Source organism: Ammospiza caudacuta, chromosome 22, assembly GCF_027887145.1.
Source record: "Ammospiza caudacuta isolate bAmmCau1 chromosome 22, bAmmCau1.pri, whole genome shotgun sequence".
Classification (NCBI taxonomy): Eukaryota; Metazoa; Chordata; class Aves; order Passeriformes; family Passerellidae; genus Ammospiza; species Ammospiza caudacuta.
The window spans coordinates 1,487,785-1,559,462 of NC_080614.1; positions in this window are offsets into that span (position 1 = coordinate 1,487,785).

Here is a 71,678-nt window from a genome sequence, read left to right on the forward strand (position 1 = left end):
GTCTTTAGAGAGGAACCTAACCCTGTGTGCAGTTTCTTCTCACTGGAAAACATGGGCATGAGGGTGTAATGCACAGAGTCTCTTCTGCTTCTTGTGCAGTGCTGCTGAAACACTCAGTGACCGTGTTTCTCTCCTAGCCCAAGCAACATTCTGCACGTCACCAAGCCAGAGCCTGGTGATGTGGAGAGCCTGCCAAAACCTCCTGTTTGTTTCCTGGCACTTTCTGGCATGGGCCTACCATTAATGCATTGACTTGAGCAGCCAAATGACTAGAGGGTGTCCATAGGGATGGAACCTCTCCTTCTTCTGACCTAGACAATTTTTCTTTGGCTGCAAAAATGGGAAGCTGAAATTTTCAGACTGCTGAGAGACGGAGCTGCAAGTGGCTCCTGTGTGCCCAAGCAGGCATTTTCATCCCAATACGTTTGTGCAGGCATCTTAATGTGTCTGTGTTGAAGAGGAGATTGTAAATGTTTGTTTCCCTACCTGGGTATTAACTGATGGATTTCCTTTCTTTTCTTCCAATTCCCATTGTTTTCAAGAACAGCACAAAAAGCTTGATGAGTTTTGTTCTAGGGCACGTGCGCTTAAAGGACCAACAAGCACTGCAGAGATGCCTTTCATGTACTAACCCTTGAAATTAGTTAGTGTAGCAAAGTCCCTCTTCCAAAAACCATCTCAAGCTGGCATGAATCCTCAGAGAAGCAAATGTCCTTTTGCTGATGTAGTTCCCACTAACTAGGTCAGGCAATGAAATCAGCTGCCAAGGCAAGATCTGCAGGATGGTGGAAAAGCTGTGGCTGCATCGGGGTTTGGGTTTTTGGTTGGTAAAGGAAAGTCATCTCTGGGTCTGTGCCAGGGCAGAAACTGCCACTGAAGAACAGAGGTTAAACAAAGGGATCTGGGAGAGCCTTAGAGATGTGAAAGCAGGAGGTGGAGCCTGGTGTCTCCTTTCTCTCCAGGCTACATACCTGATAGCCACAGTAGGGACTCCACAGCTGCGGCAGCCCAAGCTCCTCTCGGCTTTGCTGCGTGACTTCCTGAGCTGCTGCCTGCAGACAGACGAGGAGCAGCGCTGGTCTGCCAAGGAGCTCCTGCAGGTAAAATGTGAAGGGGCTGCAGGTGAAACAGGCTCTGAGGGATGGGCTCCTCCTCCACTCAAGCCCAAGGCAGCAGATGAGCCCCCTTCCTCCTCACCTCCACTCTTGCTGCTCTTCAAATGAAAATGGTGAGGAATCCTAGACTGGGCTGGGCTGGCAGGGCCCTGTAAATGTCCTCTGGTGCAAGTGTCCTGCAGTGAGCAGGGACATCTTTAAAGAGATCAGGTTGCTCAGAGCCCGTTGCCACCGGAGCCGGAATGGTTGCAGGGATGGGGCACCTACAAGCTCTTGGGGCAAGCTGTGCCAGGGTGGCACCATGCTCTGAGTACACAAGTTCTTCCTTAGACCTACTCTGATTAGATGCCCTTAGTGTTTAAAAAGATTTGTCCATATCCTATTGTAACTGGCCCTGTTAAAAAAGATGTCCCCCACTTTCTTCAAAGCCACTGTGAAGTTTTGGAAAGTGGCAATAAAGTCTCCCTGGGGCCTGTTCTTCACAAAACTGAATAACTCCAGCTCCCTCTGCATTTCCTGTGAGGAGAGGTGCTCTGTCCTCTGACTGTGTCTGTTGCCCTCTTTTGTGATTTTGTGGAGTGTTCAGCTTTATCTAATGGCAAAAGAATTGAAGTAGAGCAATGCAGGGTACAGAGACATGAAATGGTAGTGGAGGAACCCAAGGAAGCCAGTCCCAGCCTAGGGGTCAGAGATTTGGCTGTGGGCAGGAGGGGCTGTGGGGGGCTCCCTGTGAGCCTCTGAGGGGCCCTGGTTGGTGCCCCCCAGCCCACCCTCAGAGGTTTCTGCCATGCAAACAGGGACAGCTGGGAGGGTCTTGTCCCAGCCCCATCTGCTGCCTGGCGCGCTCAAGCAGACGGGAACTGTGCCAGGGTTACTGGCAGGTTGTGTGGCAGAGAGGGAACTGCAGGGCCCAGTGCCACTGGGCTGGCCCTGCTGGGAAGGAAGGTGCCATCCAGCACACGAGGGGCAGGGCATGGAAAGGCAGACACTGCTTTCTGTCCCTGTGGGAATCAGCACAGTGCCTGTCTTTCAAAGGCACGGACCTATGTGAGTCATTGGAGTTTCCTGAAAGGAAGAAAACCCAGGGACAGAAAGCGCCATTTCTAGAGCGCTGGCAGGGCAAAAATCCCAGCATGATGAAGACATCACAATAAACAGATGAGTGGGATTCTGGGCCAGGTTTGCCTGTGATGGCAAGGTCTTGCACATTGGGGATGGCTGGGGAGCAGATGGTCCCATTGCTCCTCTTTCTGGGTCTTTCCAGGAACTTGATGTATCCTGATTGAGTCCCTGAAGCAATGAGCTTGGAAAGTAATGGTACACTGTTCTTTGTTTTGTTTTTTTTTTTTTTTTTTTTTTTTTTTTTCCGGTGGACAGCATCCATTTGTAACTTCAGCCAAGCCACCATTCATCCTGGCACAAGTCATCAACTCAGTGAAGAAGACGAATAACCCAAACCCTAAACTCTAAACCTAAAACCTAACCCTAACCTTAAATGCTAACCCAAACCCTAACCCTATCCCTATCTCTATCCCTTACCCTTTCCCTTACCCTTTCCCTATCCCCAAACCTAAGCCTAAGCCAAAGCCTAAACCTAAACCCAAACCTGATCCTAAGTCTAAGCCTAAGCCTAAGCCTAGGCCTAAACCTAAGACTAAGCCTAAGGCTAAGCCTAAACCTAACCCTAACACTAGGAGACGAGAACATAGGAATCATGTCAAGATGTTATCTCTGTTACCAATTTAGAGTAGGATTGTAGAGTAAGATTGCTAAAGAGATTTGTAGTATAGAATTATAGATTAGAGTTGTAATTAATAAAGTTTCTGAAACATCAACTCACTTGGAAGATTCTCCTCCTTCTGACCCCTTCAGAATATTCAACATTTTTTTCTGAATTACCAATTGTTTTTTATTGGTACTAAGTCACACATATGGCTCTTTTTGTATGGTTTCATAAGTGAGGAGGGCTCTTCTTCATTCATCCTCTCCAGACCGCACTGCCTTTGGAATATGACCCACTGGCTGGTTATGTCACAGCTGTGGTATTTCTAGTTGAGGCAGAAAGGGCAATGGCATTTGAAGGCAAAACCAAAGGAAGAATGAGGCAGCCCAAACATCTTGTGCAGATGCAGGCCTTCAGCTGTGACTGGAGAGCAATGGGGTTCCTGCCACTTGGATTTGTATCCCTAAATGCAATAATCTCTTTGGCTGGAGGAGAGCCTTGCTCAAGTGAGAAAGCAGAAAGATCAGAGAGGGTGCTCGGGAAGGTCTCCTGTGGCGCAGAGCTGTCAGCGCCTGTGAGGTGAGAGCGGGCCCGGCCTTGCCTGGGCTGGAGCCCCAGCAGAGCCCCGGCAGAGGCCGGAGCAGCCTGAGCCCCGGCAGAGGCAGGCTGGAAGGAGGCCCTTGGAGCTGCAAGAGGCAGCAGCCGGGCCCTGGGTGCCTCTTGCTGGGAGCGGGCGAATCCTCCGCTCTCAGAGCCCAGGTGGCAGCTGGCTGCTGCCGAGGGGAAGCGCAGCCGTGCTGGGCACAGCCCGGCCTGGGGGCCATGGCCGTCTGGAGCGTGCCCAGGAGCAGAGAAAGGCCAAGGGCAGCCGCGGGCCGCTGGGCTGCCTGAGGATTCCTCCTCTTCTGCCGGCTGCCCTGCAACTCCTGGCAAAGGCCAGCAGTGTGTGCAGCACTCTGGGCACCGGGGCAGGGAGCCGGGCTGCTCGGCAGGATGGATCACAGGGCAGCTCCTTCAGGCCCGGCACTTGTGCCAGGCAAGCGAGGCCAGCGTGAGGCAGGGACAGCTTGGCAGGGCCCATCTGCAGGAGCCAGCGCCTCACGCAGCTCTGGGAGGAAGCGCCTGCAACCCTGCAGTTCTGCACTGAGCCAGAGCAAAGGTGTGAGATGCAGAGTGTTTGGCAGAAATATTCAGGCCCAGCAGGCCAGCCTGCTTTGTGCTCTGTGGTGCACAGCAAGCGCTGTGCAATGCAGCTCTGAGCTGCTGGGAGAGAGGCAGTCAGGGATGTGCCTGAGGTGAGTCAAGGGCTTAGCTGAAAATGTAATGAGGAAAATTGAAAAGTGCAGATGGGTCGAGGGCCCAGCTGGGAAGAGAATTGGGATAGTAGAAGATTGCATATTTTAGTTAAGATTTTAAAATGAGGTAAGAAGCTAAGTTAGTAATACAGGTAGCAGAAATCATGTGCCTTAGTTAAAGAGTACCAAATATATTAGGAACATAAAGCTAGGAGTGACAGGGATAGAGGAAGCAATTGTGAAGAAGCTGAGACCATAGAAAGACCTTGCCTTAAGAATAATTGAACAGTTAGGAGAGGCTTGGACCATGAGCAGCAGGTCAAAAGTTCTTGCCAACTGGCCATGGGAGGAGAGTTCACCATGAGGAAGACTGCTTTCTTCCTCCCATACAACCACTCCCTCATTTCAAAATCCCACCAATCCACTTAAGGGAATACAATTGCACAGCTGTAATAGATATTCAGCTGATAAAAATGCGAAGCAGGCAGATAATAATTATGTATTTTGGGTCCCTAGAAACCTAATGTAAATCCTTTTCTGTAGAAATAGAGAGCAGGAGTCTGCAACTCCTTGCACATGTCTCTGGAAACTAGTTCACATGTGACCAGGGCTGCAATAAATACCCTTCTTTTCTACTATAATTAGTTTAAGAGTCATCTGTCCGTGCTTCAAGGATTATGCTGGAGTAGTGAACTGATTTGGATGGGAGCAGAAGAGTTTCAGCAGGCAATTTTTGGAAGAGATGGAAGGCTCTTTTGACTGGGAAAGAGGGTAAAGCCATTTGGAATGGAGAAATGATCCCAAAGTCCATCCAATTGTATCTTTGTGTCTGAATTGAAATCAGAATGATTATAGATAGCTTCATGTAATTTGTCTACAAATTTATCAAAGTCTTCATTCTTTCTTTGACAAATCTGTGTAAAAGACATAGTGTGTAACTTATCTGGAAGTGCAAGAAATGCATTACATGCTAGTTGTTGGCTCATCTGTAAGACTTGATCAATGCTCCTAGCCTGGGCAGTGGCAGTAGCCCCGGGCCCTTTGCCAAGTAACTGTTGTGCTGTTAAACCATACAGAGGATCACCCTGCACTCTAGCTCTTGCAGCTTCTTGAGCACACTTTTCCTCCCAACTTTTATGAAACATGACCTGCTGATAGGGTGGCATTCTAAGTCTTATTAGGGTATGCACATCAGCTGGAATTAATGCATTAGATGGAAAAATATACTGCAGAAGTGACTGTGCAAGTTGGCATTTTCAACCAAATTGTGAAAATGCAGCTCTCATCTTTTCTAAAATCTTCCAATCGAAAGGTTCTCAAACTCTACTTGCAGCATTAGTTACTACAAGAAAAGCTTCTACATCATTGGAGAGAAGAGTCCCTTCTACAATAGCTTCTGCAATAACATTTTTCTACTTTTGTTTCTCTTTGGTGGAGATAAAACTTGGCCTGCAATTCCTCAGAAAGGATTAGGAGGACCATGCTAGTTTGGGAAATTGACACTGTTTGCCCCTAGTATTCAACAGATGCTTGACATCAGGCACAAATTCCAACGGCCAAAATGTAGTGAGCATCTATTAGGCTCAGACTGCAAGGATAATGTAGAATTGTGGAATTGGCCTTCGGTTATCCTGGCATCACTTTTTACACCAGGATTAGCTTCATCACAGGCCCTTACATCATTCAAACGATTGGCTTGTTGGACAGGAAAACAAATTAACATTACATCTGCAATCCGGAACGAGCTTACCACTGATGTAGGTAGCATACACCACGCTGTGTTACAGGATAGGACTGCTATAAATTTTTTGTTGCTAGCACAAGGAGATGAGCGTGAAGATTTTGAAGGGATGTGTTGCATGAATCTCTCTGACCACTCTGGATCTACTGACGAGAAACTGTCATTGCTTAAGGAGAACATGAAAAAGCTCACAGTGGTTGAGAATTCTTTTGATGAGTGGCTAAAATCCTGGGGAATAACAGGCTGGCTCAAGGATTTAGTACCCTTTGCAATAATGATACTTTGTCTTCTTTTTTCAATTCTGCTTGTAGTGCCTTGCTGTGAAGAAAATAATTGAGCGTGCTTTTAAATCAGTCTGGCTTGTGCAAAAACAAAACCGGGGAACTGTTGAGAGTTTTTTGCAGATTGAGGAGTTCTTGCTAGACAAGGGCCATATTCAGCCGATGCACAATCCAACCTGCTTGTACTAATGGACAATGGACACATTCACAAACAATGGATAATGGACATATTCAGAAATGGGGTTGGTATATCCTTGAGAAAAATACAAGAAGAGTCATCAGGACTCAGCAAGTTTGACAGCAAGCTTGGGAAAGAAGGAAAACATTGAACCATGAGTGGGCCAGAAAACAACAGCAAGATGCGTGAAAAATTAGGTGATCCAATCAGCATTCTCTTTTAGATGTGTAAACAACTAGGATTAACCAATCATGTATTAGCTAGAGACACGTGGACAGTAGAGATTTATTATAAATATAGTCTTTTTAGGGATAATAAATTTGGCCTCACTGGATCATATTGGTTGTGGTGTGATATCCCTGAACCTCCGCACCCCGCACAAGGGCAGCTGGGGAGGCCCAGCCCGGGCAGCAGCAGAAAGGAATTTCCCTGGCAGGGCAGGGCTGTGGTGCAGCACGTCCCCAGCAGGAGCCTGGAGCAGCCCAAGGCTCTGTGTGGGCAGGCAGGGGCAGGCAGGAGGCAGAGCTGTCAGCAAAGGAAGGGCCCGGCCAGGTGGGGCAGCCGGGGGATGCCGACAGCCTGCAGGGACAGAGGCGCAGGGCAGGGACACCGTGGGACAGCCTGGGCTGCACAGGGCACAGGGATGGGCAGCAGCTGCGAGACAGCCCTGCCAGAGCCAACATGGGCAGCACTTTGGCCATGGCTGCTGGGCCTGGGCCTGAGGCCACGATGGGACAAGTGACCCTTGCAGGCCTGGGGCCTCATTGCCTCCTCGTCCCTGCTCAGACGCCTGGCAGGGGCCGACATGACAAAACTAAGCTCACAGATGTTGCAAAAGCAGGGGAAAAAGTCAAGAAGGAAGACAAAACTTAGGGGGCAAGATATGAGGAACATGGCATGGACACTTCAGAAAACAACCAAAAACAGAAAAAAATCTTTCCCACAGTCAAAGCCATCAAAAGGCATGGCATGCCATCAAGGGCAGGGACATGCACCAAAGATTCCTCTATTAGTCCCCATTGAAATCGTAAGATTCCTTTTCCCTTCTCGATTGGAAATTTCATTTCCTTTCGGGAAGGGAAAAAGAATCTTGCGAATCCCAAATGAAAGGCTTTCAAACACACTGAAAGGCGATAGGTTAAAATGAAATGCAATTGAAAAAAGCAGAAAATCGGGAATTTTAGTGACTTCAAAAAGTAGGCTGTGAGGAAATCCGCTGCATTGCACAGGACCAAAAAATGCCAAAACTAAGCTCACAGATGTTGCATAGGCAGGGGAAAAAGTCAAGGAGGAAGACCCAACTTAGGGGGCAAGATATGAGGGACATGGCATGAATACTTAAAGCAAAAAGAAAAACAAGAAAAAATCTTTCCCAAAGTCAAAGCCATTAAAATGCAGGCAGGCCACACGCCAGCAAGTGCAGGCACATGCAGCAAAGCTTGCCAAAATTGATCCCCACTGAAGGCCAAAACAGAAAAGAAGGACTTACAAACACGCTAGAATAGAGACACCATCAAAGGATTTGCAATTGGAGGAGAAAAAAAGAAAATTTGGGAAATTAGGTGACTCTAAGAAAATGGTCCGGGATGATATCAGGTGTAGTGCAAAGGACCAAAACATGCTAAAAGAGGGAACACAGATGTTGCATAGGCAGGGGAAAAATTCAAGGAGGAAGACCCAACTTAGGGGGCAAGATATGAGGGACATGGTATGGACACTTAAGAAAACAACGAAAAAAAAGAAAAAAATCGTTGCCAAAGTCAAAGCCATCAAATGGAATGGCATGCCATCAAGGGCAGGGACATGCACCAAAGATTTCCTCTATTGGTCCCCATTGAAATCGCAAGATTCCTTTCCCCTTCCCAAAAGGAAATGAAATTTCCTTTCGGGAAGGGAAAAGGAATCTTGCGAATCCCAAAAGAAAGGCTTACAAACACTCCGGAAAGGAGATAGGTTCAAATGAAATGCAATTGAAAAAAGCAGAAACACGGGAATTTTAGTGTCTTCAAAAAATAAGCTGTGAGGAAATCAGCTGCATTGCAAAGGAATTGCAATTGGAGTAGAAAAGAAGAAAATTTGGGAAATTTAGTGACTCTAAGAAAATGGCCCAGGATTATATCAGGTGCAGTGCAAAGGACCAAAACATGCCAAAACTAAGCTCACAGATGTTGCAAAAGCAGGGGAAAAAGTCAAGGACGAAGACCCAGCTTAGGAGGCAAGATATGAGGGACATGGCATGGACACTTCATAAAACAACCAAAAAAAGAAAAAATCTTTCCCAAAGTCAAAGCCATCAAAATGCAGGCAGGCCATACGCCAGCAAGTGCAGGCACATGTAGCAAAGCTTGCCAAAATTGATCCCCACTGAAGGCCAAAACAGAAAAGAAGGAGCTAAAAACACGCTGGAATGGAGACACCATCAAAGGAATTGCAAGTGGAGGAGAAAAAAAGAAAACTTGGGAAATTTAGTGACTCTAAGAAAATGGCCCAGGATTACATCAGGTGCAGTGCAAAGGACCAAAACATGCCAAAACTAAGCTCACAGATTTTGCAAAAGCACGGGGAAACGTCAAGGAGAAAGACCCAACTTAGGGGGCAAGATATGAGGGACATGGCATGGACACTTCAGAAAACAACCAAAAACAGAAAGAAATCTTTCCCAATGTCAAAGCCATCAATGGAATGGCATGCCATCAAGGGCAGGGACATGCACCAAAGATTTCCTCTCTTGGTTCCCATCGAAATCGCAAGATTCCTTTTCCATTCCCGTAAGGAAATTTCATTTCCGTGTGTCCTCCACGGGCCCCGGGAGGAGCCGGGGCCAGGGCCGGGGCCGGGCTCAGACCAGGCGGAGGCAAAGGGCGGCGATGCTGCCCTGGCCCAAGGCACTGATGCTTGCCCGGCAACGCCACCGCCAGCACGGTCAGAGCCGGGTGGAGGCGAGACCATGGCGGGACGGCCGGGGCCGGGCACGGGGCAGCCCCGCCCGGGGCTGGGGGCGGGCCGGGGGCATGGCCCGGCCCGGAAGGGGAGAGGGAGGCGGGGAGAGGAGAGGGACGCCGGGCAAGGGACCCCGAGAGAAGGGTGCCCGACAGCGGGAAAGGGAGAGTAAAAAAGAGAAAAAGAGGAAGAAAAAGAGAAAGAGAAAGAGCATTCTAAATTATCTGTTTTGTCGCTGCTTCTGCCACTGCTACCGCCGCTGCTGCCGCCGCTGCTGCTGCCACCGCTGCAACTGAAGCACCGGGGCCGTTCGTCCCCGTGTCCGTTCCCCACTCGCCCCACGAGCCCCACGTTCGAGCCCCGCACGCCCCGGGGACAGCCCCTCTGTCTATCCAAACACGGGAACTTTGCGGCCTTGAGCCCACATGCAGAGCCCCGACTCCTGCACGCTGGCACAGCGATCCCCTCGCTCGCTGCTGTGCATTGTCCTTGCCGAGGGTCAAACACTGTCGGGACACTTCCCTTGGGGTAGGATTCCTACCTGACCCCAGCACTGCACTTACACCTCCAGTGTTGCCTTCCAGTAAAAACAGGGGAAGGAAAACTGTGTGTGGCTCATGCTATTTTAGAGTGTCTAAAAATCACTAAGTCACTGATCTTAGAGGTGCTGTGCATCTGGAATTACTGGGATGGAGAAGTAGTGTAACATGGAAAAGGGGAGCATAGAAATAAATAGAGGAAAACATCTTGGATTGTTTCTTTCATTTCCATTTCACATCTGGAAAGCTGTTTCAGTTTTCCAGGAATCTTCTCCTGTCTGCTCTTCCCAAGAATCTCTCATGGAGAACAAGGTCAAGCTTCTGTCACAAGATTTACCACCAGGAAATTACGCCACTGGTACAATTTTCATGATGACTGTTTGTGCTGGCTGAGGGCAAATTTTGGGAGGAAACCTCCAAAAGGGGTCCGCCTAGAAAGCAAGTTCAAGCGGCCTCTCCCCCTACTAGTTCAGGAAAAGACTTCCCTTGAGAAAAGTGAAAAAAACCCAGTCTATTTAACAAGTAAAGTATTCACAAGCATGAAAAATGAATATTAAATAAATATTAAATAAAACCTCTGACAGTGCTGAAGAGATGGCAAATTCAGGAAGTCCTTTTTGTGGGTTGTAGTTGGCTCCCTCAGTCTCTTCTAAGTCCCTCTGGTGCTGGAATGCAGCGTCCCAGAGCTCGGTGTGCCACAGGTGTGAGCTGCCGGTGTTTGTCTGGGTTTTCAGTCCAGAGCAGGTTTAAACAGTTCCAAGAAAAAGGAAAGTCACAGTCTGAGGAACTTCTCTTCCTAGGCTAGCTAACACCACATTGCTAGACCTGGGCTGTGAAGGCATCAGGAAATTTCCAAATCTGGGCACTGGCAGTCCCAGCAAACACCAGATCTGGGTGGAGTCATTGCCAGCAACAGAAATCTGCCAGATTTGGGCTCTGCTGGAACTGAGAAATTTCCAAATCTGGGTTCTGGTTACATGAAACACAAGATGTGGGGGTGGTGGCAGACCCAGTAGCAGGAAGCTGCCTCGGTATTACTGGCACCTGAGTGGGTCTCTGAGGGTGAGAGATGGACGGTGAATCTTGTTTCTTGATCAGAAGGCTGGATTTATTGATATATGATATATAATACATTATGACTATACTAAATAGAATAAAGAGAGAGAAGTTTCAGATGCTGCTAAGCTAAGAATAGAAAGAAAGGTTCTATAAAAAAGTTGTGTCCAGGGACTCTGTCCCTAGCTTGTTCCTGTGATTGGCCTTTAATTATAAACATGGGAACATGAACCAATGACAGGTCAAAATAGGTGCATCCTATTGCATTTCACAGCAGCTGATAACAATTGTTTACATTCTCTTCTGAGGCCTCTGCCTTCCAGAAGAGGCAGAAATCTGAAAGAAAGGATTTCTGTGAAAAAATGTCTGCGACACCTCGGCTTTTGGATTTCTGTGCCAGCAAATTGCTGCACTTGGGCTGTGCCAGAATAGGGAAATTTCCAGATCTGGGCACTGGCAGTGCCAGCAAACAGCCCATTTCAGGCTCCAGGCTCCAGGTATGACTGGATCTGGATGCCTTCCTCTTTTCTTTCCTTCTTTCCTTCCTTCTTTCTTGGGATCCTGCTGCCAACAAACTCCAGATTGGGCAGTGCTGGCAAGGGGAAATTGCCAGGTTTTAGCTTTCTTTGCCAGTAAATTCTGGATATGGGTGGTGCCAGAAGAGGAAAATTTCCAGATGTGGGCACTGGCAGTGCACACCAGATCTGAGTGGGGAATGTGCCAGCACTGGGAAATTGCCAGATGGTAATTTTCTGTGCCAGCAAATTGCTGGAATTGTGCTGTAGGCCCAGGTGGCCAAGAAGGCCAATGGCTCCTGGCCTGGATCAGGAATGGTGTGGCCAGCAGGAGCAGGGCAGGGATTCTTCCCGTGTGCTCAGCACTCCTTGGGCAGCACCTTGAGTGCTGTTTGCAGTTCTGGGGCCCCAATTTAGGAAGGACATGGAGGGGCTGGAGTGTGTCCAGAGAAGGGCAATAAGGTTGATGAGGGATCTGGAACACAAGAGCTGTGAGGAGCGGCTGAGGGAGCTGCTGGGGTTGTTTATCCTGGAGGAGAGGAGGCCCAGGGCAGACAAGGTGGTGTCAGGGCACGGATTGGACTTGATGATCTCCATAGCCTCTTCCACCCTTGCTGATTCTGGGATTCTCTGAAAGAATACTTGGAGCAGTTTCACGATGAGCCCTGGGCCTCCTGTTCAGAAGCTCCAGCAGCCCAGGTCCCTCAGCTTCTCCTGCCCGCCCCAAAGCCCATCCTGTCAGTCCTGCAGAGCCTCTGCAGCTCCTCCTCACTGCCCAGAACAGGGAGCCCCGGAGCCAGACACAGCAGCCCAGATGTGCCCCACTGGCCGGGGGTGCCGCTGGCAAGGGAGCAGCACCAGGCACTGCAGGAGCCTGCAGACAATTGATCTGAAGGCCAAACCTCCTTAGCTCCTTGTGAAAGAGCAGGAACAGTTCCTCATTCCAGAGTGGTGGAATGCCAGGCACCGCAGCTCCGGGTGAGGACTGGACACAAGTTTGCTCCCACTGAGTGCTGTGATGGGTTCTGCAGGAGCTCTGGGCTCCTGGGCTTGCCAGGCACAATGAGGAGAGAAGGAGCCAAGTGCACTGATGTGGGAAATGGATATGTAGAAAGTTTTTAGGACCTAATAGAAGGCCCACACAGTATGAATCTGTATATAAATCTTGAGACAAGAAACGCTAACTTAAAAATTTCCATGGAATAGGACAGATATTGTTGAGAGAGAAATGGAGCTGGAAAAGTTTCAAAAGATGGCCTTGCAAATAAGATTTTAGAAAAACAGAGCTATGAAAGATGCATTGTAGTGGGACCCACAAAGAGTATTTTTAAAGAATTGGCTACAAGGCATCTACAACATGGCATGGCAAAAGGCTGATAGACCAAGAAACGCTTATAATGTATTATAATTAGGAAGTAACTGGCTTCTGATGGTGACGGCGTGAATTATAACATCTGTATTGTCTCACCATTCTCATGAGACTGAAAATAGAATAAAAGTTTTTAAAACACCTCTCAGTTGCCCCATCTCTAGGTCAAGAAAAGAGTATTATCCAACACACTGACACACCTTTGCCTCAAGCATAGCCCAGCCTGGACCAAACACACTGAAAGGTTTCCCCTGTGGCCCATGTCTCGAAACATCAGGTCTGCTGTTTGACAACTCAGGTTGGGTTTGTGTCAAGGAGTTCCCTCAGAAATACTGGGTTTGTCTTCCTCTGTGCCTTCCCCTCAGCAGCCTTGGGGATGCTCCTGTGTGAAGCCATCTGTCTCACACAGTTTGAGACAACTTCAAACAGGATATTGTGCAATAAGTTGTCTCCTCTAAAGTGTGCCAACAATCCCTTTCCAGCAATAGGAAATTATTACTAATGGATGGAAGTGGAAAACCCCCAACAGTTTATTATCAAGCAGAATCCCCCCATGACACGCGTTCCAAGAAGGCGCTGGGGTCTCTCTCGGAAGAACAGGAGCTGTCACGGAGCAGTTCCAGCAGCTGATGGAAGCTCGGGGACTCATCCGGTGTCGGCTTTCTCCCACGGCAGAGCTCCATGGGGCGGGCAGGGCAGTGAAGCAGCTGGGCTGGAGCCCCTCGCTGCCTTGTCTCCCCGGCGTGGCTCAGCCCACAGACTCTCGGGCTGGGAGCGGGGCCGCTCCGCTCCTGCCGGCACCGTGTCCCTGGGCTTGGACAAACAGTTTCCTGCCAGGAGAGCCCTGCACACTGCTCCACAGATCTTTCATAAAGGCCCAAACCAACTCCAAACACTCTGTCTGCAGCAGCTTTTCACAAAGGGCTGCAGCAATCCGGGACAGCTGCAAGTGAGTGTCGGAAGGCTCTTGTCTTGTTCCTGACAGCAGAATTCTTGATGATCTGATGCAGTTTTATTCAGATGTAACATGAGAGCTGAGGTTTTTTTGTTAAAATATTTCATGATGAGTAACAAGCCTTGGGTGCATGAGGTACAGGACTGACATGCCAAAGCATGAGCATATCCTCCAAAGTGGCCAGTTTAATTGCCCATTTTATTACTCTTGTATTTACTCCACACTAATAAGGAAAACCAAGCTCTGCTTGGAGGCAAAAACAGGCATGGGATGCACTACAGTCCCTCGCAGGCTCAGCAGGGCTGGCAGTGACAAAGCAGGCTGTCTGCTTCATTGTGAACCACTACTACAGAGCTGCATCCCAATCTGGTTTAGGTAGCGTGGTATTATTAAGAGGTCCTTTTCTGCATGAGACCCAAAAAGGAGATCCCAAATGATCTTCATGCAAGCATGCAGTAAAGAACGGCTCCTGCTATCCTAAAAAAGCGTTTGCTTTGGCCATTACACTCTTCCCATTCATCTTTTGATGCAGACACTTCAGGTTTTCTCTCACACCCCTGCAAGGCTGGCAGTTGCTGTTTCCCATTTCCTGTTCTTCCCTAGAGATGGTGCAGTGGCTGCTTTGAAACAAAAAGCCCTGAGATCTGGATAGTTTGAAGGAGCATGAAATGCTAATTAAGTGCTCATATTGGTAATACCCAGGTCTGCACTGCCCAGTGCTCTGAACCAGCAGCAGCAGGACCATGCATCATTCCTGTTGGTGGATGTTCATGTTTCTGGTGTGCAAGAGCAATGACTTTGAGGAGGGACAAAAATGCCCCTCTTCAAACACTGGCTGTGCAAGGAGATGTGAAGTTTCACAGCCTTTTCTAGGATATTTTAGAAAGATCTAAGTGAATATTGTAGCATGGAGTAGGTCCCTAAATTTGTCTCCAGAGAAATCCCCAAAGGGCACATTAACTCTGCTGCTGATGGCAACCCCAGAAGCTCATGGACCAATTTTCCCTGCAATGTGCCTCCCTGCCTGGGCTTTACTAGGCCAGGACTAGACCCAGAGCTAAGCAAACACATGCAGCCAGGTGACATTGTGTAACATCAGAAGCTGGCAACTGTGGAGAGTCTGGTTCTAGCATGGCATAAAGAAAGAGGCCATGAAGGTATACAGTTGAGGGAAAAGTAAAAGGTAGTTGTAAAGCATTTCCCAGGCTTGATCCTATAAATGATTAGGCTCTCTCAAGCACCACTTGTTAAACAATAAGGTTCTCAGACAGTCTTCCCATAACAGGCAAACATTCTGTCCTTGGGCTCTCTGAGAACACTGATCCTATTTTCAATAGACAAACCACAGGTATTTTAAACAAAAGGAGGGGTTAGAGTTTTCTCTGTAACTTATCGTGAGCTTGGATTTTGCAATATGCATGAAGTTAATTAACACTGTTATATAAAGTGGCTGATTGATCAATAAATCGAAGTCAATGCTGATCAACGACAAGGTGGGTTGGCTTCCTTCGCTTTCAACAGGCAACCATGAGGACTTTGCTGCCAAAAGGTTACAGTTTGCACTGGGCCCAAAAGTGTTTTTCCCTAAGGCAAAGCAAACTGAAATGTGAAGTTTAAAAGCTTCAAATGACTATGAAAGGAAACTGCAGAATAATTTCTGGAAGTGCAGCATTGTCAATGATCATGCAGCCCACCAAGAGCTGGAGCTGAATCCAGAATTGCTTCTTCCAGCTGTGCAGGAATTCATTCCACTGGCAAGCACTGGTCCACGGGAACAAATGATCCCCTAGCTCTGGGCTGAATGGCACCCAGGCTGCAGTGCAGATTTGAGGAGCCCTTGTCACTTGTTATTGGCCTCCCAGGGCACTCATCCTTCTGCAAACAAGGTGCAAACAACACAGCTGCACTGCTGTCCCAGATAAATATACATGTGCCAAAGCAGTGCATCATTTCCCAGTGAAATACATGACTTCTTCTTACCTATGGAATTGTGATTGAAGACACCTGTGAGCCAGATCTGTGGGAAATTGCAAAGGAGCGAAGCTTTGGGCACACTTCTCTTGGTTTCTTTGCTCAGGACTTTGGTGAGCACAGAACACACCTAGGTAGAAAACCTTTGACTAGATAGGATCTTTTGGATCCATTGTCCCCCAAACATGTCAAAGTGTGGTCCCGTTGTAATGCCAAGTAACAACGAGCAGCACAGATGACACAAAGAAAGCATGGCCAAAGAGGAAGAGGAGAGGCCCAATGAGGAAAGGATGTGGTGAGACACTGGCACACCGAGTGAGCTGCACTCCCATAATCTCTAGGCTAGCAGGTGCTGGTCTCACATTCTCCTCTTGGTTTATTTAAATTTCATTTATTTACTTACTTTTTTTCATCGTCAAAATAAAATATATACAATTAAAAATATGTCATCAAATTTTAAAGATACAATCAAAACACATTCATTCAGAACTGTATCTAAAGATCAGAACATATGTACAGCAGTAACTATGAAGCCTAACACATCAATCCCAATCTGCAAACACTCTTCATACAGGCGGCAGCTTCTTCCTGAGCTTGGCGGAAAGAGAGCTCTTCTGGAGGGGAGGCAAGGACTTTGTGGGTGAGGGAACATCTGAAGTGTCCAGAGAAAACTTCTCAGTAAGACTGTAACCAGTCAGATCTGCAAAATGGAGACACAAAGTTTAACAGAGAGGCAAAGTTTAGCAGAGGCCACCATGCAAACCTAAAGCATCTGAAGCTCTGCATTTCATGGGACACATTTCCTGGAGATGTGTAAACAGCTGCACAGGGAAACATGCTCCTGCTGGCAGACACTGAGGCAGGCCAGGGCAAACCCTGAGCCACTTGCCCAGAGCTGGCACAGGCACAGCCTGGCCTCTGGGCTGCCCCGGGACAGCAGGGAGCCCAGAGCCCTGTGCTCTCCAGGAATGGCTCAGCTGCACACGCACCCTCCTGCTCCTCTGCCTGCCCCACAGCTCAGCAGCCCCACAGCTCCAGGGGCACTGGCAGCAGCACAGCTCATTGCAGGGGCACATGCAGGGCACAGCTGTTCCCTGGCAATGTGCACAGCCTCTCTGGGCTGCCACAAGGCCCTTCCTCCCAGCAGAGATTGGCCCAGCTCCCCCCTCACCTCTGCGTGCGGCTGAGCCATGATTGCCTTCACCTTGTCAATAATCTGGAGTTGCTCCAGGCCCCCATGCCATGACTAGGAAGGGCAATGGAGTGAGCGGGGCAGATGCACACCCTTCCTTAGGATTTTGTCATTTTTGGCACAGCTCAAAAGGCAAATCCAGAGGTGTCCAACTCAGCGCTTCCTCAGCTTTCTGGAGAACATCTCGCCTTCACCAGCCCAGCATTTTGGAGAGGTTTTCCCGCACATGTGGAGGCTTGCTGGCAGCACATTTCTTCAGCTGGGTGCCCATCACCTTGCAGAGGGCAGAGGCCAGCTTGGTGGCCACGGTGCGGACGTTGGCGCTCCGCACAGGCAGCGCCTTGTTCTCCAGGCAGGGCCAGAGCACGGGCAGGGCGTCGCGCTGGGCGACTTCAGGGCTCCTGGCATGAACCCCCTGCACAAGCACTGCCGGGACAGAGACACAGCTCCTTACCCACCAGCCTCACTGCAAACAGGGATCCACCTCTGCTTCTGCTTCTTGCCAGCCTCTCTGGCCAAGAGCAGCAAAACAGCACCCAGAGCCCCTTGGTCCAGAAACGGGCAAAGCAGCTGAGCATCCTGGAAACAGAACCACCCACCCCTCAGCACTAACTGCTGCAACCAGAGCCCTGTCCCTGTGGCAGACTTCCTACCTTTACTAAATTATTTCACAATCTCTGCATGAACAATGAATGAAATGTCCAATTGCCTTTGATTTCCATTAAGAAGTTGTCTAAACCCACACTGAAGATTTGGAAATGCACCATAGAGAGGAAATGGAGAGATTTCTAATAAAACGGTTGATTCCATTTTTGTAACTTTGATGCCAAGTGCCAAATGTCTAATCTGGCTCTTCCCTGCGCTCAGCGGCACACAGCAAAGGGCAGGATTAGAACACACCTCAAAACTCCAGCCCACCAGAGATGGCTGCTGCCTGACAGCTGGATGAGAAACATCAGTGGCCAGCTGGGGTCTTTGGCAGAATGCTTTTGGGGCTTCCAACAAAGAGCTGTTTCAAACCTCAGGGTGTCTTACAGAATTACCCAGACCCCATTGCCTTGGCATTTGGGCATCTCCACATTTTAATGCCATTTCCCCTCTCAATCTTAATGGCATTTTTTTCCTATAATGTCCACTCAAATAGGGGCATAGAGAAGGAAAAATGCTACACAGGGGACTGAAAGGTAACCAAAACACGAGTGTTTTCTCACATTGTCTCTGAAATCTCTCTGCCCATTTTCCTAACTGAACTGTATCAAACATAGACAAAAGCTTACTACCAACAGGCTCCTTGCAACAGGCAGATTTGGCTAAGATATGAAAACCTGAAATGCTCTGGAGACCATTCTTATTTTCTGATCAGACAAAATGTTATCTAGCAGCCACTTAATATTCTGTGGTGGAAGAGACTTCCTTTTCTCTATGCTGTTAATCCACCAGCAGACATCAACATTGAAAGAGCTCCTGCAAGTACCCAAAACCAATTCTGCTAAGCAAGAAAGGGTTATGGTACCCGTTTTAAAATGGGAATTCATTTCAGTTTAAATGCAATTAAAGACATCGGTGACTACTGAATGTGAGGAACAGCTAAATCCGGTCCTGCTAAATCTCAGAGAGAACATCTGCTCTTTCTAAAGTAGTCCTAATTTCTGGTTAATTTCTTTATTTGAAAAAGAGATCAAAAGAAGTGCTAAACTAAATTCCCTATTGCTGGAGATCTACTTTATTCAAATGCTCTTTAAAGGGCCTTTGACATTCCCAATCACTGAACATGCCCTTTTGAGATTCCTAATGAAGACACAAAGTGTATTAAACCTTACATTCAAAGAAATTGGCATAATTAGTGGATTTAGCCCCAGTTGAAGCAAGGCTATCAATCATCTTCTCTGCTATATATTGAGATTATCCTTTTTCCATTCCTTGGCCCTTGCTGACACAGCAAGCTCCTCTGAGGAATCAATTATCAGCTGCATGTGTATCATTTTGGACAGCGCTGACACAGGCAGACACTGTTTGCACACCCTGAAAGGCTCAGTCCAAGGCCCCTCTGACAGCACAGGCAGGGAGCCTCAGCACTCTGCTTCTGTCCCTGTGCCCCAGAGGCTGCCTTGCACTAAACCCGTGCCTCTGGTACCTCTGTTGAGTTCTGGCCTAAGCTGTGACCCCCAGGCCCTGCACGGTTCAGCCTCAAAACTTTCCAAGAGACAAACAAGAATTCTGTGAGGACAAAAGAAACGGATGCCCTGAAACAGCATTTGCCACCATTTCCCCTCAAAGATCACAGATGTCCCTGAGCTCCCCAGAGAGGAGCCAGCTGGGGCATTTTTAGCCCTCCCTTTGCTGGAGGTGGTTCTGAGATGCCCCAGTGAGAGCTCAGCCCCAGGCCGAGCGCCGCCCCCATCTCAGGTGCTGCCCAGCTCTGCAGCAGCCAGGGAAAACCTGCCAAACCCACCTGCCTTGGCCATGGGGCAGCAGGGACAAGCTCAGCACCTCCTGGTTTGGAGGAGCTGCTCTGCTGTCTGCTCACAGGCATTCCCTGTAAATGCTCCCTGGGAAGAGCTCTGGGCTCAGAAGGGGAGGCCAAACCTGTGATACGCTCGGTGACATCCAGCAGGGCTTGGCCACTCAGGTGATTCCATTGGTAGGTGAACTCTTGCAGCAGGGACACTTTATCTACAAGGGAAACACACGTTTCTGCTCACTTTTCTTAGGTCATAGGAGAAAGGGCAGGGCCAACCCCATTTTAAAAAATAAAGTACATTTCTGCTGGTTTTTGAATCCTTTTCTTCTTTCCTTCCAGCCTGCTTGGCAGGGTTTTAAGTTCCAAAAGAAAAGCTCTCTTTTCACATTTGTAAATCCAAAGTTGTCTGCTGTAGCAGGAGCTGTGTTAAAACATTTCACATCAGGGACCTCAGGAGTTCAGTCACATGGAAGCAGTGAAAAGGTTTTGCATCCCAGAGCACAAAGGAAGAGCCCCATACTTGGGTCACAGAAAGGCACTGAGTCAGGCAGTTCCTGAGTTCACAGAGCAGCTGGGGGGGAGAAAGTGGAAGCTCCCCTTGAAGACCTGCCTCTTCAACACTCCTTTTTTCAGGCATATTTCCCCAGTGCAGCATTCTCAGAGCTGACATAAATCTGTGTGGCAAAGGAATTTAGAGCAGCCCTTGCCTATGTAGTTAATTGCTGTGGCCATCTTGCCCCACGCAAAACAACACGTGGAACAAGGCATCATTGACAGCTGGGTTTATACCTGTTTGATATAAAGAAATTAACTTGGTGAATCACAAGTTCCCCTTTGAACATAGAAGACAAAGAAGAAAAGTGGAAAATAGGCAGTAATGCCTCTAATGTAGAGCCTTGCAGGTGGCTGACCTGCAGAAGCTCTGATGGGTGAGTGTCCCTTCATGCCAACAGCAAAGCTGTTCACTTGGGAAGTCAGACGGGGCCCAAGCAAACTCCAAACCCCCTTTGCCCCTGAACTGTAGCAGAGCTGTAGCCCAGGACTTGCTCTTCAGACAAGCAGCACAGAGCCAAGGGCTCCTGGGACTGTTGGGAAATGCTGATCCCATTCCAGCCTGTTGGGGATGGTGCATAAGGACTGCACCTGCACAGCCTCTGGTGGGTGTCAGCTGGAGGGTTCCACAGACAAGAGCAGCTGTCAAGGCACTCAGCGCTCTCTTGTGCAGGAGAGACAGAGACGAAGCTGAGGAGAGTCCCTGCCAGGGCTCAGCCTTACCCAAATGAGCAATGGATTCTCCCAGTGCTTTCACAGCTGCCCCACGAACCCTGGGATCCTTTGAGTTCAGGCTCTTTGTTATTCCTTCCACCAAACCAATGATCAGCGGGTTCAAGGCATCTCTCAGGGCTCCTGTGATTTCAGCCAGCACGTCCAGCACCCTCTGCTTCACTTTCTTGTGGCTGTCAGATATTCTCAGGACAAAATAATCAAAAATCTGTGAAGAGAACAAGCAAGGTGAAAGCTGGATTCAAATGCCCCTGTTTGATGAGTGGCTGTAGCAGTCAGCAATGTCAAAGATGAAAGTGATCCTTTCTGTCAGGTCAGCACTCGCACAATTTCACTGTTTTCCTGTGGGCCACTCACTGGAATGGTGGCACAGCCTCATGCTGGTTGAAAGATTTTCTTCTGTTTTTAGGAGGTTTGGCTGGGGACTGAATGGTTCCTATGGCATTTCTCTCCATCTATAAATCATTAAATCAATTCCATTTTTTAATGCTAAAAGAGTACCTTTGCTTTGAATGGAAGCAGATGTTTACAATGCCTGGTTTTCTATACAGTTGCCTCAAGTACTGAGGGCAATGATGATTTTGCCAAAACTATGGCTGGAGAAGATCTAAGTTTTCTTATGTTTGTTTCTGAGCCAGTGTCTGGAGAAGTGCAGGGCCCTGATCAACTCTTCCAGGATCCAGACAATTTCTCTAAGTAACAGGTGGACTTCTGAAATGTCATGTGCTGTACAGCTCTCATTAGAGCAGGTTCAGTCCTTTGACAGCCACATTATCAGGCACCTTTTCCTGGAAAAAGGGAAAAAGCAGCTACTGGGAGGAGAAGGCGGAGATGAGTCCGTAGCTGTTTTCCTCCTTTTCCAAAGAGAAAAAAAGACCCCCCAAAAGGGGTGAGCACTGTCTTTACCAAGAGGAATAGGAACAAGGATGGAAATTAGTAGCCAGAGCTGTGCCTGTGTCAGACAAGATGGAGTGTATAGAAGTGTTCTTAAATAAAACAACTGGGTTTAAACCAACCCAGCCTGATACTTCTCTTCCCTGTGCAAACCCATTTTTGGTCTAGAGAACAATTGCCATGCTTTCAGGGGCTGGATTCCCTTCACTTCACCCAGCTGGGAGTAGGAGAGAGCAGCAGTTACACCAGAAGAAAATTCTGCCATCATCTGATGAACAGCATCAATAGGCACCTGCCACACAAATACAGCTGGACTGAAATGACTTGTCCTGAAGCCTGGACCTGAGATACATTTGTCTGGGTGAGAGGGACCAGCATGTCCCAAACAGCCAGGACAGAGTGCCAAGACACACTGAATTAACTTTGCTGCTACAGGCTGAGGAAAGGAGCTAAAGGAAAGGAGCAGTGAAGATACCCTACATACTTGGGCAATGTTAGTGGAGATGAGCTGGGGGCTGGTTTTGCACAGGTCTAGGAGGAGTTCCACTCCTTCCATCCGTGCCTGAAACCCCTTGGCTTCCAGGAGATGGTGAAGCTTCTGGAGCAGCTCCGTTTCTTCCACAGCTGGAGGTGACGTGACCTGGGCTTTTGCACGGGGTAGGAGGTGTCCATCAGAGGGAGATTTCACCCTGGAAAATAAAACCAAATGAGGATGTGGTGGTGATAATTATCATAGCATGGCATCCCCATAGTGGAAATAATTAGCATTGACTCCATGATTCCAGAAGGCTGATCAATCACTCTATTATACTATACTATACTACACTCTACTATACTATACTATACTGAAACTCATTGCCCTCACAGACAGTCTGATACAGACAGACCAGATTGGTCAATTGAATCCAAAACACCATCACCAGTGCCCAATTAAGAAATTACCCTTTGGTAAACAAATCTCCATAACACATTCCACATGTTCACAACAACAAGTGCAGCAAGTGAAGATAAGAATTGTTTCTCATTCTTTTCTCTGATCTTCTCACAGCCTTCCCCAGGACAATGCCTGGCAAAGTTGTGCCTGCTGCTCTCTATGGAGAGAGCTGCAGCCACAGACAATACCTGCAGTTAATTGTGAGCAAAACATCTTGAGCAGCTTTCCTAATTATGTCATTTCAAGCTGGAAAATCATGAGGATCTGAAGAACAATGTGGACCTCATGATAATCAGTATGGCTGACAATCTGCAAGTGACATTCTCACCACTGCTCACTCAGGAAAGCCAAGGATGAGATGCATCTGATCTATCTTCAGATGGCTGCCAGGGCACACAGGTCACTTTGCTTTGTGGAGAAAGAGAGACACTACTGCCAAGTTTAAATGCCTCCTCATATGGGACATGTGTGTCTTAGAATAAGGAAACTCATCACTCTGGAGAAGTGTCTCTATAACCAGGCATGACAATCTGGAAAAGTAGCTCAGATGCATTCTGAACAGATAAACAGGGCCATATTTGAAGGATTCAGAAAATCAGTAACAGATAAAAACAGAAGCCAGACATCCCAGAACTATGCTCACATTTCATTTGCTTCCCTGGAGATCAGATGCACAGCTTAACAACCCCACTGGGAACAATTCTCCTGATCAACCTGTCTCTTCCATGAGCACAGGAAGATGCCAGCTGTGCTACTGGGACATGTGGTCACTTTCCTGCCCCTGCTGAGCAGGACAGAGCTAAATAAATCTCCTCTGCTATCAGAGGAGAACAGGTACAAGCAGCTCTGCAGCTGCCATGAAGAGACAGCAAGGAGCAAATTCCTGTCTTAAATGCTGATTGCAGCACAGGGGGAGATAAACCAAACATGCTGTCCATCAAGCAAATTACTTGAAGGACAGGAATATCAAGGCAAAAAGTCCACATTCAGACACCTGTTGACTGAAGTTGTTCAGGAATTGCCTTGCTCCTTACTACTCAAACTTGGTACTGTTTCAGGGAAAGAAAATCATGATTCAGCCAGGCCAAACCTCACAGATGAGAACTGCATCTTTGTGGAATGGCATCTTGCTTCCAGACTGAGATTTCTCATCAAAACACCCATCTGAAAAAGACTCCATTCAGGTGAAAAAAAAGCCCTGTTTTATAGGGGCCTGAGTAAATACATATATTTACTCAGGCCCCTATAAAACAGGGCTTTTTTAAAACTGGGCTTTTTTTTTTAAAACAGGGCAATAAAAGATCTCTGTATTGTATAAGTGACCCTGCCCTGATTCTAGTTATTGTAAATGGGCTGCAGCTGTGATGTCCTTAATTGGGCAGCAGCTTTGGCCCGTGGAGGTAGCTGGGATAAAAGGGGGTGAGGCATTCAGGGAGGGCTGCAGAGGAGCCCTGGCTGAGAAGCAACAATGACACTGCTGTGAAGAGCTGCTGTGAGAAAACCACCAAGCAGGTATGAGACTGGAAATATGATATACAACAATATGATTACAACATTGTTTGAATTTACTTGTCCCAAGTCAGGTAGCAGAAACTTGGCTCTCTCCCAGCCTCCACAACACTGCCCTTGCCATGCACTGGATCGTCTGAGCTGCCACCAATGGGTGTCTGTTTGTCTCTCCATTTTTGTGGACACCCCTCCAGAGAAGTTGTGTTCAGCACAATGCACAAGTAGACATTTTTTTTCCTAGAGTAGGGAAAGGAAACAATCTGTGGCATTGGTCATCTCTGCCAGACAGTTTTTCCTGAGGAAGAGGCATGTAAAGCTTGTCATGTGTTTGTCACATCTGACAAAAGTGCTCAGCACCGTTTGCCAGCAGACAATGTGGCCTGGGGCTCCTCTGAGCCATCGTTCCTCTCCTTCACCGGCTCCTTGACAGATGGGCCTTCAGCCTTCTGGTTTTCCATCCCGTACAAAGACACAGAGAAACCCCATCAATCTTTCGAATATAAATCAGGAAATTCCCTGTTGAAAACACAAGTTAGAACGAGGATCACTGCTGCCAAGGCTTAGGGAAACATTTCCTAACTTACAGATGGAAACAGACCAGAGATTCAGTGATGCCAACTCTTTGTTTTCAAAAGCCCAAGGCAGGTTGTGGGTGCTACCAGACTGAGCAGCAGTCTAAAATCCCAAATTCCTTAGTCTTGAGCATAAATGGGAATAATGTAAACTGGCAGGCAACAAGTGTTTGTGAAGGAAGCAGCAGAACAAACTAGACTCTTTTGGGGGTTGGCCCATTGTGTTGGAAGTTGATTTGGTTCAACACTCACTCTCCCTGTGCCTGCACAAAGGCAGGCTCCCTTCTATAATGTTGATAAAAAAAAATAAAATCCTCCCTCAAACAAACAAAGGATTTTCCACTGGATGCTGCTGAATTCACCAAGCTCCTTCCAGCTCCATAGGGCTGGACAGCAGGGCGGTATTCCCAAAAGACAGACAGTCATTGTAGTAACTAGGATTGACCTGGACATCTTTTGTAAATTTGGAAATTTTCTTGGCACTACTACTTCCAGTGTCCTTTGCAAAGACTCTGTTATCTTCAGAAGCACAATTCTCACTTAATTGCTTTACAGGGGGCAGGGTGGGGAGAGCATGGTGGGGGCTAATGCTTAAATGTAAATCCATTTTCTCCTCTTTCCCTTTCCTCTTTGTGACTGATATTGAAAATATTCAAAACCCCACTTTTTCCCTAATAATATCAGTTTCTTTGTGGTCTGCTGATGACCAGGCTGAAGATTAACAGCTCATTCCCAGGAGCAAAATGATTCAGCAGAAGAGGAACGAGCTAAAGACAGATTGGGTATGTTTGATTTCATATTAGCAGAGGCAATACTTGCACAAAGGAGACATTTCTCCTGCCAAGAACTTACTTTCTTTTTAATTCTTGTCAGAATATCTTCCAGGTCACGGGGGGAAAGAGATTGTTCCAGAAGCATTTTAAATTTTTGATGATTGAGCAAAATCTTCACCATCTCCTATCCATAATGCCTAAGGCAGGATGGCTTCAAGGGAAAGAAAAGTGAACCAACACAGGAAGAGTGTTAACAGAAGAGACTGATACCTTAAACTCATCAGGTGCAATTCTTGCACGAGAAGGCATTGCCTACTCAGCAAAGAGGGAGATTTACCTCACTTGACACTGCACAGTGCTGTCAGCTGAACACAAGAGGCAAGAGGAGAATGTGCGGCAACAGAAAAATACCATTTCACCATTTGGGGGTGTGCTTCTGTGGCATCAAAAGATCCCAGGGAATAAGCAAAACACATCTGCTTTGTTGTCAGAGCCTGTTAGCAGTGTCTTGCTGCCATTGCACAATAATTTGCCTTTCTTTACCTGGCAGGGAAGCCAGGACAAAACACCTCATGCATCCTATTGATTATTCTATACTATGGGTATGCACCGGGACAGCTAGTTGCTCTGGTGTTCTTGGCAGCTATTCATGGGAATTTATTCATCAAAGGAAAGGGGATTTTGGTGGTTTGGGTTGATTTTGCCACTAGGAAACCACAGTTTTCTTCAAGAAGAAGTTTGGAACCCTCTGAGCCACAGATAACAGCACTCTAGAAATCTGCAGAACAGGTTTAGAAAGACTGAATATGTTGGCTAAAGACCCCTGAAATATTTCTAGGCAAGTCTGAAGTTAATGAGAAATGGATGTTTGGCATCCTTCAGTGATGAACATGAGCAAACACTTTGGCTTTGTGTTGTGCACCTAAGGCCAAACAAAAGTGTTGGACTGGCTGATCTGAGCTCTTTTGATCTCAGTAAAGAATCCTTCAAGCCACAGGAAAAAGGTGGCAATGCTCCTTTTTGCTGGCCAACCCAAGGTTTCCCAGTACAGCCATTTGCCCAGGCAGCCCAGAGCAGTGGTCACAGTGCCAAGGCTGACAGAGCTCAAGGAGAGTTTGGACAATGCTCTCAAGCACATGGAGTGACTCTTGGGGTCACTGCACATGGCCAGGAGATGGACTCGATGACCCTGATGGGCCCTTCCAACTCAGCATATTCCATGATTCTATGACCCTTATTCACACCGTGAGGTAACTTCATGTTCCCTTTAGTTTCCACTCTTGCGTGGTTTCACCTTTACAGCCAGACACAAAACGGTTTTCCTGTTTTGGGAGGTGAAATGAAGATCATTACTTGTGTCCTTGTGGCAGTCCTGAGCAAGCTTCCCTGCCACGTGTGGCAGCCTCTCAGCCCTGGGGGTGCCTGCGAGCTGGGTGACTCCAATTCTCTCCACCAGGGACAGGAGGAGTTGGGCCGCACACTCGCGCACCGGGGCGGGGCGGCTGCTGGGGAGGAGAGAGCAAACCCTGCGCACAGGGACAAGGAGCAGCGGCAGCGCCGGCCTTGGCCAGAGCTGCTCCCTGCCCTTGCTGGGGGAAGGAGCCTGGGCTCTCCCTGCACCTTCAGACACCTGCACAAGGCTCTGTCCTCAGCTAAACACAAAGGTAGCATTGCACACTAGGCCTGCCTGCACGGAAGAGGGAGGAATTCAGTCTCCCTGCACTGTCTGATACTCAGTTTCTTTCACAGTATTTACTCGGAGAAAGATTAAAGAAATAGATGACATATGAATAATTTAGCAATTAAGGACAATTGAAGCTGACCCATCAGAGGGCACCCAGTACACAGAGCTGCAGCAGGATTGAGGCTCTTTCCACTCATTTATCCCCAAATCTGCAGACCTTTGGAAAATAACAAATGCAGGGAAAACACGTGGTGGGCTGTGAAGTTGCAGAATATCCAGCAATGCAGCCTGTTTCTTCTCTGGGGCTTGGCAATGGATGCATCTGAATGTTTTACCCTATTGCAAAGCTGAGGAAAGGGTGGCAGGCAGTTTAGCCAGGCTGTCCTGTTCTAGAGAGTGTCTCTTGGGAACTATCAGGCCCAGCACCAACATTCAAGGCAGCATTTGCTTCAACTGTGCCATGGCTGTCAGCCTGTGGAGGTGCCTGTAAAGTGGTTCATCTTCTCAAGGCTAACGTGAAACATCAGTTTGCATAGAAAGTAGAGCTCTAAGGCCAGGACAGTCATACAAGGCTCCTTTGGCAGGAGCTGCACCTGCTGTGCAGGCTGTGCCACACCCAGCAGATTGTCCCCCATGTGCTCCATGCCCCAGGAAGGACCCTCCTCATTTCTCAAGTTAATGGCATCATGATGTTATGTTTGCCCATTTATCCCATCATAAAAAAAGCCAAACAATATTAAAAGTAGTAACAATTTTATTTAAATAGTTAAAATATAAAAAAGATATAAAATTGGATACAATATAACTTGACTAAAATAAGGGATAATTTGGTTCCAATAATAGCGCATAAGCAAAAGATAACCGCGGGGTACAGAGTTCTTGGACCCTTGCCACCTCATACAAGCTTGCCAAGTGAAAATCACCCCTTATATGTCATGTGTACATGCCATCTCCTCCCATTTTCAGTTTGTCATATCTCTATCTCCATCCTCATTACCACCCTTATCACGCATGTGCCACCATTCAGTTTGGTGGTCGCACAAGTCTTTGGGGGTTGTTTTGGATGAAGACCTCTCCTCTTCCTCTTTGTCCTTTAATTCACCTTTGGGTTACACATGCGCACCAAGCCAAGACTAACGTATCACTGCATCTACATATCAAGGCAATAAATCCCTTATAATTAGCATTTTCTGGGACCGAACCAGGTTCTTAGTCATTTTTAGCAACTGTATCTCACCTTCTTTCCTGTGGTCCTTGAGAACATCTGCTGGGAAGGGGAGGGGGCCCCTCCTCTCCCTCTCTTCTTTGGCATTACAACTTTTTAACTATTTTACTGTATCAATTTTTATCAGCACGCATCATACCTATTTATCACAAATCCCCCATTTCTCTTCTTGATCATTATGATTCATGCTGTATTTAAAAAGCTGTGCCCTGATATCTTTTATATTTTTCAGAATTTTGGTTTTCTCGTTGTCTCTTTTCAGCTTCAAACTTTTCCAGCATTTCTGTTACTGCTTCTAGTCTTTCACACTCTCTTTCAAGTGTAGTTAGCATTTCCTGGTCTACTTCAATCTTTTTAAGTCCTTGTTCTTTAACATGGGTCAACTTAGCTTTTAATACCATTATAGATCTTGGTTTTCCTTTTTCTGCTGATTCTGAATCTAGAGGCATTGTTGTAATCTGCATCCCCTGAATCACTGAGTGAATTAGCCTAATAAAACACAAAATCATACAAGGAAGAAACAGAAGTCTCAGAATTGAGCATAACAACATGAACTCTAACTTTTTCCTCCAAACACTTCCAAAGAGGTTACCCCACCAATCTGCTTTCAAGATTGAATTCCACTTTTGTACTGGCACATGAGCTACTGTTTTAATTTCCTCTGCAAGTTCTGTTGTAGCTTCCCCATAATCATCAATTTCTACACAGCACTCAAATTCATTAAATCTCCCACAAACTCCTCCTTCTTCTGCTAACAGATGGTCTAAGGTGATCCTGTTTTGGTACACAAATGCCCGCACTTGTGTATATTGTCTGGCCAACATTTTTAAGGCACCAGAGGTGTGATTTGACACCACCTCCACTACTGCTTGGAGCCTTATTAATCTATTCAGCAGGTAAATTGGGGTCCTATATCCCCATGAATCATCCTGAGCCCATGTTGCTGGGTCATAATATGCTATAATTTGTTCTGCAGGCCATTCATCCTCCCCCCATTTTTGATTCCCTCCTGCTGTTGGAAAATTTAAATTTAAATCTCCTTTACTCCACTGCAGGGTTTCATACAGTGGAGTTCCAGCATATTGCTCCTAGACCTCAGTAGAACAAAGAAGGAGGGTTGTATTACTCCCAAAATACAGGTTCTTCCCCACTTTTGAGGTAACTCACTGTATACTCGTTGCCCACAAATCCAATATATCCCATCTGGGGCTTTCCATTTCTTATCAGTTTTCTCTAGTTGTTCCCAATAAGACCTCAGGCTGTCGATGGATTGGTAGGGGTTAGCTCCAGGACTTCTGTACCAGCATAAATTAATCTGTTCATCCCATTCACAATTTATTTCTTTTATTGGTTCCCAATATCCAACAGGGTTTTCAGGTCGCCAAATTTTTGAACAATCATCCATATTAACCACCAATGTGGATTTACAAGGAGTATGCCCTACTATTTTATTAAATTTCCTTCCTTCTCGAGTTATACAAATGGTTCTAATTACCTGATGGCTTAAAATCCATCCTTGAGGTCTCTTCGATGTTCCAGAAATTTGGGTGTGGTTCCACTTTAAAAATTGCTCTGGAGCTAAGCTCTCACCTTTCCATGGCCATCTTTTACCCATTTTTAGACCTCCACAAATCCAACATTTGGATAATTCCAATTCTGTAGCAATCCTTTGCATCAATCCCACAAACCGATTCTTATTTGAGGCTGGCAAATCCCAATCTTTGTAGTACTCTTTTAGCTGTTTATACAATTCAGCTAATTCTGTTGACTCTTTTCTCCTGTTCTTTCCTCTATTCTCCTTTGTTTCTTTTTCTTCTTTTATTTTCTCTTTCAATTTTTCTCTTAGTGCCTGGCCTCCTATTCCTATACTTGGATCATCTCCATTATCATTTCTTTTAAAACAAAAAACCTTTCATATTAAGGGCCAATGTGATTACCATGGGGAAAAGGAGCTCATCCATTATATCCCCAATTTTTCTCTACCCAATACACCTTTCCTTCCTTAATACAAACATCTATAACACTGCTGCGATTGTAGCAGGCAGAACTGACATACAGGTGTGTTACACACACAGATTCCACCTTGTCCTTAATCCACACAGGTTGATTGCAATAGTCACAAATGTTGAAATTGCTGGGACTTGGTTTTTGCCCTGATTGCTTTTTCATTGCTGAAACTCTTTCCAGTGTGGCTCTCTGGCTTTGGCCAACTGCCAAGGGTACCAGAATGATCACAGTGAAAATAATCCTCAGGAAATCTACCTTTCTACCTTTCTCAAGGGCCCTTGGGTTGAAACCAAGGGCCAAGATGCCAGTCTTCTCGGTAGCAAAGGTAATATCCCGGGATCTAGTCACTGGTCCTTTTAGTTTCCTTGGTACCCATAGCCCCACAGAGTTTGCTTGTCTCCTTTTAAATGCCATTTCCGAGTTCTAGCTTGTTAAAAAGAAATAATTAAAATGAAAAGAACAGGGAAAAGATTAGGCTGGAGTACCATAAACCTGTATTTTCCAAAATTTCAGGGATGTGCCAACCACAATAAGATTTTTCTAATTATTTTCTGCTTCCAGGGCGGGGAGTTCATTAAGTTGCCGCCTCCAATATGCACACTCACCGTGCCAATGTGCCCCTGAAATGCACCTACGTTGTGGTATATAGACTTCTTCTTCCCCACAACTATCAATTTTGAGACACTGGTCTATAATATTATGAGCTGCTCATTCTCTTATTTGTGCTATAGTCAATATAGCAAAAATCAATTGATCTACGTTCTCTATTAATCCAATTGCTGCTGGAAGGGTCTAGTCTCAAAGGTATCTAAAAAATCACTAGCAATGCATTCTATAATTAGCTGAATAAATACATAACCATAGCAAAGCAAGCAAATCAATTGTCTCTCCTTCTCTTCCCTCTTACTTTCCACCATAAGTTAAAGCAAAGTGTGCAAACAATTCATATCCAGGGATGACACCCTAAACCATGTTTACTACACTCCCAACATTTTACTTGTCTCTGAGCTCTTTTAGCAACAGGTGTTATCAATCTCAGTTTCTGGAATTGCAATTTTGTAATCAGTTCTAATAATGTTGCTGGTGGGTGATCCTGGAGGAGATCTTTGATCTTTTTAGGCCGTTCACACTGATTCAGAAAGTCTTTTTATTCTTTTCCACCGGTGTTCTTCTGCGTCTGAGCTCAAGGGAATTGCGGTCGGCAGCCACTCCAGAGTGCCTAGTTCATTCTTAATAAATCAGGGTTAATAAAAGCAACTTAAATCCTACTGATAGTGGAGCCCTGGAAAAAGTTAAAGATAGAATCTAAAATGTTAGGCTTTGTGCTTTCCCAGATCAACTGCACCTGCATAAGCAGTATGATAAATTATATAATTGTTAGATGTGATGTTTGTTTAGTAATTAAATGTAATTATTACATAACCATGGGAAGAATAATGAGAAACTATGTTGGAAATTCAGAGAGGGGTTAAATTTATGGATACAATAGAACAACATAAGTTTAATAATTAACATGAAAGTTATGTAACGATAGAGTATAAAAACATGATCATTTTGGATGTATGGTCGGAATCAGATTTGGGTTGAATATACCCTGATTCCCAGAGCTCTTCAATAAAAAGCACCGCATATAATCCCCCGTGATTATGTGTTTTTGAATGCTAACACTACCATATTCTCATATTAGTGGAATTACATGTTCTAACAGTATTTTAGTTACTGTTTGAACTGTAGCCTGAGCTGCTGGAAATGCTTCAACCCACTGAGTTAGTTGATCTATTATAACTAAGAAATATTTCCACCAACCCACTTTAGGCAATTCTATACAATCAACCTGGATCTTTTCAAATAGCCTGAAGGCTGTTTTGCATCCTCCAGAGGGAGGGCTTCTTAACGCTTTCTTATTTACCTTTTGACAGGTGAGACACCCCTGGGTAATTTGCTCTCCAATTTCAAACATCCTTATACACCCATAAAATTTAAAAAGTGATCACAAAAGGTTCTTGCTCCCCAGTGTGTCTGTCAATGCAAGTTATTTAAGATCTAATGTGCCACTGGTTTTGGCATCATAATCTTGCCATCAGGAAAAACTCACTTTCCCTCCTTAAATGTTACTCCTACTTTCCTTATAGCTGCCAGTTCTTCTAGTGGAAGGGAAAGCGTCTCTTGCTGAATTTCTATTTTTTGTTAGGTGATGATTTCAGTATCTCCCTTTCTTAAGGTTGTTCTTCTTTTGCTTATTCATCAGCCAAATTATTTCTCGGACTCTAATATCCCTCCCTCTCTGGTGTCCCTTTACATGAACTACTGCTATTTTCTTTGAGCCTTTTAAAGCTTCAAGTATCTGAATTATTAATTCCCCGTTTACTAACCCTTTCCCTTGAGTGTTTATAAGTCTTCTTTCCTTCCAAATTTTTCTAAAAGTATGTACTACACTAAAAGCATATTTGGAGTCTGTATAAATAGTCCCTTCTTGCCCTTTTAGTATTAATAATGCACAAAGTAATGCATAAAATTCACAGGCTTGTGCTGACCAGGAGGGACGGAGGGGACCAGACTCCTTTACCCTAAACTTTTTCCCACTTCACCTGAATGCCAACCTGTGTCATTAATTTCTAGATTATCTTCTTCAGTTAAAGAATAAATTGTAAGTTTTCCTTCACAGGGTTTTATCTGCAAATTTAAGGCTATTATTAAATCTCTGCCTAACAAATTATTCTCGGCCTCTGATATCAACAATAAATCATTGACTCCAAATTTGTCATCTGTTTCAATTTGCACTCCTTTTATTACAGGGAAGCCTCTCCCATAATTCCAATGACTGAAACTCACTCACGACATATCTCCCTGGGGTAATTTTGTCACTGTCAACCAAGAAACTCCTGTATTGACTAAAAATATAACTTCTTCACTCTGAGGACCTATTTTTAGCTTTATTATCAAGGGCTCTTTTGGTTGTATTTTGGTCCTCTTCATTAAACAAAACTCCTGACCTCTCTGATTCTCCTGAGTAGTTTTCTCATCTTGCTGTTTCTTTCTGCAATTTTATTGCAGGTGCCCCTTTTTATGACAATAAAAACAGGAGTGTCCTGCACCCTTCAAAGTGGGGCAAGAATTTTTTTAAGTGTCTTTTCTTGTGGCGGGAAAAATGCACAGGTCCTGTGTTCCTAAAAATAGATCCTGACATCGGCTGTTTGTTTTTCCCTGCAGATTTTTCTGTATTCAAAGCTGCCTGCATTTCGTGAACTGCTGCCACCAAAATTCTGGCATCTGCTTTCTGCTTTTCCTCATCTCTGTTCACAAACACCCTTTGTGCTTCTCTCAGTAACTCTTGAAGTCCCCTGTCCTGCCAGTCTTCTAATTTTTCCAGATTTTTCCTGATGTCACTGCAAGACCTGGTCACAAACTGAATTTTTAACAGAACCTGCCCTACTGCAGTATCAGTATTTATACCTGAATATAATTGCAAGTCTCTTTTTAATCTTTTTAACCATTCTGCTGGGGACTCATATTTTTTCTGATGCTCACTCAAAGCTTTTCCTATATTATGTCCCTTAGGCACTGCCCTCTGAATTTCTTGATTTTCTTCTCTTCGGGATCCCCATTCATCCCAAAACTGTATTATCATTCCCAGTGGGCTGTCCTGAGGAACGCTCCCCCGCTGAGAACCCCCTTCACAGTTCCCAGATACCTCAAATTTTTCACACACTGCAAATTTTTCACACAATCCGCAGCCCCTGGGTCAAGGAACTTACTCTTTCCCTGAACCATTTCTGGCGGCAACAAACTAAAAAATCCCCGGTACCAGGAGAGTCTTAGTTTCCCACACTCACCTCGTGACTCAACTTCCTCACTTACTACTCTGTCACACTGCCTTTTCAATCTACCTGTTCCACTCCTATCTCTCCCTCTGCAATCTACTTGTACCACTCCTCTCTCTCCCTCTTTCTCTATCTATTAGCCCCGTCCTCTCACCATCTAATCACATACTAAATTGCCTGCTACCAACCCCTCCAAGGAAATTGAACCTATTCATTCACTCTCTTTCTCACTCTCCCTACTGAGTAAATCCCTCCTGCCCAACGACCTTCCTACAGGTGCCTGGACCAGGGATCCCCTCCTTCCCCCTGGGTCAAACCCTCCCGGGGTCCCCACTCATTCATTTTTCTTTCACTTCCCTCCTTTTCTGGCTGACCTCTCCCCAGCCCAGCCCAGCCGGCTCTGGCCCCACAGCTCTGCTCAGGCCAGGCTGCTCTGGGCACTGCCCCACGGCCTCAGCCCCTGGCAAGGGCACAGCAGCAGCTGCAGCTGCCCCAGGACTCAGCCCCAGCCATGGGGGAAGGTGCTTGGCCAAGGCCAAAGGAGGCTCCCTGGCTGCCCTGCTGCCCTCGGGCTGAGGTGCTGAGAGCTCTGCAGCCCCTGCTGCCATCCCATCTGCCCAGGGCAGCACAAGAGCTCTGGCCTTGGGGCCCTCATGCTCCAGGCCCAGGGCCCAGGCCAAAGCTGGGGCAGCCACAAAGCTGTGCCCATTTCTGTTCATTGCTGCTCTGATGAGGATGGATCCTCAGCCACTTGGAGGTTGCTGATGAATTTAATTACTCCAGTGGCCTCTTCTTTCTTGAGCTCTTAAGTTCAGGAATTCAGTGAGAAAAGCACATAAATATTTGTTCAAAACACCTGAACATGAAAAGTCCCTAGGAATAATTTGTTTTCAATTCTCTTATGGTTAATTATGCACATTCCAGAAGTATATTGAAAGTCAATATATGGTATTGAAAACAAGACGGAAAAAATTGTTTTGTCCTGTTTTCTTTTCCTGTTTATAGATAGATTTTCAGCAATGCGCAATTGATTTTGACCCCCTGCACCTTCTAATGCAATTTGAACATATATGAAAATCAAGACCCTTCATGCCTGACAATCAATTAGACCTTATCCCCACTCCCTCCCCACCATTTCTCTCATCAGACCCCTGGCACTCCTATGGATCAGGAATGGTGTGGCCAGCAGGAGCAGGGCAGTGATTCTTCCCCTGTGCTCAGCACTGCTTGGGCAGCACCTTGAGTGCTTTTGCAGTTCTGGGCCCCCAGTTTAGGAAGGACATGGAGGGGCTGGAGTGTGTCAAGAGAAGGGCAACAAGGCTGGTGAGGGGTCTGCAACACAAGTCCTGTGAGGAGTGGTTGAGGGAGCTCAGGTTGTTTATCCTGGAGAAGAGGAGGCTCAGGGGACACAAGGTGGTATCAGGGCACAGATTGGACTTGATGATCTCCAAGGTCTTTTAAGACCTTGTTGATTCTGCGATTCTCTGAAACCACCCTTGGAGCAGTTGCAGGAGGAGCCCTGGGCCTCCTCTTCAGGAGCTCCAGCAGCCCAGGTCCCTCAGCTTCTCCTGCCAGCCCCAAAGCCCATCCTGTCAGTCCTGCAGAGCCTCTGCAGCTCCTCCTCCTTGCCCAGAACAGGGAGCCCCAGAGCCAGACACAGCAGCCCAGATGTGCCGCCCTGGCCTGGGGTGCCTCTGGCAAGGGAGCAGCACCAGGCACTGCAGGAGCCTGCAGACAATTCCTGCAGCATTTGTAGGATGATCCTGCTGCCCAAGGGACGTTCCCATGGGGCCAAGTCAGGAACTGCAATGGGGAGTGGGGCCAGAGAGGAAAGGGCAAACAGGGATGGGCTGTTTGCAGGGGAGGGAACAGGGGTGGGCAAGAGGAAGAAATCTGGATCAGGAAAAAAGAACGAAAGCACAGTTGAAGGAAAGGAAATGCTTGGGGCAGTCTGGGGTGGCTGCCAGACAGCCCTGGCTCTGAGCAACAGCATCTGCAGTGGGACAGAAAACTCCCAGCTGATGGGAGCAAAGTTTCTGGCTGAGTGCAGAGGCCAAGAGAAACCTGAGTGGTTTCCCTGGTGTCCCCCAGCCCTCACTGGCCCCAGGGGCTGATGGCATTTGTGCTCCCTCAGGTTCATGTCCCCACACCAACAGCATGGGGGTGCTCCCCCTGCTCTGTGCAATGCAAACAGGGGCTGCTGAGCTGATATTTTCCCTGTCCATATGGGAATCGGGTCTGCTGAGGGGTACAGAGCAGCCACGGGATCACAGCACTAATGACCCAAGGATTTACACTTCCCCGTGGCACCGAGAGTTCGAACTGGAACAACCTTTGCAGTGTGTCTTGTGCAGCACCTGCTGTGCTGAGTGACTCTCCTTCCATTAGATAGTTAAAGTGCGAGGCTCCTCACTCCTTTCACGACCTCATGGCCTAGCCTCAGGTGAAATTCTTTAATTACCTGATGCTTCAGAGCAGCTTCATTAATAATAGTTCCAAGACACCAAAGGTGCCACCAAGACACCGTGCTGCCGTGTCTGTGCCTGCAAGGATGGGGCAGCTGTGTGAGCTGGGGGAGAGGCCAGGGCTGCAAAGGGGGGATGTTGTGGGCAGCTCCATGAGGACGCTCTGGGACGCTGCCCTGGGCTGTGCAGCGCACTGGGGATGGATCAGCCCCTGCTCTGCTGCTCCTTCCCATCTCCCCCAGGGCCCTTGCAGAGCCCCAGCCATGCTGTTTGCCCCCAGCCTGCCCACGGCCAGCCTGGGGCTGCTCACAGGGCTCTTTCTGTGCTGAGCATTGGCCTGGCCGTGTTCTTGAGAGAGCCTGGGCAAGGAGCCTGGAGCCCCCAGGCCCTGGGCTGAGGCGTCAGCACTGCCCCAGCAGTGCCCATGGCCTGTCCCTGCTGCAGCCCCGGCAGTGCCACCTCCAGGGCTGTGCCCGGCCCCAAGAGCACTCAGGCCCTGCAGCAACATCAGGGCCACCAGGGCAGCAGGGCAGGGCCACGGCAGCAGCACTGGCAACACCAAGTGCTGCTGCTGCTGGGCACAGCTGCTGAGTCAGCGCTGATCTGCCCCCAGCTCTGCACACAGACATTGCTGCTGCAGCTCCAGAGAAGGAAAAAAAGGGGATCTCCCTTGAAAACTGCTGGGAGATACTTTAGTTCATTTGAAGCCACCGAGAGTGCAGCACCTCATTTACACAGTCTATGACTACAGCAAAGGTGGAGAGAAACAAATATAGAAATGGCACAAACAATGGCATTTATTTCTGGACCATCTTAAAAAAACTAAAACAAAAGAAAAAGACAACACATAAAGCACCAAACCTAACTACTATCAAAGACAACTTGAATTGCAAGCATATTGCAGAACATGACCAGCAGTTTAGGGTTTCTTAAACCATCCAGTCATCAGTGTCCACACAGCAGCCTTGACCTCCTGGTTCCTCAGGCTGTAGATGAGGGGGTTAAGGGCTGGAGGCACCACCGAGTACAGAACTGACAGGGCAAGATCCAGGGAAGGAGAGGAGATGGAGGGCGGCTTCAAGTAGGCAAATGTGCCAGTACTGAAAAACAGGGAGACCACAGACAGGTGAGGGAGGCAGGTAGAAAAGGCTTTGTGCCGTCCTTGTTCAGAGGGGATGCTCAGCACAGCTCTGAAGATCTGAACATAGGAGAAAACCATGAGCACAAAACAACACAATGATAAACTGGTAGTAACCACAATGAGCCCAATTTTCCTGAGGTAAGACTTGGAGCAGGAGAGCTTGAGGATGTGGGGCATTTCACAGAAGAACTGGCCCAGGGCATTGGCATGGCACAGGGGCAGGGAAAATGTATTGGCTGTGTGCAGCAGTGAATAGAGAAAGGCACTGGCCCAGGCAGCTGCTGCCATGTGGGCACAAGCTCTGCTGCCCAGGAGGGTCCCGTAGCGGTCGTAGCACATGACGGTCAGGAGGGAAACCTCTGCTGAACAGAAAAAGACAAACAGAAACACCTGAGCAGCACATCCTGAGTAGGAGATGTCCCTGGTGTCCCAGAGGGAATTGTGCATGGCTTTGGGGACAGTGGTGCAGATGGAGCCCAGGTCGCTGAGGGCCAGGTTGAGCAGGAAGAAGAACATGGGCGTGCGCAGGTGGTGGCCGCAGGCTACGGCGCTGATGATGAGGCCGTTGCCCAGGAGGGCAGCCAGGGAGATGCCCAGCAAGAGGCAGAAGTGCAGGAGCTGCAGCTGCCGTGTGTCTGCCAATGCCAGCAGGAAGAAGTGCCTGATGGAGCTGCTGTTGGACATTTGCTGTCTCCAGCCATTGGAACCTTTTGAAGAAGGAATTAGAGTGGTAATTGAGGGGAGATTTCTCACAGAAAATCAAAGTTGTTTCTCATAGACCCTTTCCTGCCACTTGACACCTCCCCCTGTCCATGTCTAGGAGACATTCCTTCACCTTTGCTGCTGGAGCCCCGATTGCTGCTGGCCAATGTTGTGTGAGGAGCTGGACCTTGACCTGCAGGACACCTGGGAATCAGCCCTGACTCCCAGTCAGTGCAGGAGAACAGTGAGGGCAGAGGCCAGTCCTAGTGTTAGGACTTGGATAAAGAATATTCTCCTGTGGCAGAGGACTGCCTGGGTGATGGGACGGGGAATGCAAGAGGCAGAAGATTCTGCGGCACTGTGGAAGAACAGAGTCCAGAGAGGCAGGAGGATTGTCTGAGGCTTAGTGCAGAATGAGGGGAGCTGCTCTGTCCCTCTCTCCTGTTCCAGCTGCCCTGGACTTGCACCTTTCTGAGATCCACTCCTCTGTTACCCTGGACAGCCAGGAGATACAGCTGAGAGCAGAGGGATCCCTGGCACACAAAGTGGCTCCTGCCTTTCCCAGAGTCAGGAGAGTGGGCTCAGTGCCAGCCTCCCAGGCTGCCCTGCCCAGAGCTCCCTGGGCACAGGGAGCTGGGACACCCCATTGCTGTGCTCAGTCTGCACAGGAGGAGCCCAAGGGCTGGACCTGGACCTGCAGCTGGAACTGCCATTGCAGAGAGCCCCTCAGCAATGCCAGCAGCACCTGGGCAAGGCAAGGAGAGAGAGAGAGCCAGGCCTGAGGAAAAGCCGTTCCCTGGCCAGCCACAAAAACCAACAGCGCTGAGTGGAAGGGAAAGTTCTGGGTTTGTGTTGTTTGTTCTGTTCTGGTTTATAAATTTCTTAGTAAAGAGCTGATATTCCTTTTCCTACACTTTTGCCTGGAAGCCACATAATTTTCCAAATTTAAAAATGTAAGAGATGGGTCTTCTTTCCATTCCAGGAATGTTCTTACTTTCCTTGGCTGACATTTCTAATTTAAATGTCAATTAAAGAGTTGCCAACTTCTGGGTTCCAGAGTTGATGGGACAGAGACCTCAAGAGGAGACATGGTCAAGGACTTGGCCATCTCATGTTCTTCCTTTTAAGCCAGTTGGGACACCAAGGGCCCTCTCCTCAGATGGCACTTCTGCTCATGTGGTCGCACAGGAGCTGGCTTTGGTAGAATGTCACACTGTCCCCAGTGTGCCATGGCTGACAGACTGATGGACAGATGGGGCCCTGTCTCTCACCACAAGCAAGGCCTGACCCACACCTGCCACACACAGGTGTTCCAAAATATCTCCAGACATCAAACATTTCCTGTCTCTGACACCCCACCCTGTGCCATGCCCTAATCCCGACTGCCTTGGTAAAGAGCGACGCTCTGGAACCCTCACAGGGCCTCTGTGAGATCATCGTCTTGGGTACAGGGCAGAGGAGGGGTTTGGAACAGGGGACAAGAGAGTCCAGAGCCACCTGAAGGCCGCTGTGGCCATCCGAGCAGTGAAAGTCCAGGGCTCTGCCAGGTTCCTCTGGTGGAGGAAACATGCTGGGGACAGCGTTTGGGGTTTATTCCTTTTGTGGCTTTCCCTGGAAATTGTTCCTTTTTTGACCATTTGGACTCTGAACCTTGTTCCTGTTTCTGTTGGTTTTATTCTCTCTCATTGCTGTTTCAGGAAATCGTTCTTCTCTAAGCCCTTTGGGATCCTTGTGCCCCCATGGGGATGGAGAGGGGCAGTTTTTAGTGGCAGCACACACACGAGTGGGTGCCGATGGGTGGGCACCCCCAGTACCCCCCAGTTCCCCCCAGTGTCACAGCACATTCCCATAGATGTCACCGAGTTCCTGCAGTTGCCCCTGGGGTCCCCGCAGCTCCGCGTAGGTCACCTGGGGATCCTGAAGGGTGGTGGCACGGGGGGACACTGCGAGACACACGGGCTGGGGTTCTGGGTGGGGTAAAACTCATGGGTAACGTGCCCCCTGCGTGTGTCCTCCCCGTACTCACCCCCTGCCCTCTTGGTGGACAATGTTGGGTTCCCAGGGGAATGGGGGTGCCAGGGATAGGCAGTGGCTGGGTGGGCACAGGGGTCAAAGCTCCTTCCTGGAGTGCCTCAGATTTTGGGGTGACCCAAGGCCCAGCACAGCCCCCACCCTGGGGCACCCCAGGGCTGTCCTGAGAGTTTCTGTTTCCCTGCTCCACACATCCCTGGGTCAGGTCCCCCCATTTGGCCTTCCATCCCAGGCAACACCTGATGCCAAATTGCTTGAGACAAACTTATACATCTATAGAATAAAAGCAAAAGCATTATTTTCCCAAGAAAGAACAAACTCATCAAAAATCAATCTGACAAGGTATATAATGGTCTGGTTTATAGAACCCATTGCTTTTCCAACAAATCCCTCACAATAAAAACACAAACAAATCACAATGAAATGAGAAGTTTTGGTTCTCTTGCTGCATCCCACAGCAGCTTTATCTCCCTGAGTGTCCAACAGCTCCATGGGATTATTCCCTGCCTGCTGGGCAGCAACCCAGCCCATAAGGAAACCTTTTCTTGACCCATATTTAGGAACTCTCCCTGTGTTTCTCATTTCCACCCTGAAACCTGATTGACTTCCCATTGAAGAAGGGGAGAAGCTCTGTCTATCCTTGGGACAGTGCACAGGAATCTGTGGAAATGCCTGTGTGTGCCTCAGGGTCTGATTCCCTGGTAAATCCACTCCAGCCTGCCCTGAATTCCCCTGCATGGACACTCCCTGCTCCTGCTGTGACACCCCTGTTCCCCAGCCCCTCGTGTGCCACCCCTGCTCAATATTTTCACACTTTCCCCTCTCTTCTGGTGTACACATCCAGAACACACACATTCTTTCCATGAGGTTCCAAAGGGCTGCAGGTTTTGTTCAAGAAGGAGGGTCCAGGTCAGGTTGTTGAGCAGATTGTGTTGTCCTTGCAGTAGTTTTGTGGTTTTTCTCAGTCCCTTGGGCAAAGGGACAAAGTGATCAATTGTTGCATTTCTGGACCGGTTCCCTCTCAGCTGCCCCTGCAGGGGGAGTTTCCAGCCAGCCCTGCTCTGAAAACCATCAAAGGCCCTCTCAGAGCCACTGCTTGGCCTGTCTTTGGGTCTTGTGCTTCTTGCAGGGCTGAGGAAACCACAGGCAGGCCTTTTTCCACCCACAGAATTCTCACCTCTGCAGCAGCTCTAAAAGTGCCAGAATAAAAGCCAAGGGGGCAGGGAAGACCCTCAGGTCCCGGCTGTCACCTAGCGCTGGCCAGAGCAGGGCTGGGCAATGGCCATCCCTGTGCAGTGGGGCTGGGCCATGGCTGGGCCCCACCCTTGCATTGACAGGGGTCCCCAGGATGTGCCACCCCTGGGACAGGCACCTGGCCAAGAACGTGCAGGGACATTTCTGGAACTGCCACCCTCTGGGACAGGACCCCCCATGCCAGGATACGTCACCCCCTGGGACAGGATTCTCTCAGGACAGGACCCCCCTTGATGTGTCCCCCAGGACAGAACCCCGCCCCTTTCCCATCTGAAACTGAGCACAAATGGCCTCTTCCTTCTTGTCTAGGAAAAAGAAAGTGAAAGTGTTGAGGGGACACAGCCCAACACCCCCATCCCCCACAGCCTGCCCACCCTTTCCTGCGTCCCCCACTCCCCATCTTCCCTCTCTCCTGGGTGCCCCCAACCTGTTCTTTGCTCAGGTGTTTCCCAGGATTGCTGCGTCAGGAACTGGGGATGGGGGTACATTGCACAAAAGTGAGGAAAATAGGGAAATAAGAGAAATAAAGAGAGGAAAAAGTCAAGGGCGGGGGTGGGCACAGAGGCACAGCAACCCAGGACCCCCATGTGATACCTCCCCAGGAAATGAGCACCCCAGGGAGGCAGCGCTGGGCCCTGGGTCACCCCGATTTCTGAAGCACCCTGGGAAGGAGCTGTGACCCCTGTGCCCACCCAGCCACTGCGCATCCCGGGCACCCCCATTCCCCTGGGAACCCAACCATGGGACCCCCATTGCCTTGGTCTCTCCTCCCTGGGGACTTCTATCCCAGAACTGCCATTGCCCAGCACCACCATTGCCTTGAGCCCATCCCATGGGCTGCTTCTTCCCCCAGAACCCCTATTCCCAAGGGTCCCGTTTTTCCCCCTGCGCCCCCAACTCCGGCACCCACATGCCACGACACCAAATCCCTGGGGACCCTGTTTCCACAGCACTTCCATCCCTGAATCCCCCTAGGCATGGAGACCCCAATTCCCCTGGACACCCACCCTTGGTTCCCCACATCCCCTGAGCCCCCCACTCCTGGCAACACCATCGCCAACCATGTCCCCAGACTATCCCAGAATGTCCCTGGCCTGTGCCCAGCTTGTGGCCACCCTGCCCCCACCAAGGGCCACCTACATGTGGGGACGGACATGACCTCGCTTCCTTCCCCTTAATCCAAGAGTCACCAGCCAGGGGAGCGGTGGCCACAGCAATGAGTGACAGCAAGTGCACATGGCTGGGGACACCGGGATGGCTGGGAAGGTGGCGCTGCTCCTGTGGGGTGAGTCCCCTGGGCACGGGCCTGACACCCCGGGCATGGGGAGAGGACAGGGCACAGGGGAGCTGTGGGGTCCCCTGAGGTCCCCAGGGTCAGCAGAGCATTGAGCCCAGTGTGACCAGAGTCCTGGGGTGGCTTTTGGGGACAGGAACAGGGCTCAGGAATAGGGGAACTGGGATATGGGGACAGGGGAGAGAGATGTTGGGACAAGGATGTTGAAGAAGGAACCTTGGGGCTGGGGCAGCTGTGGGGACAGGGACACAGTGATGCAGGGACAGGGACGAGAGGACAAGCACCATGCTGATGGGCCATGGGGACAGGTGCCAATGGAATGGGACCATGGGTGCAGGGCCATGGGGATGTGGCTGTGGGGCTGCTGATGTTGACCAGTGTCAGCACAGGGTCCCCATTCCTGAACATGGGTTGGCCACTGTGTCCCTGCCCTTGAGACATCTGTGCCACACCAATGCCCCCATGGAGACCTTTTGGGGACAGCCCCAACACCCCATATTCCCTGTGCTGCTGTCCCTGCAGTGCCATCCCCCATCCAGCCCTGTCCCTTCGCCCTTTCAGCCCAGACCCTCGGCCTCGCTGGTGAGTCCTCAGGGGATGCCATGACCTGACCCTGCTGTCCTCAGCCCTGCACTGGCCCTGGTAGTCTGGTGTCCCCTGTCACCCACAGGTGCCCAGACCACCCAGCTCCTGGTGGAGTCCCCGTGGAGGCCGGCAGTGCTGTGGGACAGGGTGACACTGACCTGTCAGGGCTCGGGGACTGCCAGTGCTACCACCTGGTACAAGGACAGGGAGCGCTGGGTGCAGGACGGACAGGAAAACATCACTGTCACCAAGAAAGACACCTACTGGTGTGTCAGACCTGGCACCAGGCGCAGTTTCCCCCTGAGAATCTCAAATGATGAGGGATGTTTAGGTGTCCCCAGCCTGGGACCCACGAGATCCCTGAGGGCCCCTGGTGGTCTTTGCTCCATAGGTCACCTCCTGTGTTACCAGAGCTCGTCCCCTGCTCTGGGACATCCCAGAGCATCCCAGAGTGAGAGGATCCTGTTGATGGAATTGATGACCTCTGGTGTATTGGAAAAAAAGGCTCCCAATATTACCAGTTAGATTGTGCCTGGGCCGGTCTGACCCTCGCTGCTGGGCCAAAGGCAGCAACTGCGGTGTGTCACCCCAGAGATACCTTGGCTTGCTGGAGATTGCAGCTGGGCACTGAACAAGTCCAGGCTTGTTAGGAACCCCGTTTACCTCAGGAGGAATAGCTTCAGGCGATGGTGAAGAGAAAAAGGAGAGGATTCTGCTGGAGGGTTTAATGTCCAGAGGTTTATTCCATGGTTGCAGAGGTCTGAACGTGAGCAACTGCTCCAACAGAACCCCGGCCGCATGGTCTCATTCACCTTTTAAGCTAAGGGACAGGGGGAGGGGAGGTACAGGTGAGCCACCAACCAGGTGAGAGGGGCAGGGTCTCAGGGGAAGATGACACCCAGAAAGGCCAATGACCTCTGGGCATAGGGGCATCCTTTGAACTTGACCAACCACACGACGCCTCGCTGGAATGTTCAGCCTGATGGACAGGACTCACTCAGCATGGGGGCAAGGGGGAAGGGAGAGACGTATAGGCACACCTGGGAAAGTGACCTGGAAGGCCAAAATGGGACATTACAGCACACCACAACACTGGTGCACTGAGTGCGACCCAGTGGGGGTCCTGATTTCACCAGGACCCTCCAGATCCCTGTCATGTGATGTGATGAATCCTCTCTGTCTCCGAGACTTGCTGGTACTGCAGGCACTGGGGCAGGCGCTACTGGAGGGGGACACAGTGACACTGTGCTGCCAGGGCTGGTGGAACAACACGGTCACCTCGGTGTCCTTCTACCAAAAGGAGACAGATCTGGAGGTGTTCTCCAATAGCACCGAGCTGTCCCTGTCCCCTCTGCAGCTGAACCACAGTGGCCACTACAGCTGCAAAGGCCAGGTGGAATACTGGGTGTGGAAGGAGTCTGCGCTGGTGACAGTGACAGTGCATGGTGAGCATCCCAGAGCTGCCACCCTGACACCTCCAGCCCCTTCCAGGGAACTTGGGGTCACAAATCTCCCTCCCCTCTCCTTCCCTGAGCTCTTCATGGTGCAAGTGCTGGAAGGTCCCCGTGATCTCACCGTAGGTTCCCCCCTCACTCTCAGCTGCCTCAGCACCCCCGGGCCCCTGCAACCCTGAGCCCCCCTCCTGCACGTGTTCTACCAGGACGGGCAAGTGGTGGGGGGCCTGCAGGGGTCTTCACCCGCTGTGGGGGTCTCCCACTCGGGGAATTACAGCTGCCAGGTGCTCTCCAAGGGGAGGCCATGTGGAAGAGCAGTGCCTGGCTCTGCGTCACGGTGCGCAATGAGTGCTCGGATGGGTACAGGGAGCCCCAAGAGACCCCTTGGGTCTCCTGCCTGGGCACCTCCATGACCCCCGGACACCTTGCTTGTGTCCCCCCACCTCTGCCCTGTGTCCTCTCACCCCTCCACGGTGTGACCTCATCCCCGACATCCCCCATCACACCCATCCCCCCTGTCCGTACCCACCCACACCGGCTGCCAGCCCCTCCCTGTGCCCTCAGCCCTGTCTGTGTCCCCACAGTGCCCGTGGCCAATGCCACCATCATCCCCAGTCCCCTGTCACACCAGGTGCGTGCAGGTGACCCCATGACCCTGCGCTGCTAGGTGCAGGTGGGTTCAGCCCCTGTCACCTTCACCTGGCTTCACAATGGGCAGGAGGTTGCCTGGGGTGCCCTCCTGGAGCTCAGAGCCATCAATGTGGGCCACCTACCAGTAAGTGGCCACCAACCAGCTGGGACAGGACGGCACCGTGTGTTCTGGGCACTCAGCCCTGAGCTGGCACTGACAGTGAAAACATGGGGACACAGGGACACAGGTGGCGACACACAGGGTCACTAGGGAGTGCAGGACCCCTGGAATGATGGGTGACACCCTGACACCGTGTCCCCCTCTGTTTCTTGCAGTGGCTGCAGGGGTCGGTTGGGCCCTTTTGTTCCTGCACCTGCTTGTGGGTGTCATTGTGACCTGGCATCAGTGGCACCATATGGGTGGATGACAATGGGGAGACAGGGGTCCCAGGGAGCTGTAGAGGTCCCCAGAGTTGGGGAGCAATTAGACAGCACCCACAGCCCCAGAATTGTGACCTTGTCTGGGGGTCCTTTAGGGTTTGGGGAGGTGCTGGAGGGTCCTGCAGGGATGTTGGGGGTTCCCTTGGGGGTGTTTGGGTGTCTCTGTCTCTGCCGGGCTTTGGGTTCTTGAGGCTGAGTTGGTCGGGGGCACTGGGGATGTTCATGAATTCTGGGGGACCTCAGGGATGCTTGGGGGTCCTGTGGGAAATTGAGGGCCCCTTGGCTGTTCAGGATTCCTGAGAGGGGTCATAGCCCTCGGATCCCACAGTCACCCCTCCCCTCTTTCCTCTGCAACTGCAAGAAAGCAGCAGGAAAGGTGAGTGGGGGCTCAAACCACACTCTCTCCTTTTACCCCGACCACCACGACCTCCCATTTCTTCCCCCACATCCCCTTTGCTCCTTCAGGGTCCCCCCGGATCCCCCGGCCCCCCCAGAGGAGGGGGAGGTGCTGTACACCCACGCCATGGTCACCAAGAGGGCAGGGGGTGAGTACGGTGGGGACACACACAGAGGGACACCTCACCCACGAGTGTCACCCCACCCAGATCCCACAGCCCGTGTGTCTCGCAGCGTCCCCCCGTGCCACCACACTCCAGGATCCCCAGGTGACCTACGCGGAGCTGCGGGGACCCCAGGGGCGACCACGGGAACCCAGTGACATCTACGGGAATGTGCTGTGACACTGGGGGGCACTGGGGGTACCCACCCATGGGCACCCACTCTTGTGTGTGCTGCCACTAAAAAATTGCTCCTCAACCTCCTTGTGAAGGGAGAAAGATCCCAAAGGACTGAGAGAAGAACAATTTCCTGAAACAGCAACAAGAGAGAATGAAACCACCAGCAAGAGCAACAAGTTTCAGAGTCCAAAGAGTCACAAAAAGAACAATTTCCTAGGAGAGACCCCAACAAGTAACAAACCCTGAACACTCCTCCCAGCATGTTTCCCACGCCAGAGTAACCTGGCATGGCCTTGGATCTTCCTCGCTCTGATGGCCAAAGCGGCCTTCAGAAGGCTCGGGATTCTCTTCTCCCCTCCTCTTCTCCCCTCCCAAACCCCTCCTCTCCCGTGATCATCCCACAACAATGCCACGAAGGCCCTGTGAGGGTTCTGGAGCCTGCCCCTTTGCCAGAGCAGTTGGGATCAGACCATGGCACATGGTGGGGCTTCAGAGACAGGAAAAGTGTGATGTCCGGAGATATTTTGGAACAGCTATGTGTGGCAGGGGTGGGTCAGGCCTTGCTTTTGGTGAGACAGGGCCCCATCTGTCCATCAGTCTGTCAGCCATGGAACACTGGGGACAGTGTGACACTCTGCCAAAGCCAGCTCCTGAGTGGTCGGGGGACCAGAAGTGCCATCTGGGGAGAGGGCCCTTGGTGGCCCAACTGGCTTAAAGGGCAGAGCATGAGGTGGCCAAGTCCCTGATCCTGTCTTCCCTTTAGGTGTCTGTCCTATCCACACTGCAGCTCAGGAGCTGAAATCTCGTTTATGAGCAATATGTGCCAAGAAAGTGGGAATGTTCCTGGAATAGAATGAAGACCCATGTCAAAAATGTTTTCTAATTTCAGAAATGGTGGGGCTTCCAGGCCAAAGTGTAGGAAAAGGAATAACAGGTCTTTACTGGGAAATTTATAAACCAGAACAGAACAAACAAGAGAAACCCAGAACTTTCCCTCCCGCTCAGCACAGTTGGTTTTTGTGGCAGTTCTAACTGCGGCCAGCAGGGGGCGCTGCAGAGAGCACTCCCGGCCAGCAGGGGGCGCCCCGGTCCAGCTCCATCCCCTCAGGGACCATGGCAGCCTCGGACGGGAGGGAGGAGGGGAAATCGCTCCTTTTGCAAACTCACGGGCACCAATCGCTCCCGGCACCACCACCGGCAGCGGGCAGAAGCCGCCAAGGCAGCAGGTTGGATCCCAGTGCCCACCGGCAGCGTAGCAGTGTCCTGGACTCAGGCACACGCCCTTTGCAACACCTGCGACTGCTGTCCCTGATCCTGAATGGAAGGAAGGCAGCACCTGACCCCAGGCAGGTCTTGGGTCCACAGCAGCCCGTCTAGTGGCTTTACACCGCAATTCCTGCAAACCCTCAGCCTTTCACTCCGTTTTCTTCCTTCAGCCCTGGCACAGCCACTCTGGAAATGTTGAATTGCCCTGGCATGTTGAGGAAAGCTGGTACTCGGTGCTGACTCTGCCAGGGCTCCTCAGGGGGCTCCAGAGCACTTTTGGAGTTCCTGCTCTTCTTGGGCCACTGCTGGTCCCTACACAGAAGCCACAGGGGGAGGAGGAGAAGGAGAGCAGAGCCGCAGCTCTGAGGGCTCTACAGCTGCAGCTGGAGCACAGGGACAGCCCAGGCTGGAAGCAGTGCCTTGGGAGGGCAAAATGGGGCAAAATTGGAGCTGATTGGGCCAATGCCCCAGTTCTGCTCTGGGTGCTGCAGACCGTTAAGGAGGCATTGTAATTAGGGCCGGGGTTCCTAAATTTCAGCCATAGTCCTAAAGCATCCCGGTGCACAAACATCCAGTGCCTCTACTGGCGATTTTGGGCTACACAAGGCAGCACTGGACACAATTTGGGGGTCCGATGCTGCCAGCTCTGCCCACAAGGAGCTTTTTTGGCTGTCTGTGTTATGTTTGCCCAATATTCCCATCATAAAAAAAACCCAAACAATATTTGAGATAGCAGCAATTTTATTTGAATAGTTGAGAAAATACATAAATAAGGGATAATTTGGTTCAAATAATAGCGCATAAGCAAAAAAAAATGTGGGGTACAGAGTGAAGGGCTCTTGGACCCGTGCCACCTCACATATGAGCTTGCCAAGTGAAAATTACCCCCTTACATGCCATGTGTTAATATCATCTCCTCCCATTTTCAGTTTGTCATATTTCTATCTCCACCCTCATTACCACCTTTACCGCCACTGAGTTTGATGGTCGCACAAGTCTTTTGGAGGTCGTCTGATGAAGATTTCGTAGTCTTCCTGTGTGTCTTTTAATTCACCTTTGGGTTACACATGCGCCACCAAGCCAGTACAATGTAAGCCAAGACTAACATATCACTACATCTACATATCAAGGCAATAAATCCCTTATAATTAACATTTTTCTGGGACCCAACCAGAGTTTCCCTTCTGTGTTAATTTTTAGCAACTGTTATCTCTTGCTTTCCTCCTGTTCCTGAACATCTGCAGGGAGGGGGGTGGAGCCCCTCTTCTCCCTTTCTTCTTTGGCATTACAATTTTTAACTGTTTTATTATCCACAAATATTAATTATTGTATTAATATTGATTTCTGTTTCAATTTTTATCAGCATGAATCATACCTATTTACCACAAATCCCCCATTTCTCTTCTTGATCATTATGTTCTGTGCTTTATTAAAAATCTATGCCCTGATATCCTTTATATTCTTCAGAATTTTGATTTTCTTGTTGTCTCTTCAGCTTCAAATTTCTCCAGCATTTCTGTTGCTGCCTCTAATTTTCCAGACTTTTTTCAAATTTGGTTAGCATTTCCTGGGCTATTTCAATCTGTTTAGGTCCTTATTATTTAACACCGGTTGATTCAGCTGTTAGTACCATCACAGATTTTGGTTTTCCTCTTTCTACTGATTCTGAATCTAGAGATATTATTGTAATCTGCATCTCCTGAATCACTGAGCAAATTAGCCTAATAAAACATGGAATCATACAAGGCAGAAACAAAGGTCTCAAAATTGAACAAAACAACATGAACTCTAACTTTTTCTACCAAACACCTCCAAAGAGGTTATCTCACCAATCTGCTTTCTAGATTGAATTCCACTTTTGTACTGGCTCATGAGCCACCCTTTTAATTTCCTCGACAGGTTCAGTGATAGCTTCTCCATTTTCTTCAATTTCTATGCAGCAGTAAAATTTGTTAAATCTCCCATAAACTCTTCCTTCTTCTGCTAACAGATAGTCTAGGGCAATCCTGTTTTGGTACACAAATGCCCGCATTTGTGTATATTGCCTGGCCAACATTTTTAAGGCACCAGTGGTGTGATTTGACACCACTTCCACTACTACTTGGGGCCCTATCACTCGATTCAACAGGCAAATTAGGGTCCTATATCCCCATGACCAATCCTGAGCCATTGATAGATTGGTAGGGGTTAGCTCCAGGACTTCTGTACCAGCATAAATCAATCTGTTCATCCCATTCACAGTTTTTTTTTATTGGTCTCTAATAACCAACAGGGGTTTCAGGTCACCAAACTTTTGAACGATTATCCATATTGACCACCAATGTGGATTTACAAGGAGTATGCCCCACTACTTTATTAAATTTTCTTCCTTCTTGAGTTATACAAATGATTTCAATTACTTGATAGCTTAGAATCTATCTTTCAAGTCTCTTCAATGTTCTAGAAATTTGGGTATGGTTCCATTTTAAAAATTGTTCTGGAGCTAAGCTCTCACTTTTCCACGTCCATCTTTTCAGCTATTTTTAGACCTCCACAAATCCAACATTTGGATAATCCCAATTCTGTAGCAATATCTTGCATCAACCTCACAAACAGATTCTTATTCGAGGCTGGCAGGTTCCAATCTTTGTAGTGCTGTTTAAGCTATTTATACAATTCAGCCAATTCTTTTGACTCTTTTCTCTTGTTCTTTCCTCTATTCTCCTTTGTTTCTTTCTCTTCTTTTATTTTCTCTTTCAATTTTTCTCTTAGTGCCTGGTTTCCCATGCTTATACTTGGATCATTTCAATTATCGTCTCTTTCAAAACAAAAGAACTTTTCATACTGGGGGCAAATCTGATTACCATAGGGATGAGGAGCTCGTCCATTATAGTTTAAATTTTTCCCTACCCAATGCATCTTTCTTTCTTTAACACAAACATCTATAAAGTGGTTGTGATTGTAGCAGGCAGAACTAACATATGGGTGTGTCACAAACACAGATCCCATCTTGTCCTTAATCTTCACAGGGTGATTGCAATAGTCACAAATATTGAAATTGCTGGGACTTTGTTTTTGCCCTGTTTGCTTTTTTATTGATGAAACTCTGTCCAGTGTGGCTCTCTGGCTTTGGCCAACCATCCAGGGTACCAGAATGATCACAGTGAAAATAATATTATAGATTTCTTTAGGAAATCTACCTTTCTACCTTTCTCAAGGCCCCTTGGGTTGCAACCAAGGGCCGAGATGCTAGTCTTCTCAGTAGCAAAGGTAATATCTAGGGATCTAGTCACTGGTGTTTTTAGTTTATTTGGTACCCATAGCCCCACAGAGTTTGCTTGTCCCCTCTTAAATACCATTTCTCAGTTCTGGCTGGTTAAGAAGAAATAATTAAAACGACAAGAACAGGGGAAAGGTTAGGCTGGAATACCATAAATCTGTATTTTCCAAAATTTCAGGGATGTGTCAACCACAATAAGATTTCACTAAATATTTTCTACTTCAAGTGCAAGAAGTGCATTAAATCACAGCCTCCAATAGGCACACTCGCCAGGCCAATATGCCCCTGGAATGCGCTTACGATGTGATATATAGACTTCTTCTCCACAACAACTATTGATTATGAGACACTGGTCTATAATATTATAAATTGCTTGTTCTCTTATTTGTGCTATAGCCAATATGGCAAGAACCAATTGATTTAAGTTCTCTATTAATCCAATTGCTTCTGGAAGGGTCCCGTCTCCCAGTCTCATTGGTATCTAAAAAAAATCACTAGCAATGCGTTCTATAGTTAGCTGTCTAAATACATAACTATAGCAAAGCAAGCAAATCAATTGTTTCTCCTTCTCTTCCCTCTTAGGTACTCTCCACCATGAGTTAAAGCAAAGTGTGCAAACAATACATATCCAGGGATGACACCCTAAACCATGTTTACTGCACTGCCAATGTTTTAGTTGTCTCTGGACTCTTTCAACACCAGGTGTTATCAATCTCAGTTTCTGGAATTGCAGTTTTGTAATAAATTCTAATAATGTTGCTGGTGGGTAATTTTGGAGGAGATCTTTGATCCTTTTAGGCTGTTCCCACTGATTCAGAAAGTCTTTTATTCTTTTCCACCAGCGTTCTTCTGCCTCTGAGCTCAAGGGAATTGCGGTCGGCAGCCACTCCAGGATGCTTAGTTCATTCTTACTAAATCAGGGTTAATATAAATCCACTTAAATCCCACCACATTATCACATTCTTGGAATTACATATTCCAACAATATTTTGGCCTCCGTTTGAACTGTAGCCTGAGCTGCTGGAAATGCTTCAACACACTGAGTTAATTGATCTATTATAACTAAGAAATATTTCCACCAACCCACTTTAGGCAATTCTGTAAAATCAACCTGGATCGTTTCAAATAGCCTGTAGGCTGTTTTGCATCCTCCAGAGGAAGGGCTTCTTAATGCCTTCTTAGTTACTTTTTGACAGGTGAGACACCCCTGGGTGATTTGCTTTCCAATTTCAAATATCCTTATACACCCATAAAATTTTAAAAAGTGATCACAAAGGGCTCTTATTCCCCAGTGTGTCCATCTATGCAAGTTATCTAAGACCTAATGTGCCACTGGTTTTGGCATCATAATCTTGCTATAAAGAAAAACCCACTTTCCCTCCTTAAATGTTTTTCCTAATTTCCTTATAGCTGCCAGTTCTGCTAGCGAAAGAGAAAGTGTCCCCTGCTGAATTCTGTTTCTTGTAAGGTAATGATTTCAGTATTTTTGCTTTGGGTTTTTTTTTCCTTAAGGTCGCTCTTTTTGCTTCTTCGTCGGCCAAATTATTCTCTCTGACTCTAATATCCCTCTCTCTCTGATGTCCCTTTGCATGAACTACTGCTATTTTCTTTGAGCTTTTTAAAGCTTCAAGTATCTGAATTATCAATTCCCCGTGTACTAACCCTTTCCCTTGAGTGTTTATAAGTCCCCTTTCCTTCCAAATTTTTCTAAAAGTATGTACTACACTAAAAGCATATTTGGAGTCTTTATAAATAGTCCCTTCTTGCTCTTTTAGTATGAATAATGCACGGAGTAATGCATAAAGTTCACAGGCTTGTGCTGACCAGGAGGGACTAAGGGGACCAGATTCCTTTACCCCAAGCTCTTCCCCACTTCACTCAAATGCCAACCCATATCATTAATTTCCAGATTATCTTCTTCAGTTAAAGAATAATTTTTTAGTTTTCCTTCCCAGGGTTTTATCTGTAAATTTAAGGCTAATATTAGATCATTGCTTAATAAATTATTCTCCGCTTCTGGTATCAACAATAAATCATTTACTCCAAATTTGTCGTCTGTTTAAATTTGCACCCCTTTAATTACAGGAACTGGAAAAGCCTCTCTTGTAATTCTAACTACTGGAACTCGCTCACAACTTATCTCACATCCCTGGGGTAATTTTGTCATTGTCGACTGAGAAACTCCTGTATTGACTAAGAATATAACTTATCAACACACTTCTGGTGGTGTTTTTCAGTCCCCTTCATTAAACAGAGCCCCTGACCTCCATTAAAAGTTTCCTCATCTTGCTCTTTCTTCCTGCAACTTTTTTTGTCTGTGCCCCTTTTTATGATAGTAAAAACAGGTAGGACCTGCACCCTTTAAGGTAGGGCAAGAATTTTTTTAGGTGCTCTTTCTTGTGGTCGGAAAAACACACAGGTCTTGTGTTCCTAAAGATAGATCTTGACATCTGCTCTTTGTTTTTCTCTGTGGATTTTTCTGTATTCAAAGCTGCCTGCATTTCTTTAACTGCTGCTACCAAAATTCAGGCATCTGCTTTCTGCTTTTTCTTATCTCTGTTCACATACACCCTTTGTGCTCCTCTCAATAACTCCTGAAGTGCCCTGTCCTGCCTCTGAACAACAGACCTACTTCTCCCCTCAGGACTCCAAAAGGCAGCATTTTCACTCTCCTCCTGATTAACAGGGTCTTTTGAATTCACATATATATTTAGAGCCTGGCAAATATAATCCTCAAATGATCCGAACTTAGACCAATAAAAATTATCTTTCCGGATCATTTCCTTTTTCCATTTAAACATGTAATACTTAATTATTTTCTGTTTACTTTTTCTCCTTTGGGATTCCCATTCATCTCCAAACCGTATTATCATCCCCAGTGGGCTGTCCTGAGGAATGCTCTCCCCCTGAGAACCCACCTCACAGTTCCTAGATACCTCAAACTGCTGTGAATTACTCACACAATCCGCAGCCCCTGGGTCAAGGAACTTACTTTTTCCCTGACCCATTTCTGGTGAAAACGAACTAAGAAATCCCTGGTGTCACAGACATCTTTTGTGAAAAATCCTTTCTTTGGGATTTTTTCCCTTTCTCAGAAGCTGTGGCCTCAGTAACAAAATGTAAACAATGGTTATCTGCTGCTGTGAAATGCAACAGGTGCACCTGTGATTGGCCCATGTTGGATGCTTACAATTAATGGCCACTCAAGGACCGAGCTCGCTGTTGGGACCAGTGACAGGACTCGAGGAAAGGGCAGGGAGCTGGGATGGGGCAGGTTTCATTTCCGTATTAGGAAAACGCTTTTCACCCAGAGCAGAGTCAGCAACTGGGACGGGTTCCCCATGGACGCAGCCCAGCGGAGCCTGGGATGCTCGTGGGAAAAAGTTAAAATGGATAGAGAAAACCCTAGCAAAGTAGCAAAAAGATTGGAGTTCGTAGTCAAGAGTCAAGAGCCAGGCTGAGGTGATCCTGATTTCATGTTGACAGAGCTAACCAAAGCAGCAAAAGAGTTGGCGATCAAGGCAGCCAGAGCACGTGTGCAGGGACAAATTGCTAGTGGAGCCTTACAAGGCACAGTAGACAAGCTGTGTCCTATCGTAAGCCCTTTGTGGGACGCGAACGATGCCGGCTGCTGTGCAATGTTCACCAGATACCAGGAATGACCGAGACTGGCAGTTCTTGCCCTAGCAGGTTACCGGTTAAAATACAGCTAAAGAATAATAAAGAAGTTGAATTTTTAACTAAATGTGGAGACACATTTTCACACGTGAATCAAGCACTGATACCCAAAAGTGAAAACTATCTGCCAGCAATAGGAGCCAGAAAAGGCATTCTTCCTGCAACCACTTCAATGTAAAATCAAGAAGAAAATGGGAATACATCAGTTTCTTTATTTACCAAACTCACTCAAATCTGTCCTAGGCATGGATTTTTTGCTTGAAAATTTAGAAGCAAGAGTTCCGTTTAGAGAAAGAAAACTAACATGGAAGGTACCTGAAGACAAATGAGCAGTTTTAGCAGTAGGACTGACAATTGACACAAGACCAACAAACAAGAAGAACTATTTAGAGCAAGTATTGAATCAGGTATACCCCAGAGTATGGGATACTGATAGCCCAGGAAAATCAAAACGAGCAGACCCTGTGAAAATTGAGCTACACACAAGAGTTGAGCCAGTAGTCAGAAAGCAATACCCTTGAAGATTAGAAGCTAGGAAAGAAATAGAACCAACAATCAATATATCCCTGACATCAGGATTATTAAAAGAATAAAAGTCAGAATTGAATACTGCTAGATTAGCAATAAAGAAACCTAATGGCACTTAGAGACTAGTGCCAGATTTCCAGGCAATTAATGGTTTATACCGTACTAGCTTACTAGCTAAGCTTGGAGATGATTTTATTTGGTGCGGGGAAGGTCCATGGGCAGGTGCTGTGGAGAGCCGCTCCCTCTTGGTCTGAGAGACCAGCTCTCCCAGCCCACCTTGCTCCCAGGCCCGGAGGGTGTAATGTGCGCTCGACCGGCAGCCGAAGGAGGGCTCTTGACACCGTGTCTGATGCAACAGGGTTTACTGAAGGTAGGTCAGAGGGTGCACGTTGGCTGAGGGTGAGAAGAGGGACAGGAAGAGGCAGGAGCACAAGCACTGTAACATGACACATAAGGCACCTGCAAGCTGCTGGGGAAGCCTCAAGTCTGCTCAGTGAGCCACGTGTGCCCTCAGCATTGGGACAGCCACCTTTCCCTCAGTGAGCCTCACATGCCAGGGTCAGCAAATCAAGAGGCACCAGGCATGCGGTAGGTGGCTCAGAGCGAGTGCAGTGGGTCATGGTGGCCAGGGGCCAGAAGCAGGCAGAAAGCCACCGGGGCTTGGAAAAGGCTCCGCTCTGCTTACAGCGTGGGCTGAGAGCTGGGAGAGCTCTGTTTCCCCCTTGAGATGTTGGAGACGGGGCCTTTCACCCTCCTGATAGGGCTGCCCCTGGCTGCAGGCAGCCAGAGAAGTACGACGACACAAGGCCGAGAGCAGCAAAGCAAAGAGCCAGCCGAGCACAGCACAGGGAGGTGGCCCAGTGCAAAGCCAGCGTGGCACCCTGAAGGTGCCCGCTGCACTCTCATGTGTCCCTGCCTTGGGAAGGACAGGAATGCCCGTGGTCCAAGAGGGCCTTTCTGTGGCCCCTGTGGGCTCAAAGCTGCTGCTCTTCTGGCTCAATGGGGCCTAAAGCCACAGAGCTCGGCCTCCCCCACAGCAATAGGAACAAGACTTGGATATCAGACAGTGGAGCTCAATGCCTAAGGCTGAGGGGCACGGGGCCTCCAGTCTGGAGCCCAGGGAGGGCACATGCCCAGCCCCACAACAGCTGGCCTCACAGCCCTGAAAGGCCAGGACCAGGGTTCCACGCCTGATCCCAGGGGGTCCCTCCAACCGGCCACAAACCTGGGAGCGCCAGAGCAGCCGGCTGTCAGGATCGAGGCGGCTGCCAGGGGGCTGCCTATGGCCTCTGCCAGCCAATTGCTCAGGGCTTAGCAGCGCCCCAGCCCCTCAGGGTCGCCCCCAGCCTGGCCAAGCTTGCCGGCAGCAGCGCCGCAGCCCCACAGCAGCTCCAGAGGAGCCCCATCCAGAGGCACCTGAGAGCCCTCAGCAAGGCAGCCAGCAGCGCATGGGCAGGAGGACACGGATGGCCCTTCCTCCCCGGCACAGGGCTTGTGGCCATTGCCAGGCACCGCTCTGGCAGGGATCCCCGCAGCTCCGGCCCCTGCCCAGCCGCTCTGTCGGCAGCACAAAGGCTTCAGCAGAACCACCAAAGGCCAAGGGGCTTCTGGCCATTTTCCCTGCGACACTGCACGCCCGGACAGCTGGCTGAGCACAAGCACCTATTTCCCCCTCTCCCCATATGCCCTACAGACCCTGTGCAGGAAAAGAAAGATCCTGGCACTCTGTGTATTGGAAGATATTCTATTCTATTCTATGATATTCTATACTCAACAAAAAACGAAAATACAAACAGAAAAATCTTGAAGAAAAAACACAAATTCCTGCTGGCTTAAATGGCCCCAGCAGACAGAGTCTTTCAGATCATCTCTCTGCGGAGCTCCAGCAGAACAGCACGGCAGTGCTGCACAGACGAGGCCGTTTCCTCCATGCACTGCGGAATCGATCTCGCAGCTTACGCCATGGGGAGTAGGGAGCTCTCTGTAGGGCCCGGAGAACTAAAGAAAATTCAACTGCAGCATCTCTGATTGCAGGACTGCTGTCACATGCCATTTCTTCAAGGGCTGCAAGAGAGCGGAAAAGAGGCAAGGTCGGATCCCGCATGTGCAGGGAGCCGAGGAGAGCCCCTGCCGGCGCTATCCCGGCCGGCTCTTGCCATGGCCCGCAGGGAGAAGGGAGCAAGGGGATCAGCCCGAAGGTGCTGGCCACGAATGCCACACGTAGCCCTGAAATCTCTGTGTGCTCTGTCCACGGGAGCAGAGCCCTCCGCAGCCGGGGCAGGGCTTGCAGCTGCCCCCTCCAGCCCCCGCGGTCAGCCGGCTGCCCTCACACACTCACCAGTGCAGATCAGCTGCAGCTCTTGCTGCTGCCCCCTCAGGTGCCGCCCGGCCATGCCTGTGAACACAGAGCCTGTCACGGCCCCAGCGGCACAGCTCCCTGCCAGCGGCGCTGCCGGCGCTGTGGCCACACGGGCTGCTGGCCCGGCAGGGCTCAGCCCGGGCCCTTGCCGCACGCTGCCGCCCCAGGGCACGGCTGCCAGAGGGCGGCAGCAGCAATGCCCAGGCCAGGCAGGGCTCCACGGCGCCGGGCCCGGCTGGAGCTGCCGGGGGCAGCAGGCGGGGCCGGGGCCGAGCTGCGGCGGGCCGGGGAGGGAGCCCGGCACGGGACTCACCCATGAACCTGACGGCCGCCTCTCGCAGGGGCTCCTGTGGGCTCTGCAGGTAGCGCAGGGCCTGGCGCAGCTGCTCGGCCGCTCGCCTCCTGTCCTCTGCCAGCTGCAGACAGCAGCAGGAGGGAAGGGTTGGCGCGGGCTCAGCCCCTGGGCGGGGCGCTGTCTGCGCCCAGCGCCGGCCTCCCCTGCCCGCACAGCCCTGAGGCGCGGCCAGCAGCCGCCGGCCAAGGGCTCCCGAGGGCAGGGGGCAGAGGGCCGGCTGCTGCCCGGGGAGCCGCAGTGCCGCCCCGCAGCCCCGCCGGGCTCGGACTCCCAGGGCACCCGACTCGGGCCTGCGGGAGCCTGGAGAAGAGCCCGCGCGACCTCTGGGTGCAGCAGCGGGCACAGCTGCCCGTCCCCCACGCTGAGCACCGCCCTCAGCGTCCTTCGCCATGCTGAGGCTGGGGCTTCTCGGCTGCTCTTACCAGGCACTCGCCAAAGCTCTGATCCACGTGTAGCATTTGTTCAATATCTCTCCTCTTCAGGAATCTGGCTGAGGAATGCAGCGTTTCCCGGGAGGCCTGGAGAGCAACAGAGAGGCACAGATGGCCCCACAGTCCAGGGCACAGGACCATCCCAGTAGCACAGGCTGGAGGAGGCTGCAGCCTGCAAGGTGCCAGGGCAGGAGGCAGCCCAAGCCCCTGCCAGGGGGACGGCAGCTGGCCACAAGTGCTCACCTCAGCAACAATCTGATTCTCATCATGGCAGTGGAAGTAGAGAGGGAGCAGGCTCTGGCGCACGTGGGACTTGAGGGCCTTTCTTCCCTCTTCTGTTAATAAGTCCAGCATCTCTTGAAAGACAGCCATGGAGCTCAGCTGCACCTGGATATCATCCTGGATGAAAGGAAAGGGCAAAAGACCTGAGCATCAGCTGCTTCAGGCCCTCCAGGGCACAGGCGTGCATCTGCACAGGGCACCAAGTGTCCCGGCAGCAGCCAGTGGCCGTGGCTGTGGGCACAGGGCCTTACGCTGTCAAAGAGTGGCAGGAGCGCCTCAGCCAGCTGCAGGGCAATGGGGGTGGCTATTGGGGCACCATTATCCAGGAGCAAATATCTCAGGAGAAGAATGCTCATCCTGATCATGTCGCTGTCATTTTCCTCCAGGAGCTCCACAAGACTTTCAGTCAGGCTCTGCATTTTTTCGGCCTGTGTGGAACACCACTTTGTGAAAGGCCGCCCTGTGAAAGGCCGCAGGGCCCAGAGGCCAAAGGCCTGTCCCGAAGCTCTGGGGCAGCTGGAGCAGGAGGCAGGAGAGCTGGGAGCAGCTGCCCTAGTGGCCGAAGCCCATGCAAGGCCAAGCGACAGTGTTGCCCAGCCCCACGCTGCCTGCACGGCTTCAGCCACTGTCCCTTCTCACCATCAAGGGATTCTTGCCCAGCACTACGAGGCCTCGGAGTGCCAAGTAACGCCTAGCCATGTGCTCGCTCTGCAGGTTCTGTGCCAGGATCTCCAGAACGCTGTCACTGCATTCCCTCAAGTCCAGGCACTCGAGGACCTGAAAGGCACAGGGCAGTGACAGGGGAGCCGGCCGGCAGGAGCCCAGAAGCGCACAGGGCCGGGCCCAGGCAGCAGCACAGGGCACGGGCACTGTCCTGGCAGCTGTGGCTGCGAGAGGCCAGAGGGCTGGGAGGCGGCTCAGCCGGGCAGCGCTGGCCTTGAGGCTCACCTCCACAAGGAATGCCAGGGCAGGGAAATCCCAGTATGGCATCTCTTTGCCGAGCAGGGCGAGCAGGTAGAATGCAATCGCAGAACAAAAGTGGATGGCTAAGCGGCGAATTTCTCTGAAGAGGGGAAAAAGGAAACAAGACCCCGAGCCAGTGAGGCAAACCTCTCCCAGGCGTGACTCATCCAGTTCTCATCTTTCCCCAGCACCCTTCCAGCAAGGGGACGTGGGCCATTTGGCAGTTGGTTGCTCATGGGCACTGTCCTCTGCCAGCCTTTTCCAGTCTGCTTGGCCGTTCCTTTAGTGACAAGGCCCTCTGGCCCATGGCCACCACGGACACTTTGTGAGGCACCTGGGCACAGAGCAGCAATGTCAGAGGCAGTGGGGAGAAGGGGGTCTCACCTGGCAAGCAGAGCCACGGCAAAGTGGTGAGTGTCAAGAGAGAGCAGCGTGTCCCAGGCACACCTGCGCTCCATTGCCACCACCACATCCTCGCAGCGGAGAAGGCAGAGCAGGGACTTGAGGGTGCGCACTGCAAACCTGTGTGCAGAGCAAAGCCCAGGTCACAGCGGCAGCACTGGCTCCTTGGCAGGCCACGTGGCAGGGACTGGAGGAGTGGCATGGGGCACCTGTTGGGGCTGGTGGCAAGGCCGTGCTCTTCCTGGCATCCCTTCCAGAAGGTGTCCACCGCCTCTGGCATATCCAGAGTGCTGAAGAACACTTGGAATAGCAGATGCACAAATAGGCGGGGGAAATACACCTTCAAGATCCGTGGGAGACAGGGCACCTGGAGGATCTTCCACATCACCACAGTTGCCTGCAAAGGACAAAGCCCCCCGAGACAGCGCTCAGTGCCGAGGTGCGCGTGTGGCTGGGCCCGAGCGTGGCAGGGAGAGGCCAGGAGAGACCTTGGCAGGGGGAGCACGGGGCCCGGTGGGCCTGAAGCTGCCCCTGGGCCAGGTTTCAGGCCAGTGCCTGAGGCAGGGAGATGCAGCGAGGGAAGGAGGATGGAGAGCTGCTGGAGAGGCAGCCTTGGGGCCTGCAAAGGCCAGTTGCAGGAACTCACAGCCAGGGCAAAGACACCCGTTTCGTCCCCATCGGAGGTGCAGGTGCTGTACTCTGGCCAGCTCCCCAGCACATCCAGGAGGATCAGCTGCGCCAGCTCCACAGTCCTGGCTGAGCCCATGATGGTCTTCCACATGGCCATGGCAGCTCTGCGGGGTTAGAGCTGTGTCTCAGGGGGGGTCTCAGACACAGCAGCGGGGGCAGCTGACCTGGCTGCCATTTCTGCCTGTGCCCACTGCCCCCCTGGCAGCAGCAGCCAGACAGCCCAGCCCTGTGGGGACAGAGCCCTGAGAGGCGGCAAGGGAGCATGGCAGCTGGCTGAGGGGCTGACATGGCAGGGCTGGGAAAGGGAGCAGCCAGAGGGCTCTGGAATTCTCTGTTGCTCAGACACCTGGGGCAGGCCGTACAGGGTGATGGGCTGGGGAGGCCTGAGCCCTGTGGGCAGGTGGGCCCCATACCTGTCACAGGACGGGGCCACACGCAGGAGCGTGATGACTGCGTCATTTGGCTGTGCTTCGGTGAGATCCAGCAGGGTCTTGTCCAGCCTGTGCTCAGGAGAATCATTGGCCATGAGCCACTGGTGGATGTAGCTCACCATGGCAGGCACCTGGAGAAGGCACGGGGAGACTTGGAAAGCTGCCAGAGGGAGCAATGTTCCCAGCTTCCCCAGAGGAGTGCTTCCCTTCCCAGCCCACTGCCATGTGGCCTGAAAGGCTCACAGCGAGCAGCATGCATGGCTGGGGAGGCCAAGCAATTGCTGGGAGGACCAAAGCCTGGCCACAGGCTGCTTACTTGCTTTGGAGTGTAAAAGTCTTCCTCGACAAGCAGAGACAGCAGGGCAGCACTGGTCTTGCTTAGGAAGATGGGCGAGTATGGTCTGAGGCCTACGCCCGTGGCGATGGTCTCTTCCTCCTCTTTAACTCTCTTGAGGAAGTTGCAAACGAACTGTAGGAGAAGGGCAAGAAGCCGGGGATGTTGCATGGAGCGCTGCACACACGGTGCTGGGCTGAGCAGGGACAGCAGGCCCAGCCCAGGTGGGGGTGGCTGCAGGTACCTGCGCTGTTCTGCGGAAGCGGCCACGGCTGGACTCCTGCTCTTGTTTGCGCTCCAGGGCTGCATCTGGCAAAGAGCGAGCGCAGCCAGAGATGAGGGGCTGCGGGAGAGGCCGGAGAACACGGGCCAGCCCTGCGCTCCCCAGGCAGGGAGAGGCCCGGGATGCCCCAGGGGATGGAGCACGGCCACTGCGGGGTGTCTGCCCGGCCCCTCTTCCGTCCTGTCCATAGGCATGTCCCCAGGGCATAGCATGGCACAGCACAGCATGGCACGGTGTGGGGCCAAGCTGGCAGCAGGCACCAGTCCTGTGGCCCAGCTCCGCCACTCACCCTCCTGCGGTGACTGGAAGGGCACCACCTCTTCAGTCTGCTGTGCCGGGGCAGCTCCAGGGCCTTCTTCCTCCTCCTCGACCCAGGCCAGCTCGGGCACTCTCGGGGGTCTCTGCTCCATGTCTCTGACTGGATTGGTGGCTATTTGCAGGAGAGATGCCCTGCAAAAGCTCCAAGTCACCAAGTCGTGCAATGGTGCCTGGAAGGCACCTTCAAGTAAGAAGCCTCAGGAAGCCTACAGGACAGCAAGTCCTGCACTCGGTCTCAAGGGCTCCTGCCACAAAGACAGGAGACTCCTGCCAAGGACTTGTGGTCTGACCTCAAGGGCACTTGCAGAAGAGAAGCCTCAGGGAGACCACGGGTCAGCAAGGCCTTGTGGTCTGGCCTCGAGCTCAGCTGCAGACACAAGGCTTCAGAAAAGCTCCAGGTGGGACGCGAACGAGCGTGCTGTGCGGGGGCTCCTCACGGCACCGCTCTGTCCCGTCCTGTCGCGTGCTCTGAGCACTGTGGCGTGCTCTTGTCAGCGCCAGCTCCTATGTCACCAGGTGTCACAGAGGGCCCTTGGACACCCGGTTCCATGTCACAATGACTGTGCGGCGCCGTGTCACCAAGGGCCCTTGCACCCACTGCCGCCTGCCATGGGGCCTGGCCCAGCCCACCCAAAGTGGCCCAGGTTGGAAGGAATGGCTGACCCCAGGAGTCTAAGGCAGGCCGACCGGATCTTTAGGAAGGGCTCAGAGCATCAGCGAACGATGCCCTGCTCTGTGGGCTCAGGGCAGCAGAAGGAGCCCCCAGGGCTGCCGTCGCAGCCGTTCTGGGAAGGGCACGGGGCCTTGCAGGGAAGCTGGCACGGCCTCCTCGGGACACGTCCTGGCTGGTGGCCGTCCTAAACCCGCCGGTGTGACACGCACAAGGAACGTGTGGGCCCGGGCGCCATCGCTGCTCTCAGGCCTGGGGCCCGGGGAGCGCTGACATCAGCAGGTGTGGCAGAGTCCCCGGCCAAGCAGACCTGCCACTCCCCGAGCCCTGGCAGCGCTGGTGCCTGTCTCCTGCCCCAGAGACCTGTGCCCCTGAGGGGCTTCTGTGCCAGAAGGAGCCAAAGGCCTCGTGCATGGGGGGCTGTGCTCCTACCTGCAGGGGCTGATGGCAGGAGCACCTGGAGCAACTGCTGGCACACTTGGTCTCTGTCAGATGATGTTGCTCCATCCTGAAATGAATTTTTCTCATGGAAGGCATTGGCAGTAGCACCAGAGCACCATCCATTGCTGAGTTTCCCAGGACAATTAGATTGCAAAGTTAACACTCTGAAATTTCCTTGTGCTTTTCTCACTCTCTTTCCCACATTCTGGAAAAAACCAGAATCTGCCCAGTCTCTGCTATTCTCAGCTTCCGTTGCTGCATGTCTTGCTCTGGCAGCTCACGTCCCAACCAAACTGTGTCCTTGCTGAGCACAGCATTGAGCGGCCACAAAGTGGGAAATTCCCCAGTGAACATCAAGGCAGACACGTGGAAGTGCAGAGGATAAGGATAACTCTGGGAGGAGAAGCTCTTCTGTGTCTCTGATGATGGTGCCCACACCCTGTAGCAGCAGCCAAGAGACGTGCTGAAAGCCGACGGGCGCAGTTTTGGGCAGCACAGTATCAAAAGTTATGAAACCATTAGCCAGAATGCAAAAGAAGACTGCAAGGATGGACTGTGGCCTGGAGGGGAAGCCCAAGATGCAGCTGAGGCCACTTTGTTCAGCCTGGAGGAGAGTAAAGGGCGTCGTTGTGGTCTTCAACATCCTCCTGAGGGGAATCAGAGGGGCTGCTGCAGCTCTCGTCACTGTTGGGACCAGTGACAGGACTGGAGGAAAGGGCAGGGAGCTGGGACGGGGCAGGTTTCATTTCCGTATCAGGAAAAGGTTTTTCACCCAGAGCGCGGTCAGGCACTGGGACGGGTTCCCCATGGACGCAGCCCAGCGGAGCCCGGGCTGGCTCTTGGGAAAACTGCGGCGCTGCGCCGGGAGTGGGGAATGGCCAAGGCGTGGGTTCTGCCCGCGGCTAACCCTGGTGAGCCACTGCTCAGTGGTTCAGGATCTACTCACTGCAGCACGGAGCAGGCCAAAGAGAAGGAGGAGGCTCCTCTGTTGTTAGGTTCCAAAGGCAAAGGTTTATCCCAAGGGATGGATTCAGCCTGAAAGAGTCGCCAGCACTTCTGTGCAGGGGATTTTATCGGGGTACATACAACTCAGGGGGTGGATACAAATGACTGAGCAATAAGGAATCTGCAGGGGAGGAGCGAGGGCATTCCATCAGTTGCTGGGGACTAATTAGGACAGATGAGAGGAGAGGGTAGGTCACATGAGCCAGTGGGGCTTCCAGCAATAGGGGAATTCCAAAGGGGTGGTGCAGTCAGGGGTTGGTGCAAGGCAAAAGTGACAGGGAAGGTTCAGGAATAAAGAGCTGGATTATCTTGAGAGGCAGGGAAGGAGCTGGAACAAAGGGAAATGGCATGAGGGACAGCTTTGAGGGAAGGCAAAACCTACGGGTAAACCAACTTGGGGAAAAGACGGGGTACATGAAAACAAACCATTCTACGATAACTGATAAATAAACACAAACCGGAACACCCCAGGGAAATGGGCACAGCACCAAGCCCGTCTGAGTTTGAGAAGTGATCGAAGAACATTGAGCAGTCACCCAAGCTTTTAGACACTACATCAAAAGTCAAGGGTTTTGACCTCTAGGTTTACATGAGTATATACTCCTGAGTAGGACTTTAGGCAGTGTTTTCAGAAACTCGTTGTATGTCCGATCATAGCCCAATTCCTTGTAGATTGTGTGGAACGGGGAATCCTTTTGTTTTCACTGCTTGTTAGGACTATAAAAAAGAATATTGGTGCTGGGTGACTCAGAGACAGCCCGTGCATGTTAAGTGTAGTATACAGAGGATAAAGAGAAGGAAACGAGAAGTACTAATACATCCTGCTAAGACTGGAAATTTAGATAGCATGAAGAATGAATAACACAAGAAGTAATGATGGTATTAAAAAGAGTCCACTAGAATGTAATTTAGCAGATGAGAAAGCTTTGGGGGGAATCCCAGAGGGTAATTTTTCGTGTAAGGTCACCTGATGAAATACTCTTACCCAATGGTAGGCTGAGTATCAATTAGAAAGTGGTGAAATGTGACTCCCTAATGGAACGTTATGATCCATTGTTACAGTTGATGTTATTTTTAAGACAAGAAGAAAAATGAGATCCGGTGATATATATGCAGACATGGCTTTTACCCTGAAGAATAAATCTGAGTGCCACAAAAAATTGTGGCGTTGATTTGGCCCCACAGGACTTTTAGTCCTAACTTTGGAAAGAGATAAGAGGCAGAAAAGAAAGAGATGTCATTCAGCATTCAGCATAGGGCAGAGATGTTTGAACATGGCTGAAATGCCCCAGGAAGAAGATTGTGTTCTAGGTGTCCAAGATTTACAGCCGAGTTAGCCCAGGCCAGGTCGGGTACACTCCCCCTCAGGCAACCACTCTGCCCCCTGAATGAAAGCCAAATGGCAGTGAGGATGAGATGAATAATCCAGGTGAGGGGACGATTTCAGAGAGCCTCAGTGACAAGCAACACACGGAATAAAACCAAGAAAGCTTTGCCTTTAGTCACCCCCTTAAGGCAAGACTTGAGTCCCCCAGGAGAAGCCATGTGGGTGAACATCTGCTTTTCTACTAGTGCCCTGAACAGTTGGTGGGAAAACGTTAAAATGGAAAGAGAAAACCCTAGCAAAGTAGCAAAAAGATTGGAGTTCGTAGTCAAGAGTCAAGAGCCAGGCTGAGGTGATCCTGATTTCATGTTGACAGAGCTAACCAAAGCAGCAAAAGAGTTGGCGATCAAGGCAGCCAGAGCACGTGTGCAGGGACAAATTGCTAGTGGAGCCTTACAAGGCACAGTAGACAAGCTGTGTCCTATCGTAAGCCCTTTGTGGGACGCGAACGATGCCGGCTGCTGTGCAATGTTCACCAGATACCAGGAATGACCGAGACTGGCAGTTCTTGCCCTAGCAGGTTACCGGTTAAAATACAGCTAAAGAATAATAAAGAAGTTGAATTTTTAACTAAATGTGGAGACACATTTTCACACGTGAATCAAGCACTGATACCCAAAAGTGAAAACTATCTGCCAGCAATAGGAGCCAGAAAAGGCATTCTTCCTGCAACCACTTCAATGTAAAATCAAGAAGAAAATGGGAATACATCAGTTTCTTTATTTACCAAACTCACTCAAATCTGTCCTAGGCATGGATTTTTTGCTTGAAAATTTAGAAACAAGAGTTCCGTTTAGAGAAAGAAAACTAACATGGAAGGTACCTGAAGACAAATGAGCAGTTTTAGCAGTAGGACTGACAATTGACACAAGACCAACAAACAAGAAGAACTATTTAGAGCAAGTATTGAATCAGGTATACCCCAGAGTATGGGATACTGATAGCCCAGGAAAATCAAAACGAGCAGACCCTGTGAAAATTGAGCTACACACAAGAGTTGAGCCAGTAGTCAGAAAGCAATACCCTTGAAGATTAGAAGCTAGGAAAGAAATAGAACCAACAATCAATATATCCCTGACATCAGGATTATTAAAAGAATAAAAGTCAGAATTGAATACTGCTAGATTAGCAATAAAGAAACCTAATGGCACTTAGAGACTAGTGCCAGATTTCCAGGCAATTAATGGTTTATACCGTACTAGCTTACTAGCTAAGCTTGGAGATGATTTTATTTGGTGCGGGGAAGGTCCATGGGCAGGTGCTGTGGAGAGCCACTCCCTCTTGGTCTGAGAGACCAGCTCTCCCAGCCCACCTTGCTCCCAGGCCCGGAGGGTGTAATGTGCGCTCGACCGGCAGCAGAAGGAGGGCTCTTGACACCGTGTCTGATGCAACAGGGTTTACTGAAGGTAGGTCAGAGGGTGCAGGTTGGCTGAGGGTGAGAAGAGGGACAGGAAGAGGCAGGAGCACAAGCACTGTAACATGACACATAAGGCACCTGCAAGCTGCTGGGGAAGCCTCAAGTCTGCTCAGTGAGCCACGTGTGCCCTCAGCATTGGGACAGCCACCTTTCCCTCAGTGAGCCTCACATGCCAGGGTCAGCAAATCAAGAGGCACCAGGCATGCGGTAGGTGACTCAGAGCGAGTGCAGTGGGTCATGGTGGCCAGGGGCCAGAAGCCGGCAGAAAGCCACCGGGGCTTGGAAAAGGCTCCGCTCTGCTTACAGCGTGGGCTGAGAGCTGGGAGAGCTCCGTTTCCCCCTTGACATGTTGGAGACGGGGCCTTTCACCCTCCTGATAGGGCTGCCCCTGGCTGCAGGCAGCCAGAGGAGTACGACGACACAAGGCCGAGAGCAGCAAAGCAAAGAGCCAGCCGAGCACAGCACAGGGAGGTGGCCCAGTGCAAAGCCAGCGTGGCACCCTGAAGGTGCCCGCTGCACTCTCATGTGTCCCTGCCTTGGGAAGGACAGGAATGCCCGTGGTCCAAGAGGGCCTTTCTGTGGCCCCTGTGGGCTCAAAGCTGCTGCTCTTCTGGCTCAATGGGGCCTAAAGCCACAGAGCTCGGCCTCCCCCACAGCAATAGGAACAAGACTTGGATATCAGACAGTGGAGCTCAATGCCTAAGGCTGAGGGGCACGGGGCCTCCAGTCTGGAGCCCAGGGAGGGCACATGCCCAGCCCCACAACAGCTGGCCTCACAGCCCTGAAAGGCCAGGACCAGGGTTCCACGCCTGATCCCAGGGGGTCCCTCCAACCGGCCACAAACCTGGGAGCGCCAGAGCAGCTGGCTGTCAGGATCGAGGCGGCTGCCAGGGGGCTGCCTATGGCCTCTGCCAGCCAATTGCTCAGGGCTTAGCAGCGCCCCAGCCCCTCAGGGTCTCCCCCAGCCTGGCCAAGCTTGCCGGCAGCAGCGCCGCAGCCCCACAGCAGCTCCAGAGGAGCCCCATCCAGAGGCACCTGAGAGCCCTCAGCAAGGCAGCCAGCAGCGCATGGGCAGGAGGACACGGATGGCCCTTCCTCCCCGGCACAGGGCTTGTGGCCATTGCCAGGCACCGCTCTGGCAGGGATCCCCGCAGCTCCGGCCCCTGCCCAGCCGCTCTGTCGGCAGCACAAAGGCTTCAGCAGAACCACCAAAGGCCAAGGGGCTTCTGGCCATTTTCCCTGCGACACTGCACGCCCGGACAGCTGGCTGAGCACAAGCACCTATTTCCCCCTCTCCCCATATGCCCTACAGACCCTGTGCAGGAAAAGAAAGATCCTGGCACTCTGTGTATTGGAAGATATTCTATTCTATTCTATGATATTCTATACTCAACAAAAAACGAAAATACAAACAGAAAAATCTTGAAGAAAAAACACAAATCCCTGCTGGCTTAAATGGCCCCAGCAGACAGAGTCTTTCAGATCATCTCTCTGCGGAGCTCCAGCAGAACAGCACGGCAGTGCTGCACAGACGAGGCCGTTTCCTCCATGCACTGCGGAATCGATCTCGCAGCTTACGCCATGGGGAGTAGGGAGCTCTCTGTAGGGCCCGGAGAACTAAAGAAAATTCAACTGCAGCATCTCTGATTGCAGGACTGCTGTCACATGCCATTTCTTCAAGGGCTGCAAGAGAGCGGAAAAGAGGCAAGGTCGGATCCCGCATGTGCAGGGAGCCGAGGAGAGCCCCTGCCGGCGCTATCCCGGCCGGCTCTTGCCATGGCCCGCAGGGAGAAGGGAGCAAGGGGATCAGCCCGAAGGTGCTGGCCACGAATGCCACACGTAGCCCTGAAATCTCTGTGTGCTCTGTCCACGGGAGCGGAGCCCTCCGCAGCCGGGGCAGGGCTTGCAGCTGCCCCCTCCAGCCCCCGCGGTCAGCCGGCTGCCCTCACACACTCACCAGTGCAGATCAGCTGCAGCTCTTGCTGCTGCCCCCTCAGGTGCCGCCCGGCCATGCCTGTGAACACAGAGCCTGTCACGGCCCCAGCGGCACAGCTCCCTGCCAGCGGCGCTGCCGGCGCTGTGGCCACACGGGCTGCTGGCCCGGCAGGGCTCAGCCCGGGCCCTTGCCGCACGCTGCCGCCCCAGGGCACGGCTGCCAGAGGGCGGCAGCAGCAATGCCCAGGCCAGGCAGGGCTCCACGGCGCCGGGCCCGGCTGGAGCTGCCGGGGGCAGCAGGCGGGGCCGGGGCCGAGCTGCGGCGGGCCGGGGAGGGAGCCCGGCACGGGACTCACCCATGAACCTGACGGCCGCCTCTCGCAGGGGCTCCTGTGGGCTCTGCAGGTAGCGCAGGGCCTGGCGCAGCTGCTCGGCCGCTCGCCTCCTGTCCTCTGCCAGCTGCAGACAGCAGCAGGAGGGAAGGGTTGGCGCGGGCTCAGCCCCTGGGCGGGGCGCTGTCTGCGCCCAGCGCCGGCCTCCCCTGCCCGCACAGCCCTGAGGCGCGGCCAGCAGCCGCTGGCCAAGGGCTCCCGAGGGCAGGGGGCAGAGGGCCGGCTGCTGCCCGGGGAGCCGCAGTGCCGCCCCGCAGCCCCGCCGGGCTCGGACTCCCAGGGCACCCGACTCGGGCCTGCGGGAGCCTGGAGAAGAGCCCGCGCGACCTCTGGGTGCAGCAGCGGTCACAGCTGCCCGTCCCCCACGCTGAGCACCGCCCTCAGCGTCCTTCGCCATGCTGAGGCTGGGGCTTCTCGGCTGCTCTTACCAGGCACTCGCCAAAGCTCTGATCCACGTGTAGCATTTGTTCAATATCCCTCCTCTTCAGGAATCTGGCTGAGGAATGCAGCGTTTCCCGGGAGGCCTGGAGAGCAACAGAGAGGCACAGATGGCCCCACAGTCCAGGGCACAGGACCATCCCAGTAGCACAGGCTGGAGGAGGCTGCAGCCTGCAAGGTGCCAGGGCAGGAGGCAGCCCAAGCCCCTGCCAGGGGGACGGCAGCTGGCCACAAGTGCTCACCTCAGCAACAATCTGATTCTCATCATGGCAGTGGAAGTAGAGAGGGAGCAGGCTCTGGCGCACGTGGGACTTGAGGGCCTTTCTTCCCTCTTCTGTTAATAAGTCCAGCATCTCTTGAAAGACAGCCATGGAGCTCAGCTGCACCTGGATATCATCCTGGATGAAAGGAAAGGGCAAAAGACCTGAGCATCAGCTGCTTCAGGCCCTCCAGGGCACAGGCGTGCATCTGCACAGGGCACCAAGTGTCCCGGCAGCAGCCAGTGGCCGTGGCTGTGGGCACAGGGCCTTACGCTGTCAAAGAGTGGCAGGAGCGCCTCAGCCAGCTGCAGGGCAATGGGGGTGGCTATTGGGGCACCATTATCCAGGAGCAAATATCTCAGGAGAAGAATGCTCATCCTGATCATGTCGCTGTCATTTTCCTCCAGGAGCTCCACAAGACTTTCAGTCAGGCTCTGCATTTTTTCGGCCTGTGTGGAACACCACTTTGTGAAAGGCCGCCCTGTGAAAGGCCGCAGGGCCCAGAGGCCAAAGGCCTGTCCCGAAGCTCTGGGGCAGCTGGAGCGGGAGGCAGGAGAGCTGGGAGCAGCTGCCCTAGTGGCCGAAGCCCATGCAAGGCCAAGCGACAGTGTTGCCCAGCCCCATGCTGCCTGCACGGCTTCAGCCACTGTCCCTTCTCACCATCAAGGGATTCTTGCCCAGCACTATGAGGCCTCGGAGTGCAAAGTAACGCCTAGCCATGTGCTCGCTCTTCAGGTTCTGTGCCAGGATCTCCAGAACGCTGTCACTGCATTCCCTCAAGTCCAGGCACTCGAGGACCTGAAAGGCACAGGGCAGTGACAGGGGAGCCGGCCGGCAGGAGCCCAGAAGCGCACAGGGCCGGGCCCAGGCAGCAGCACAGGGCACGGGCACTGTCCTGGCAGCTGTGGCTGCGAGAGGCCAGAGGGCTGGGAGGCGGCTCAGCCGGGCAGCGCTGGCCTTGAGGCTCACCTCCACAAGGAATGCCAGGGCAGGGAAATCCCAGTATGGCATCTCTTTGCCGAGCAGGGCGAGCAGGTAGAATGCAATCGCAGAACAAAAGTGGATGGCTAAGCGGCGAATTTCTCTGAAGAGGGGAAAAAGGAAACAAGACCCCGAGCCAGTGAGGCAAACCTCTCCCAGGCGTGACTCATCCAGTTCTCATCTTTCCCCAGCACCCTTCCAGCAAGGGGACGTGGGCCATTTGGCAGTTGGTTGCTCATGGGCACTGTCCTCTGCCAGCCTTTTCCAGTCTGCTTGGCCGTTCCTTTAGTGACAAGGCCCTCTGGCCCATGGCCACCACGGACACTTTGTGAGGCACCTGGGCACAGAGCAGCAATGTCAGAGGCAGTGGGGAGAAGGGGGTCTCACCTGGCAAGCAGAGCCACGGCA